The sequence below is a fragment of the Sceloporus occidentalis genome, unplaced genomic scaffold, assembly GCF_023333645.1.
Source record: "Sceloporus occidentalis isolate IW3139 unplaced genomic scaffold, rSceOcc1.0.p SCAF_30, whole genome shotgun sequence".
Classification (NCBI taxonomy): Eukaryota; Metazoa; Chordata; class Lepidosauria; order Squamata; family Phrynosomatidae; genus Sceloporus; species Sceloporus occidentalis.
The window spans coordinates 2,692,403-2,764,491 of NW_028317010.1; the positions used below are offsets into that span (position 1 = coordinate 2,692,403).

General features: G+C 38.9%; 2 protein-coding genes across 2 annotated transcripts; one reads left to right on the plus strand and one right to left on the minus strand.

The window, feature by feature from the left end:
• The first annotated feature begins 20,545 nt into the window (after window positions 1–20,545).
• Window positions 20,546–29,979, plus strand: LOC149298902 (core histone macro-H2A.2-like). The gene is made up of 8 exons (XM_089486915.1): window positions 20,546–20,717; window positions 22,056–22,162; window positions 23,668–23,868; window positions 25,836–25,943; window positions 26,523–26,622; window positions 27,306–27,395; window positions 27,846–28,020; window positions 29,814–29,979. The coding sequence occupies exons 1-8, from the start codon at window positions 20,546–20,548 to the stop codon at window positions 29,977–29,979; spliced, it is 1,119 nt and encodes a 372-aa protein (XP_089343041.1).
• A 1,169-nt stretch (window positions 29,980–31,148) lies between these two features.
• LOC149298903 (ferroptosis suppressor protein 1-like) lies at window positions 31,149–42,286 on the minus strand. Its single transcript, XM_089486762.1, has 8 exons — window positions 42,112–42,286; window positions 40,729–40,844; window positions 39,728–39,847; window positions 35,516–35,608; window positions 33,892–34,000; window positions 32,765–32,920; window positions 32,362–32,562; window positions 31,149–31,303 (listed from the first exon to the last, which is right to left on the minus strand). Exons 1-8 carry the CDS (start codon window positions 42,284–42,286, stop codon window positions 31,149–31,151), a joined length of 1,125 nt encoding a protein of 374 aa, XP_089342888.1.
• Window positions 42,287–72,089: the final 29,803 nt, after the last annotated feature.

The following is a 72,089-nucleotide window of genomic DNA, read 5'->3' on the forward strand; positions in this document are numbered from 1 at the left end:
CCCCAAAACTACAAAGATGTTTTTATTTTTACAAAGGGGACAAACATGAAGTTCCTTAACCATGAGCATTAGAAATCAGTATAGTTTGTTATATTTTAATGTATAAGTTAAAATCGGTTGTTATCCACGGAATCTGAAATAGCATTATTAACTGTTTTACATATTTGACATGCCTAAACTTGTTTGACCAATAAAAAATGTATTATTCCTCCCAAGTGTCCCTGTTTTGCAGGCACAGTCATCTTTGGGACTCAAATCCCATTTTTACTCTTTATTAAAAATCATTTTTTTCTAGCAACTAAGAATGTTTGATGAGTCTACTTTTGTAATTTAAAACCCTAAACATCACAATAGTGTTTATGTGAACAGCAGAAAACATGTCATAAAACATAGTTACCTTGTAATTTACGTAATAAAAAGAAATGTTTATCATGTTCAGCCCCACTGGTGATCCACGAGGCTAAACCCGCACATAGAAGCCCTTTTTAATTGTGCCTCTAAAAGAGAAATGTCCCTTATCAACTCCAAAATGGCAATCTGGTTTCCCATTTGATCAACAAGTTCTAACTAATTACGTCCTTATAACTCACTTTATGCCTGTATATTCTTCTTTCATAAAAAAAATATTTAAATAATCAATTGAATTTGATAGCACAATCTCTGTTGGTACTAAGTTAAATTGTATAAGTAAAACACATTATTATTCTTCAGGGTGCCTTAATTTCCTACATAGAGGTCAATAGGTTGCAATGTCACACCAAAAAGTCTTTGAAAAATGCAGTCTCCTAGACATGCCTTTTACCCTACACCTTAAGACAAAAGTCTCTAAATTATGCAAGGTGTTTTTTGTACTATAAAACAATATTTTTTATTAGAAAAAAACACATGTCTACATACAAAAAAGCAGGTATTGTACAGTTTAATTTGCAATTAAAAAATATGGAATGCAGAATGCTAGGAAGTTTCCGGAGCACCAAAGTTCAGAAGCATTTTAATTATTTTTTTAAAAATGTATCTTGGAAGTGTTTGTGATGTGTCTAACATTTTACTTGCCTTAATGCTTTGGTTTGCATGTTTTATTACATGTATTATTCAACTCTTAATTAATAATTTTTTTTATTGTTGTTTATCAACCATGCCGCAGTGACGTTGCTTCATTAAAAATTAGTATTCATCATTCAAACAATATAATCATGCAAATATAAATACTTTATCAAAGTAAATGTTACTTTGTAGTTTAAAATTGCCATAGAAAAGATTAACTATCGTATATTCTTTGAGACCCCTTTAGCAGAGAAGAGACAGCTTACTATTTAAATAAAATATATTCTTATTAAATTTAGCATTACCTAGGGTTACTGAAAACCATCAATCTAATGTGTTGGACTGGTTCTCTGGTAGTAAGGGGATTAAAAGCCTTATGGCCATATTTTAATGTTGACTGTCATCTTTGTATTATTCTCTGTGTGATTTTTGGAAGTTAATAAACAAAATCTAGTCTTAATATAATGTATATCTTGAATAGCATTGTTGCTGCATGGGGCACACAGCAGGTAGTATACTCAATTTTTTCCCCACTGGAAGCAGAGATGATGACAGTGATTGGCATCTATAAATTATGTGGCTACCTTTGTGTTAATACAGATGACAGCTTTCTAGGCTGCTTGAAATTCAATTCCATGACCTAGCAGATAATAAGCAGTTTGAAAACTTCTAATCTAGTTGCTCAAATCAAGAAGGCTGCCAGTCATCTTATGGTTTTAAGTAATTGAACTTAGTGTATGGAATTTTCATTGATATCAAATTCTTAACATATGGTCAAACACACTGACAATAAACATAAAAAAGAAGGCTAACTGAATACTTGTATTGCTGTAGTACATACCGAAAAAGGTTTATTTACATGAGCTACTTATTTTATTTTCACGTACATATTACCACTTATGATAATCAAAATTATACTGGCAATAAGGGACATATAATAAACCTAAAATTAAATCCAGATCATATAAAAGGTTTTTTTTGTAATGACCTGTATACTTATGATAAAGACAATTTGTTGTATTTAGCCAATTACAAGTCTCCAGTTTGTTACCACATGATATTAACTTTTCTTCTGTGGTGTTTTTAGTAAATAGAGTTAGGTAGAAGAAAATATTTACAATTTGTTACTAAAATCCTAAAATTCTAGCAACCCTAATAAGGTGATAGTGCCTAAATTCTCATTCATCCATTGTCTTTGTATTGGATGTGGGAATTTCATTTGTCTAGTTAGAAGCCTTTGATCTTGGATGAACCTACAAGCTAGATGACACCAAAATCATGGTGGTACAGAAAAAACAATAACGATATTGATGTATAAAACTCTTAGAACTTCAAAATTTTTGAAATAATGAAGCAATGTCAGTGCTGCTAACTTTGTGGGGCACATACTCACAAAAAAACTTTATTTGATATTTTAAGGGTCAGACACCATGGTTATTAGCCAAAAAATGAAAATGAGATGAATGCAGGAATTGAGAAGTGTCCTGTGAATCTGAAGGATGAAGAGCATGTCCTCCTTGGAGATCTCATGAAGCCTGAATAATGAGTCATCTTCTGGTAGAGAAGGAAACACATAGGGACTCACCATTGATTAGTTTCCTGATTTGAGTTTAGTTGCTACTAGATGATCTCCTGGATAGCGATAGATGGAGAAAAGGAGACAAGTGTAATAAATATGGTTATTGTTCACTTGGGGGTTTCCCACAATGCCATTGTACGTTTTTCAAAGATTGATACATTTGGTGGATTGGGAACCGGATGTTCCTTTTGGAAAGAGAGCAGGTGATCATTATGGAGGAAAAAATTCCAATAGAGAATATTTGACGATTCCATCTTTAGCCCTCCCACTGCCATACAGCTTTCACTTTGTTGATTTTGTAACGAGAATGCAATTCCATGTACTACTATTTTCGTTATGGCTATGGAACTTTGAAATAATCTGTAATGTGACACTAAATAGAACTAAGATGTTACAGAACTTTAATCATCCTTCAATGCCTGCCTCACCACCAAAACACAACACATTTTTATAAATTTAATGTATTCAATGATGAGTATTTTGGGGCAATAGGCTATTTTGTAGATATCTTTATAATTAGCGATAGTGATTTTTTGTACATTATTTTCAAGCATAGTGTGTTGACGGGTGTGTAAAGTCCAAGACTTTTATTATTATGCAGTCTACACAATGCTGTAGGACACATTTTAACCCCTTCACTGCCAGATGTGCTTGGTTAGGCACAGTTCCATTATGGGGTTGTCTGTGCATTAATGCAAAAAAAAAGGGAAAATAAACTGTTGCGTAACATTAATATAGGGTAAATTTACCATGTTTTTGTATGGTTGTTGAAAACCAGGATATTTGTTAGCTTTTAACATCTCTAAACATTTCTTCAATGGGACAGTAAATATATGTTTATTTTATCTCTGTGTTTGTAGTCACACACAAATAGTGTAGAAGCCCTCTTAAGTGAGTTTCTCAATGTAGGTCCTAAAGAGATCCTTATAATGCAGGTTAAACATGTGGAAAAAGCTCCACCTGTAACCAACATATCATGAAAACCTGCTGTAATGACAGTATTTTAACATGATAGGAAGAAACGCATCTCTCATTTCGGTGTTAAAGAAGTGCTCATATCAGAACCAGCTTTTCAATAAAGCTGTTGTTATTCAGTGGTATCTTTTTACTATAATTATTATTATTATTTATTGTTTTATATAGCGCCATCAAATTCTGTACCTCTGTACAATGGGTGGACAGGACACAACAAGTAGTATGTAACATAACAGTTTGACTTACAGAGACAACAGATGAGGAGGGCCCTGCTGAAACGAGTTTAGAATCTAGAGGATGCTATGCAATTCTGCCTATTCTGTTTCCAATCCTTTCTATCCTATTCTCTTCCCATAATACCATACGTTAAATCGTTTTCTGAAGCGTTTGTCATAGTTTTTATTTGTATTAAGGTGCATGAGTAAACCTATATCCCGGGGGGGGGGGGCATTGTGAACTTTATGCACCACCTAAGACCTTATAGTACATCTAAAAACCTACGATAGCTTTTTAACATACGGTAATGTACGGAATCTAAGGTACAGTGACTTCTATTCTTAAAAAATGCCTGTTTCAAAAAAAGTAGTTACCATGTATAAATTGACCTTACTCCTTACAACAGTACTAAATGGGCATTAAGTACTACAGTACATCTTATCAACAAAAGTTAAAAAACATAGAAAGCAAAATTTAGCACCGAAGTGAGAACTGCAGAGCATTATTTAAGTGTAAAATGTGCATTTCCCGTTAAAGGTGACTTCTAGGTGTACAGGTGTGAAATGAAGATATGACATTGTGGTGTTATGCATTAAAACATTTGCTCAAAATGGAAGATTTCATCTGGTGCCTAGCAAGAGAGGGCTGGCAACATGGAGTCAGTGAGGGGCAAATACCCCCTGGTCCCAGTGTCAGCTCTCCTATTTCCCTGATCCTGTACACTTATGGACCCTTAAGTAGGAATATCATGCACAAGACCGAAAAGTTTCTATTTCAGGGTTCTTGTCTCATTCTGGAAAATATATTTGTTCTACTGAAATAGTTGTTACATTTTCTTTATGTGCCATATAAAAAAATTAAGTGTACTTTTACAATATGTTTTAATATTTAAAAAATCTTTTTGTTGAAACTGACGTAATTTTCCTTTAGCCTTTTGTGATTACTTATGTGATTTATTAACGTTAATATATGATGTACAACATTAAGACGCATTTTTATTATGTAATTTTAACATGTTTAAAAGTGCAAAGTGGGCATTTTGTTTGTATAAAGGTCTCTGACTTGATGCGGGGTATGTTTTTTATTTTATTTTATTGATCTAGTACATAGCAAAAGTCCTTCAAGTGGCATTTTTATACATATATATGTGAAATTATTCATCTTTTTGCTGTTTCTGATATGTCTGAATAAGCTACTTGTAATATTGCTTTTTGTTTTTATTTTCCTAATTTAATTATTTATGTTTTTAACAGGCATTACAGCTGTAACTTATCTTCTAAACTTTTAAGGAATTCTTTGCTATATACTTTTTAAATGAGGGATTTAAAATAATTTTGCAAATTGAACTTTGCAGCACAAAGTACACAACTTTTAAGGTGTCCATAAATGAAATTACATATATAAACCATACGGTTGCATACGTGCAGAATTAAAATATACAATATTAACAATCAATTATTACTAAAATACTAAACTATCATTACATTTGATTTATAGAGTGCCAGCAGATTCCATAGTATTATTACAATAAATTAGAATATATTATATACAAAACTAACATGAACACACATCATACTGATACTGAAGGGAAAGCGAACCCTGCTATTACAACAGCAATTTGTCTTACATCTCAAATTTTAAATAAACAATAATTTTGAATAAGCCCCAGTTTTTTTAAGGGGGTCTGTGGCTTAAATCAAGCCACTCTTTACCCATAAGCCACCCATTCCTACATGCATGATACTCAATGCCTTGGCACCTGGGTAGTGAGGTCTACATGGACTATGGCTTCCATTGCACCTGGATTTCTGAATGCGTTGACATTCCTTTATTCTGGTAAATTAGATTTAGTGAGGATTTGCAGAAAGTATACCTTTATTGTTTACTAGCTCTATGGATAGCTCAAGTCGCTCTCCAAGTGAATACTCCTTTAGTATTTATTTTATTAACTTCTTCGACACCGTGAGATGTTTACTGCTTTATTTCTTGTGGGAGTAAATCTATAAACCTAAATAGTTACCCCTTTGGGTATGCTTCGGGAATTTCTTTAACAGCATATACTCAGATTTTTTTGGCCCTTGAAAGAACTAACTCAATTTTACATATTGTGTATTTATGAAAAAATGGTTTTCTATTTAACATGCCCTCATGTTTTTGTGTTTTCATAAAGCATAGAATGATCTAGTTGCCAATACCAGTCTGACAAATGTGTACTGTAGCGTGTTTCCCTTTTTTAATATGTAATATTGTACCTTAGCATTACAAGGTGTACATATTTTTTCCGTTAAGTTTTTTTAATAAACTATTTACTTATATTTTTCCATTGTTTATAGTCAGTAGCTGACAATAAATTCATTATTCACATGCTAGACTGTTGTGTTTTATTTATAAGAGCTTCGTTCTGTGGCTTTAATGTGGCTTTTGGCCTTGGCTCACAGTCTAAACACTCAAATTCTGGATATATAGGACAGCTTCCTTCAAGGGAAAAAAAATCAAAGGCCAAACTTCATAAAAGGTAAGGATTTATTTTTGTCCATTGCAAAATTATTAATAACAATAATAATATTTTATTGATATAGCTTCTAATAATCAACATGCAAGCATATGCTCATAGCCTTTGAATGGTGCGGGTCCCGCGAGTGACCTGAAACGGAGTGCGAGTCGTGATCAGGATCAGGGCTGGCTTTAGGTGTTCAGGCACCCTGTGCTGGCCACTTTCTTGGTGCCGTCATCCTCCTCAGATTCCCCTTGTCCTCTCCTTCACTGTGCAAAACCTCTCTTTTCCTTCCTCATGTAGTTCAGGTATAGCTCAAGTAAACAACAGATGGGAACCCAGCCTTGCAGGTATAGATCAACTGAAAAATGCACCCAGATTTCATCCACGGGACCAGTCTTTATTTTTTAGGGGTTTTTTAATGTGATTTATTTTTAATTAATTACTTAACTGTATGTACATGTGAGGGTGATTTAGGGATTTTTTAGAGATATCATTATTACAGTATGTTTACTTGTTGCCCTATAACTTTAAGTTCTAAATTTAGGACGTTTCTAGATACGTAAAGTATATATTTTACCACATTTTATTAATTGTTATAGTTAATTAGATATCATTTATGTGGGTACAGTAAATGAAAAAGAAGAAAATTACAGCTTCACACAAACACCACAGAAATGTTAAAATAGCCAATGTCACAAAGGGTACAAAAGAAAAATTAAACAGTCCTGCTAAAGGCATTCCATAATTAAGTTATGTTTTGAGATTGTCTTTTTATGTTCCAAACTTTATTCAGCCCTGAATTTTTTGGAGACATAGCAACGCCCCTGGTGACTTGCGAAATCTCTGCCCTTCTAAACCAGCCTCTGCCCACTGTGTTATTATTAAGCTCCACCACAAAGCTGTAGACCACACACACACACACACACACTCACAGAGTGCAGCTCATAAAAATCGCCTGTCCTCTGTAGCATTACTCACTACAGAGTTCCAAACTGACTCTGGAAGCAACAACAGCACTGCAAATGTCTTCTCTGGCGTGATGAATCACACTCCATCATCTAGAAGTCTGATGGACGAAAATGCGTTTGTGCATAAAACAAGGTCCATAAAGGCATAGTTTAATGAGTTTGGTGTAGATGAACTCCAGTGGCTTGCACAGAGCCTTGACTTTAACCCCAGCGAACAATTTGGGGATGAACTGGAAAGCAGATTGTGATCTAGGCCTTCTTGTCCAGTATCAGTGCTTGAACTCACAAAAACTCCTTTGAATGGGACAAATTCCCAAAGACTTACTCTATCCCAGAAGAGTGGAAGCAGTTATCGGGGGGGGGGGGGCTCCGTATTAATGCCCATGGTTTTGAAATGGGATATCCAACAAGATGCATTTGCTAATACAGTGCATTTAAGTATGACATAGTGTTGTCATACTTAAAATACATTATATATCACTAACATACCTTGTTAGTGACCAATTGCTTTTTCCAGGTGTCAACATGGTTCCTTTCTAAAAACTGTCCCTGGGCACATATGCAGCCTCTACATTTCTTCTCTGGTTTCTTCTAATGACCTGGGACAACTCTTGCCATATATTGCCAAGGTTTTTTTTCCAGTAGCCATAAAGGCATTTCTGAGATGGTGGACCGTCTCTTCTATTCTGTACAGGGTTCTTCTGTATCACACACAAAACTTAGTGATTTTCCACATATGCACGTCTTTCAGGTTGGAGTTCTACTCTTTAAGGTGGTTCTGTTTGTGGTAGATGGTCTTTGACAGAAGCACAGAAAGACATAAACTGACTACAGCTTCTAGTAGTTGAAGGGGCCTCAAGCATCAACAATCACACAGGGTGGCAGTTAGAGTTGATGCCTTGAAGTTCTTTTGACAAATCTGCTTGTCAGATCTTCTGGAGCAGAAGAAAACATCTCCCAACTCTTAGTGAAGAAACATCCAGGCTGATTTTCTCTGCAGCCACCAGGTATTGTAGGGAAAATGGAGCCTAAGCGTTGACATGTGGACTTGGTTTTATCTCAGCTTGATGTCTTCACCTTGGCCCAAGGTGCTTTCTGCACATTTTACTAATCTTTTCTCTACTTCCATTTAATGATAAGCTGTACTCTCTGGAAGTCAAGGTTTCTTTTGATCTATTTGTGCCTAACTAAGGTAGAAGGAGGACTAAAGTGGTTACTTTAAGGGGTGGAGTAAAGAGTTAGCACAAGGTGGGTAATTCTGGTAGTGGGCATGCATGTGGAAAGCTAAGGCTTGCTCAAAGAGCCATTAGCTATAAAGACTAGCCTAATTCTATTGTTTCCCACAAAGCAGTATAATAAGGACCAAGGGTGCTATTCTAGTTGCTTGGGTAATGATATTGGTAACAAATCACATGAATGTAGTTAGTACGTAGCTGTCAAAACCACGTTGTCATGAGAAAACTAGAATTGGTAACACAATATGTGACACAATAGAAATAAAATGTAACTAATAAATCACAAACCGTTACGTTATCTGGAATTTCTAGGTAACTCTTCCTCTTCAATCGTATTCCTTAGAATAAAACTCAAAAAATAGAGATGTGGTACAAGCTTGTAAAGCCATCAACTAAAAACAGAAAACTAACAAATCTAAGAAGAAATCAATTACTTTATTATAGTAGAAATCAGGCATATGTAAATAACTTTTTTTATAATTGTTTAAATTATTGTTTCTTTTTAATGACTTAGTATTATGGTAGCTTTTTTTCTGATTTGAGGCTTTAGCACACATTTTGTTTATTATAACATTGACAAACATTGACTATTCTATATTGCATGTCTTTTTAATTTGCCTCAGTTGCTGATCTGCTTATTCGTCTGTATTTATTACTCATTGCTTAAACTATCATCCGTATTACGTTTCATTAAATTCAAAGCTATAATTGATTTGCATTATGTAAAAGAAAATCTCAGTGCTTACTACACTTAACATACAAGTGTAATGAAGCTGACAGGCTACATCGACACATCATGTAAGTGAAGTCACTGCTTACTTAAGTGCACAAATTGAGAAAATAACAGAGAAAATATTTCATGCTTTAATAGTCTATGCAACCTCAAAACTCCCTGTCACGTGAACCCTTTAAGGACTCATGGGGGTAAGTTTGAGTTGGGGACTGTTGCATTTCTGGGGAGTTTCCTTACCTGCCTGCCCAGTCCCTTCTTAAGTCTAAGTACCCCTGTGCTTAGACAGACTCTCATGGACTAGCTGGCTATGGTGGCTCTACAAGCCAGGAAACACTCGATGTGCCTGACCGTGACCTAGTCGCAAATTAATGGAACTGTGCGGCAGCTAGGAACCGCTGCCGACAATTGGAACAGCGTCGCTACAGACGCCCTTTGCCCACCCAGGTCGCTCTTTTGTAGATACATTAAGCTTGTGGTGGGCAACACTTGATGGTGGTTACAGAGAGGGAGCTCTGGTTTTACCCTGGTTTTATAACTAATGTTTAGGACCGGGGATTACCCAGCTGCGGCTATGGAACTCTGGCCCGGCTACCGTGCGGACTCTTCCCGGTGATGTTTCGGACGCTGTCACTCAGGGTCCCGACGTCGGATCATGTTGCTTTTGGGATCATAACATCTTCAGACTCTGAGCTCTCCATTGGGATTGACGCCGCTCTTTCTGGATCACTCTGAAATAGTGACTCTTTGTCCGGTGGGCATTGCTGGCCATAGAATTGTATGACGGTGCCGGGCTGTCTGGTGATTGATGGAATTATACCTTTAATCCTATCATTTTGGCTGTATATATATCTGTGCTGTCCTCAATAAAGAGAGTTCTGTTTTACTCCTACACTAAGTCTTGGCTAGTGCTTCGGGGAATATGAAGGGTTAATCCCTTGAGCAATTAAGATTTCAGCGGCAAGGAAGATCCCTACATACTCAGTCCGAGTATGGGTCTCCGTCTCACTCCATGTCCAGGAAATCACAATTTTTGCTTATCTAGCATGATGTCGAAAGCAAAGCAAAGCAAAGCAAGAATTCAGCCCATGGGATAGCCCGCCACCAAGTCAAAGCACCCCAAGTCAGGCGATCTAATTTTTCATGTCTATATTGCTTACCAAGGAGCTGAATCTGTGAGACTGCACTGCCTTAAAACCCAAAATAGACTCTCGAGCAATTTAAAGCTTTCTCTGGACACCATGAATGAATGGCTTCCTGTGGCAAGGAAGGCTGCTCAACCCTGAGCAGAACCGCAAATACACACAGCACAAAAAATATATATACAAAATGGGGGAAGGCACAACCTAAGAAGCAGGATGTTGCCCAGGTAACAGCCTTGAAATGGAGCATCCATCTTGGGTAGAGCCAATTTTGTGCACTGTAAATGGGCTGATTTTTACCTACAAAAACTACCAGGTCTCCCAGTTTTGGTTGACCACTAGGTTGATATTCCCTGCTTGTTCACTGATGTCCCACGCATACTATGGTCTGATGCTGACTCTCATACATACATTAATCTTTAGCTAAGCTGCAGAGAAAGGCAGTTTTATTCTTCATTACAATCTTTGCCAGCTTGTTCTAAAGTATTCCTGCTTGTCCACCTTGCATGCCCCTGATTTTGCAGCATCGCGTGGTAATTCTGCGCTCGCTAGCATGCAAAGAGCAGCACCGTCTCTGTGTACATATTCAAGCATGGCCACTAAATCATATGTAGGGTGAGAATTAACTCTTTGATTACCAGCAGCCTGTGATAACCATTGGCACCATCAAGCACCTGCACAAAATCTATTTCAGCACTAAACACTGGGCACCCCTGATCTTAGGCTAGATTTGTGTTTGATTTACACTAATCATGCCCATGTAATTTTCTTTAATGTTTATAATATATATATATATATATATATATATATATATATATATATATACATGATATTCACAGTAACTGGAAACATCTTATGCTTGCTCAGTAGATGTAGTTCTGCTTATGTGTAACTGAATAGAAGATATGACAGTTAGACACAGAGGAACACATTGCTAACCGAAAGCAAACTTTGCTTGTAATAGTGATTGCAACTCCTCCTAGGGGTGGTGTTCTATTTGAATACATGTCCTCTCTTTCTCTCTCCTCCTCCTCCACTCTTTTTTTTTCTTTTCATCTCCTGCCCTGTGTCCCACCTCCTGGTTTTACTATCAGCTTTCAGAGCTTCCATTTACACACTGGCGGGGGGGGAGGGAAGAAAACAAAATAATAGAAAAGGATACAAAAGAAAAAACAATAAGAAACAATAGGGGGGAAAAACAAAAACAAAAGAAGACCCGGCCTCCTCCAAGTTGCAGCCTGGCATCTCCTTGAAGAAAGAGACAGGAAGGATAGGAATAGACTAGAGAGAAAGGTAAGGCAAGCCTGGATGCAGATCTCTTTGAATGGCTTCAGCGCTACAGATTAATAAACACGAATAGAACAGTTCGAATAGTAAATGCGATGTATTTAAAGGGGAAGTATCACTCCTGCAGGCTGTGCATTACATGGGTGTGATAGATGTCACCCTCACATCGATTTTGATTTAAATATAAAAAAAATGAGAACCCCCCCCAGCACCACAGAGGAGGAGACTAATGGATATGTACATTACCCCTTGAAATGCATATTATTTCCACTTTAATAACCCCTTTCTTCCCAGTTTCTATTCTAACCCCCCTCTCTTATTTACATTGCTGGGGGGAGGGGTAATATTTAATGTAATCACACCATAACCATCAAAATACACATGGCATTTGCAGCGTAATGACTTAAGCCCCTGTTTATTAAGTACATCTATTTACACTTATTTCATATCCCGCTCATCAGCTTTTCACTTATCAGGCCTGCTTATGTTTTGATATGCATTTTATTATTATTTTTGTTTCTAATTAAATCATAGCTATTATATACAGAAAACATTTCCTGCTGCATAATACAGATTATTATTATTTATTTTGGTCTGCTGTTGTATTTGACTTTTCATTTGCAATGTTTTAAGATCCTCTTCGTCTAAAGCTCTTTTTACTGTAAATTTATATTATTATTCTTTCTTTTATTTTTCATGCTTGATCTCTTTCCTCTTTCCTTTTCTTTCCATCATCTATTCCCGCTTTTTCCTCTTAAGCACCCGAGTGCACAAAGCTAAATAAAGCAAATAAAACCGGTGTATTTTCTCTGGGACAAATCGCCTTTATTTTGGATTTATTTATGTTATTATTATTATTTTTATCGAGTATGTCTGTGTGTCAATTCTCTCTTGGCTTTATACCCCCGGGGGGGGGTTTATCACCAGCCCCTATGTGCACCCCCTAGAGTGTTCCAATATATAAATATGTACAATATTTTAGGTTATCACAATTATGTTTTTTCCACACTTTATTATTATTATTGTGCTTATTGTTTATAAACGGAGGGGTAATGCAGTGTGCACCAGGCACTTTGAAGTGATGAGGATTTCTTTTAATATTTCAACGGGTAATCCGGCTTTGAGGCTTTATTGGCTGTGGTTCTGCAGCTAGGCCTCTTAAAGAGGCAGGCACCTTGTGTATTACAAGCCTTTAGAAGCAATTATACACGCAGGGTTTATAGGCCTTCATTACAGTTTTTCCATTACATGGCTTCCCCTGGGTTGGTTACACGCCCAAAAAGGCTGTGGGCAAAACCCTGACATATCGGTGCAAATTGTAGATTGTAAACTTGCGGGCAGGGCACTCTCCACCTAATGTATCGGTTTGTTTTAGTCAGTCAATTATAGTTTTGTCAAACCCTGAGTGTATGGAATGTAGGAAGCGCTGCATACATTGTCAACACTATATAAATTAAATAATAATAATTAGATCCCATTTATTTATATATATCTCCAGCAGATACCGTAGCGCTGTTCTGAAGGGGACGGTGAAAATATTTACCGGTTTAGACAATTTAAAATTGATAACATTAGCATGCATTAAAACATAACAATACAGGAGAAGACGGCCCTGGCCCTTGTGACCTTTCAATCTATTATTCGTGTAAGCATGTTATAAATACATTAATCCTGTTTAATGATAAATTGTGCTTCAACAATGAGGTGTTTCAATATTATTATTATTATATTTTGTTTACATAGAACCAGCATATTACACAGTGCTTCTTATGATACATTTATTCAGGGTATGTGACTACGCTGCGAAAAAGACTGGGGAAAAAACGTAGTTCACATATGCATTAATGTACTAACAGGTTTAGATTTTGTGTATATATATATATATATATATATATTATATATCTTATATACATAATAAAATGCAAGCATGTTTATATAACTCATACAACCTTAACAAGAAATATATATACATTTCGGTAATGTGTGTGTGAACGGAAATTAGAGACGTCGATATCTGAAATATTGCCTGCACAAATAAAATATTGTGCTTATCAGCTGAGATGGTACCTATCATGATCCCTCTGTGTGCATTTTCCCGTTTCAACAGTTATTATCGACGCACTCTCACAAGCAATACTATTCTCATACATTTTCTAACATAACAAAATCAATCTGTACATAGTGCTAGTGCATCCTCTAGCAAACGTTCAAAGTATATCCTTTTTTATTATTTTAATCATTAAAGGGAAGTCTAGTAGAAAAAAAGAAGTCTTCTTTGGGTATGCGGTATGATGTCGCTTTGAGTGTATGTGGGATTTGTTTTGTCAATGGACGTCATTGTAGGTAGTCGTAATTTTTGGGTAACTTCTACAGTCAACCTTTATTGGGCTAATAATGGCAGATCTGCAGGAAAATTTTCATTAGTCAGAGGGACTTTCTATTGGTTACCATATGGCAATATGATAATGACATGACTGTGTATTTGTCCAGATAACAGCTTAAAAACCTACAGCAAATCAAAACACTGTATTATGTGAAAACGCAAATTGGTTGAAAAATTACGTATGCTCATAAAACTTCTCAAAACGAGATCTTTTTTTTTTGTCCCTATACTGTTTCTGACAATTTCACCGCTGCATGAGAATCTAGGATTAGCAGCATTTTTATTTTCTATTGACACTGTCCCTTTAAGAGTAACAGGCATCAAATGGCAGTGACATGTTGGACATCAGTGTATTAATGCTATTCTTCAGGCTGTCAAAGACAGTCAATTATATGTTTAAAGCAATTTGTGCATGTCAAAACAATATGATTTGGTAAGTTATAGATCTGACAATTGAAGGCCATTGTGTATTGGAAGATATCAGCATTGTAGAGAATGGTTTTTGTTTTGGTTTTATATACTCTAATGTAGTTATAATATTAAAATGTTAAATGTATATACGAGGAACACATTTTTTGTGGGGGTTAGAATAATGTGGAAGTATATAATAATACCTCGGGTATTTTATACAGTATATACAGCCCTTGGGGCCCCCAACAGACAATCATTTCAGATATTAATGACACTTTACTATAGAGATTTCATAGCACTATTACATTAGGGGAGAATAAAAAAAAATAACAATAATATTAAAATTACCAAACTAATAAAATAACATATATTTCCAGAAAGACTGAGCTACTTGCTGAATTGAGGATTCGGATTAGTCCGTGGACACTAAAATATACAGATTTTATGGAGATTAGGTGTAACCGATGTGCTTCTGAGATGCATTTGGGGGATTCAGAATTAATACTAATAATAAATGTGAATGAAAAATGTATAAATAAACAAGGTGATTTTTTTTAACCTTGTGTAAAATTAATTTTGAGGCAGATGCCCTTCCCCCTCTTTTTTGAGGGGTGTGGCATATAATAACTATCCTCTTGGTTGGGAAGTGCCACCATTTTGTCTTGTTTTCCTGACACGGTATTTCAGTTGGGATTCTCCTTTCGTGCAGCGCGTTGACATAGCAGGTGAACTTATGTGCTTCAAAAATGTTAAAGCTGCCCAGCTGTATATATTCTCCATGAGGATCTCTGTAATGTTATATCAAGGTACTTTGAAAATGGCCTGCTTGTTGGGGCCTAACTAGGCCTTACTACACCCTTGCTGGTCTCCCTGGTTGAGAAAGGACCTTAACCGATACCTGTTACGCCAGGGCTTAAATTAGATTTAGTTCAGCACCTACATTATATTCATTCGCTAAACGCACCCAAAATAGAAAGCATGTGCAGCGCCGTATTCACCTTTGGCACTGCCCTAGGCATAACATAGGGCAGCCTCTCTAACCGGCCCCTTCTTGCCCTGTCTATACGTCTGACATCATATGCTAGAGCCCTGCATTTTAGGGACACGCAGCTCCTGGCAGAAATGAACAACGGACAGTCCTCCATGATGTTAGTGGGTCTGTTAGGGAGATCAGTGATCTGTCTTTTAACTGGCCCGTAGAGTAATGGTTCTACAGAGAGTCTGACCGCCCAAGAAGGCAGTTGGTTTCCTGTTATGCGGCAGAGGGGCTGATGTCCATGGACCTGCCGGCCTAGGCCAGAATACACCACTGAGTGTGTGCAACGCTTATGCAATTCTGTTTGGATAAAATAGGAAACTAGTGTAGGGTGTTTATTGTGTGCTGTGACAATGCACAATCATCAGCCACATTACCTAGTGGCTTTTAAACTCGTTCTACTTTTAGGTCACTACGGACCATGACACCATTTCCTTAACTTAGAGTAAAATCATATAAATCTTAAAATAGAAATTTAGTCAACATAGCGTTTAGCATCATTGATTTATTTATTTACAGACACCTGTAATGTCTAATTTCTCCTGTCTGGGAAAGTAGCTCGATTGAATCAACTTGTTTTATGCCGTGCTAGCTGAGATATTTTGTGGCAGAAACGTATTTTGAATAGTTTGAAACGTGTATCTTTGCAAAAAAGCCCTTCATTTTAAAATGGTGTTTCCCTGGCATGAATCCCCCACCATATTTTTTTGCCCTCCTCCGGCTATTTTTGTGACCGGTCATTTAGTTACTGACTGATTGGCTACTTAAGCTGCCAATCAGTGGCAGGAAAGTACTCCCATTTAAATCATTGGGAACACTTTACACATGCGCACTAAATAGACCCTTCAACGCGCAATTCAACAGAGCCAGCACTGGATCTGACTGAGTATATCACATGCAGGGATTCACTTGGCTTAATGCATCTCCTTCAGGGCATTTTGCCGGAGGAAACGGCAAAGGCATTTGGGGGAATTCTGCTGAATCCCCCTCCATGCAGTTGCAAAACGGGCCACAAAAATGTAAAGAGACCCCGCTGGAGTGTCTCTTTAAGATAAGACGTCATAGTCTAAAACTAGAGAAGCTTAGGTGGAATGTACGAACGTTTTGCTCACTCAGTGGATGTGTGAGAAATTTTAAACTTGCATGAGGCTATCCTGAAAATGTATTTTCTATGCACTAACTTGCACGGTGAAATCCCCAACATATGTATTTTACAAGCATTGTTAACACACAAAAAAAGAAGGTGGGCATCCAGCAATACACTATAAGAGCCTACTAACCCATATTCTCTCCAATAGCACCTTAGACTTTTGCTTACCACAGGGCAGTATAATAAAGACTCGTTATTGGATTAGTCTAATGCTCGTAAAATGTGCCGTTGTCAGAATTATTGGATTATTAGATGAAAACTATAATGATTTTGAAACAGAAAATAAAATAGTTTTGAAATTAAGTTCTGGTGGTTACAAAATGCGATGAGAATACTCTTTAAAGACTGTAAGGGCGGAGTACGGAGCCTGCTGCCTAGCACGGCTTCCAATAGGGGGGCGTTAAAATGAACAGCACTGATTGATAAAGAGCACAAGGTATATGTTGTTCCAGTAAATAAATTGTACTTATATGAAAAACAGTAATGGCGTCAGGTCCACTTTAAAGATCCTCACAAAGTGGCTTATGTGCAATTAGGTCCACAGACCTCTTCATTTCCTTTCATATGTGTGTGATTTACAAAGTTGTACACTCATAAACAGAGATTTAAAGGCAAATCATAGCATGTAGATATTTGCCTATCGAACATATTTTTATTATTTTTAATTTTGTATTTTAAAACATCAAAATAAGTTACACTACAAGAGAACCATAGTAAGTATTCCAGACTCAATAATACATGGTGTGGCCAATGGCAGGACTCATAACTTAGCCTGGAGCTCTAATGCTCTAAGAAGTAATTTAGTTGCCTTGTATGCATGCATATTTTGTACCCCCAAACAGAAGACAATCGCAGAAATCATGTCCTTACGTGCCAATGGAAGTGTGGATCGTTAAGTGCCCCCAATATTGAAGGTCTTGGTTATTTCAAGAGTCTAGAAGGTTGAGGGTAATTATATAATTACATGTATTTATTTTTTATTGCATAACTATTATGCAATAAATGTTTCATAAAAAGGTATGTCATGCAATCAAAATAATCTGTGTGTACACATACATATATATATGTAATTGTGGAAGCAAAACACACACCCTTTTCTTGCACTGCCATATATCGTTATGTTCATTATGTATGCTGTTCTGTCAAAAGTTAATGATACATTTTTACATTCGTAGAGTAATATGTAGAATCATGCAAGTTTCCAAAAATGTTGTTCTGTTTCTTCTTATTTTGTTCAAAGTAGTTTAACCGTTCACTCAAGCTATTGTGAAATTTGCTTTGTCTGTGTATTCATTTGGGTCTTAAAGCTTTTCCTTTACTTTGTATGGATTATTATGCATGATAATACTGTTAAGTAAGTAATCAATTATTAATATTAAAATGGGAAAGCCGACCATGTGCTTAAATTTCAGCAAAGGCAAATGTTTCATTAGTAATAGGCACTATAAATATGTTAAACAGTCCATAGTCTCCTTAAAGTCTCCATACTCTTGGTTATAGTGTATATATATTAATTGAATTACTTTTTTAATTTAAGGGTTATTTACTACCGTATGAACTCAATGATTGAGTGATATACAAGCCCTAAAGCAAGCTTGTCTGTCCCATTCACTGAAGTAGAATTACCCCCTTGGGGTATATTTATTTTGGCTGTTTAACTTTCCTCAAGTCAAGCAGTCATGTGTATACGCATGGAGTGTTAATTTTTAAGAGTGCAAAGCGAGTTGGCAGTAGGGAATTTGCTGGCTGGTCCAACATGGTGCAAATTTGGTGCTGCAAACTATCGCCATTTTTGTAGTATCATATTGTATACTGCCATTCCGCTTCTGAGCTTATCAGCACTACCTTACCCGCAAGATAAGTCTTGCATTGTTTTGTACACATGAAGTCTTATGTACAGAAGTCTCATCTGTGCTGCCTATGTGTGCATGTAGGGATCATAAATACATTATAAAAAAGACACATAACATGATTTTGTTATGCAACATGACTAGTGATCTTCTTGGAGTCATCTAGTCCTCTTTTGTTATTGTTATTAATATTTTTATTTATTTTGTAAGGCAGAAGGAACTTCCCAGGGTAGGCTTCCTGAAGCTCTCCCTCTTGTGGGGGAGTACCTTTGTGAAGGGGTGGTGCTGGCCCTGACAATCTTTAGTGGATGGGGGAGAGTGGGAATGACCAGATGACTCCTTTGGTGCAAACTCCATCCAGACCTGATCACAGGTATTGCCAGGACCATCTTTAACGTTGGGCAAAAGGGGCAGCTGCCCTTGGCTGAGTCATTCCTGGGGGGCCCGTAGCAGCTGCCCCTTGAGCCCGCAAAAAAAAAATCACTTCAGCACAGGCCAGCAGCTTACCTTTGTGTTGCTCGCACATTGTGCAAGCAACCTCTCTTGTGCTGCCCAAGGGAAGCAGGACCCCAGCCGGGTCACCCTACAGGGAAATCTGCAGGTGAGGTAAGGAGGTGCGGGAGGGAGTATAAATGAGTATGTGTGAATAAATGAGTATGTATTTATTTTTGTATATATGTTTACGTGTGTGATAGCATGGATATTGATCTGTAAGTGGGGGCAAATATGGCACAGGCAGGTTGTTAGGGGCAAATATGGCACAGGCAGGTTGTATGGGGACAAAGATGACAAGTCCTATGCGTCCAATCTGGGTTTCAGGGCTAGTCCTATGTGTGCGATCTGGGTTCTAGGGCTGTCCTGAGGGACAAAGGAACTCTGAGAGTGATGACATAGGAGGGGACACAACGGGGGTGGCCCGCATAGGGCGCCTAAACCTCTAATGCAGGCCCAGATCATGACTCCTACATCCATTTCAAGTCACTCATCCGACCTGCACCATTCATTTACCATACGATCATCATAATATTGTGCTCCCCCCCTGTGCGGAGTCATTAAAGGGAAGGAGGGACAGCACTCACTGTGATAGTCTCCTCCTAATCTGCAGAGTCAATGTGGCAAGTACTTTTGTTTTTTTGTGGTTATTTTTTTTTTTATGTTGGGGTGGAGGGTACTACAATAAGCAATGAAGGGAAACGGAGCCCAGCTTACTGATTACTCTGTGATAAGCAGCAATACAGATCAAAAAATATTTGACACATAAATGAAAGTTTTAAAAGTAACTAAAAAATAATAATGAAATAAAATATTATAATTAAAGACATGACACCATAAGGAGTAGGCCATTCAGTTCCAGGAAAGATCATTGAGGTCCCCCACTAGAAATATACATTAAAAACCCTTAGTATAGTATATATCAAATAAAAAAAAAATAAAAAACATATGCCCGCGAGGTATTATTATACCCCATAGATTTCAGTAGAGTGCTTTCTTGCCACTGATTGGCTGCCTCAAGCAGCCAGTGAGTAGCAAGAACGAATTACAGCAACCACTTCTAGGTCTAGTGTTTTTTTGTGTATTGAATAATCCATAATACGTACTTAAAGAATTCTTACATATGCATTCTTCTTTAATGGGGATGCCATTAACTGTCACTCTCACCTTACTGTAAAGCTAAAGAAGGGGTGGAAGGAGAGAAATTCCAGTTTCCTACCGTCGCCATTAGACAGTTTACAAAGGTCTGTTTTAGGATGTATTCACTTGCCAAGAGTTTTTTTCTGTACAGCACTGCAGAATACAATGACACCTGGTACAAATCATAAATAAATAGAAGCATAGGTCACAGATTTACCTTATTTGTGTATATTTTTGTAAGGTAAGTTATGTGTTTATCTTTGTAATACGTTCCTTTACTTAAGCAGTACCAAATCAGTAGTTTTCTGTATAAAAACAAGTGTGTGTGTCTTTTCTTTTCCAGCCATTTTAACATTTTATCAAAACCTGCAGCTTTCAGCTGATTGAAGCAGACACCAGACAAAACCAAGATGTCTGCTCGAGGAGGAAAGAAGAAAACTACCAAGCTGTCCCGCTCAGCAAGGGCAGGAGTAATCTTCCCGGTTGGTAGAATGATGCGTTATTTGAGAAGAGGGACCCACAAGTACAGGATAGGCATGGGAGCACCTGTCTACATGGCTGCCGTCATAGAGTACTTAGCAGGTACACTGAAAGTATTGCTTGGTAGAGTATAGGATTAAGATCTATATGTAAAACCTATGCTTAGAAATGTGGTTGAGAACTGATAGACCACTACCCCCAAATTCTGTGATGATCTTTAAGTAATGATATTTGTAACCTAAGAAAACTGTGTTGTCTACAAGTGTCTGATATGAGCCGCATTCGGCATGTCTTCTGAAAACACCCAAAAGCTAATTTTTTCTTAAATTCCATTTGTTGTTTTAAGTGAAGTAGATTTAGTAAATGTTATATCTTCTGATATATGTACCATCCTGATTTACCACTGAGATTCAGATAAGACCTTGTTGGCTGTTACCTGGTATTCCTAGGCCCATTGAAAGAACAGTGGTGGCTGATGCATAGCTAAACAGAGGAGGAGGTCACTGAGTTTCTCTTCGAGTTGTTACATATCTGAACACACCTAAAACTTAATGATGTCTTACCTTGGCAGATCTGCACACGGCTTGGTGAATAGTGAATTCAGAGCTATGTACATTGAAGACTCGCTTATCTGCATAGCTAAAATGTGTAGAAGCTAGAGAGGTTATAATGAAAAAAAATCTGATGAATAATTAAAGAATTTTATTGTTTTAGAATTGTTCATTTATTAAAATACCAGGATGAAATAGCTTTTAATTTTTGAGTGGATTTTTTTTTTAAAGTTAGATGTACGCCGAAAAAATGTATGGCAAACACACTATTTTAATGGCGATTTTCTTTCATAAACTTCAAAATTCCTAGTGGTTTTGGGGTTAGATGTAAAGATGCTTACATTTATTTTATGTATTAGATTTTAGGCAACACAAATTAATGTTAATTGCACTTGCAGCCATGTTCAAGTTGTCCTGTTGGTATAAATAGATAAATTGGTTTAAATGTTATGCCATGTCATGACGTTTCTGGACTTATTTCAGAAATTTGATTGTTTCAGTCTCACATTAGATCCGCTTACGTACCTTTTATTGACAGAGCACTCTAATAAAAGATTAGGTGTTTTCCTTAAATAAATAAAACTCACGGCAGTTCTTTCCTATTGAAATTTAGGACTATCTACTGTCTGGCTGGATTGTAAGAACACTCTGTATGAAGTGAATTAGCAATTTTTTTCTACATACAGAAAAAATAAGCAGTTAATACAAGCTGGGGGATTACTGGGTTTCTTTTTCATTAAAAATCACAGATATATTATAAATTATATTATGTATATTATAAATAAAAATACAAAACTAACACTAAATACGTTGTTGTGTAAAATGTTTTTTTTTAAGGTCGACTTAATAATATGTTGGTTTGGTAATTATTACTCCTTTTTTTTCACAGCTGAAATTTTGGAGCTTGCAGGAAATGCAGCCAGAGACAACAAAAAGGGCAGAATAACCCCAAGACACATCCTCCTAGCAGTTGCCAATGACGAAGAGCTCAATCAGGTACAAATTTGACCTTGCCAACAAGAAGTGCTCTGTTTTGGCTGAGCGGTTCAGTGAAACATTATAATCCCACTAATAAATGAATTCTATAGTTCTGTAACATAACAAAATTAATAATCTCTGAGTTTAAGGTAGGTTAAAAGATCAGGATAACTCTGCCCTCCATTAAGATAAACTGATTAATGGAGTATCTCCACGTTTGCTGGAATCCAGAAACCACCTCTTGATGGATCTCTATTGAGTTTCAATATTGTGACTTGTTTGAGCATCCAAACAAAAATCCTGATTGCACTCATTCTTTAGATTGTAAGCTTGCGAGCAGGGTCCTCTTCACCCAATGTATCAGTTTGTCTCATTCCTCTTAACTATATGGATTGTAAGAAGCACTGCATACATTGTTGACACTATATACATAAGATAATAGTCAAGGTGCATATAGACACAGGTACTATTCTATTTGTATCATCAGGTCTGATGTATCCTTCTGTAGCTAGCTTCCTTTCACATACCATATAAGTGTTGCAAGTGGCAAACCACAGTGTGTGTGGTTAAACGGAGTTTGTGTGTCATACAGCAGCTGCCTCTGTGGTCAGTTTATGCAGACTCATTCCATGTATGTAGGTTCATTTCCTTACGGCATATGGACACAAATTTTATCTTTCTCACAGCTTAGGAACCATGTGGTAAAGGTTTAGATGTTTTAATGTAGTAGACCACACTGTATCGATCCCAGGTCTGTTTTCCTTGTGAACCATAGCAATATCTCTAAACCCAAACATTAAGCTACACGCAATAAAAATATAAGCAAATCACCCCAAATATATGCAAAATATGCGCAAGTTTTTACAACAAAAATCTAAGATAAATATTGTGTACATATGGCATATATGCTTATATACAGGTTGTCCTTACAAATAATTTGACACCTTGAACACTGAGACTCATTATGGTTCTGGATGATAGAAAGATGGAGAAACAAATATCCTGATGTTTTTCTCCCCAGTAGCTGAATTTATTTAGTAGTTCAATATCTTAGTACCTTAATGCAAACATATTTTTCACTACTTAAACTATACATTAACTAGCATAAGTTGCCAGTTGTGTGCAATAGTTGCTAGTTATATGCACTTAATTGGATCGCTCAAAACCTATGATCTCACAATGTTCAGATGAAGTAGAGTCAGCCGAGAGCAGCTGAACAAAGGAGGACCTCACAGCCAACTTGAATCCAAAGAAGCTGAGCTCTTTTTATCAGCTTCAGCTTTCAACCTTGCCACATCGCTTGTGGTTTTCCGTAGAGTGTTATTGCGTTAGGCCTGGGAGAATTGCAAATTTGGAGTGAAATGTATTATTTTCTGTGCTGAATAGCACATAAATACAGCTTTCTATTATACAATTTTTACCTTTGTTGAAGATAATTTTATAGCATTTTTTGAAACATTTTTCTATTGTTAAAAAATAAAACTCATAGATTTTTAGCTGGTGTCTTATTTTATTAATTTCAGTTACTCAGAGGAGTGACCATTGCAAGTGGTGGGGTTCTTCCAAGAATTCATCCTGAGCTTCTAGCAAAAAAACGAGGTTCTCGTGGTAAGGAAACCATCCTTTCTCAGCCAGTGGAGAAAAAAAAGAAAAAAAGTGGCAAATCAATTGAGAAGGTCCTCGCAAAAAAGCCAAAATCTGGAAAAAATAAAGTCTTAAAAAAGGTGAGCATGTATTAAAGAGAATTTGGCAACAGTTCATTTCACCAGTGCATTATCTTTAATGTGAACCTAGTTCAACACTGTATTTCACGGTCAAGTTACATAAATAATATTAAATACCCACACGTGGATGTATAAAATACAGAACCCATTAAAACCACCAGCTGCCCAATGAGTTGTGTATTTCTCCTTTTCATGCTTTACTTAGAGCAAGATTGCTCTTGACCAAGTGAGTAGGAATCGCTAAAACATTGTTCGTTAAGTCTGAATAATTTACAAGGAGGACTATGTATATATATTTTTTATTTTTGTCATGTAAATTTCTATGGAGAACATTCACATTTTGGTTCATATATCTTTTTTTTTATATTTTATACATCCACATATTGTATGTGTTGTGACACATTTTGCTGCAGAGTTAATACTGTTACTGTTGGGTGATATTTAACACTATTGTTGGTTTATAAAAATATCATAGATATTATTATTAATATTATCATATGTATAAAAAAAAGCTAAATTAACATCACAGCATTAATATTGCCTCTGGTACTTTGACACTTTAACCAACAAAGCAATGTAATTTGACTGGAACTTGAGGTAACATTCTAAAATTAGAGGGTTTTAGGATTACATGTAATGTAAGCATATCTCATAATTGAGGTAGTAGTGGATGTATAGAATCAGGCCCTGATTTAGGGGCTGATGGAGCTGCAGCTCCAGGCCCCTACCTTAAAATAGGCCCAGTCAGGACCGAACTGACTGGGCCTATGCTGCCTCTACGGCCGCATTAACGCAGGGCATAAGGGGCACCTGCCCCTTAAGCTCGCCGCAATTGCGACCGGGTCCGCCACTCTAAGGGGTCGGGAAGTCCCCACCAGGGCCGGCCTTACGGGTGTGCGACCGCACAGGGATTAAATTAAAACATCGGGGTTTGTTTTTTTTACTTTATTTAACATCCTCCATGTTAAATAAAGTTTTTGTTAACTTTATTTAACATGGAGGATGTTAAATAAAGTAAAAAAAAAACCCTGATGTTTTAATGTAAGCCCTGTGCGGCCGCAGACCCCAAAGGCCGGCCCTGGTGTGGGCTTCCCGGCCCCTTAGAGTGGCGGACCCGATCGCAGTTGTGGCAGGCTTAAGGGACAGGTACCCCTTATGCCCTGCGTTAATGCGGCCGTAGAGGCCGCATAGGCCCAGTTAGTCCGGTCCTGCTGCGGGCCCGGCCGCAGTGGCTGCTTGCTCCGGCAACAAGGTAAGTAGGGGGGAGGGAGGGGGGTGCAGTGAGAAGGGGCAGAGGGGGGTTAGATAGTGAGAACTGGGGAGAGGGGATAGATAGTGAGAGGGGGTACATATTGAGAAGTGGGGAAGGGGGTAGGTAAATAGTGAAAAGGGGCTATATAGTGAGAAGGGGCAGATAAGATGGGGAGAGGGGGTAGTGTGAATGCGTATGAGAATGAATGAATAAATGTGTGGATGAATTGTGTGAATGCGTTTGACAATTAATGAATTCATGTGTGGATGAATTGCTTGAATGATTTGTGAGACTGCATTAATGAATGTGTTAATGATTTGTGTGAATGAGTAAATGCAAAGATGGTACATGAAGGGTGGGCTTTAACAATAAATAAATAAATAAATATGGGCTGCTCGGGCTTAAATGCCCGGGCCTATTTTTTGTCCCAGTCCGGGCCTGTATAGAATAGAAGGAGACGTGGTAGATGTTAATACAACAAGTATTGTCATAAATATAAGACAGCACAAAATAAATAATAATGGTGAGGTTTTATCATGCAGTGAAGTGCTGGCTGAGTATTACATATTATTCCTACTAGCTGGTTCTTTAACCAAACTTACGGGTATATAACCAAGCAAAAGGAACAGTAATTTAATAGCTGAAACCAGTATACCCTTCATGTGCCAGCTTTTCATTAAAATGCTGTACAAATGACCTTCTCTTGTCTTGAAAGGACAAACAAGCAGATGGAAAAGAAGGCGCATCCAGTTCAACATCAGATGACGGACCTGGTGATGGGTTCACAATTCTCTCCTCTAAAAGCCTCTTGCTTGGACAAAAGGTAGACATTCTGGACAACATGAACAATGAATCGATTTTCTTTTGTTGCTGCTCTATAAGAAACACTATCATTTTTTTCTTTTTATCTACTGAACACTTGGTATGATTTGATAACTAAATGCCTGACACAATAGATTACTGATGGAAGTGGTAATACAAATATTATTTAGGTAAAACTATTATTACAATAAGTTTATCTGGAAATTGTTATCAACTTCTACCATAATCACCAAAATTGTAACAGTAGTGGAAAAATGGTTGCTCCATTCCTATTTTTAAATGTATAGTAACATTGGGTAGTCACAGACACATATTTATAGTATCTTTTCAGAACCAGTGTGCTGGTTTGTATGCTGTAAGAAGCATTGGAGTGGCTGCTTTTTAATTAATAAAGAACAAAATAATTGTCTACTTTTCAATTCAATGCATACTGTAAACAAACAAATATGCCTCAATAAGAAAAGGTATTATTCATCATTGTATACATTAACTCATACTGTTAAGGCGTCAAAATAATTGTGACTGAGCCAAGCTATAACTAACATTTAGGGGCTTAATGTATTTCTTTTCCATTACCCAGCTGTCCTTGACTCAGAGTGATCTTGCTCACATAGGATCGATGAAAGTTGAAGGAATTATACATCCAACAACTGCTGAAATTGACCTCAAGGAAGACATTGGTAAGCTTTCTGCTGTCACAGGCAAATGGTAAACTAGAATAATTTTGGAACTTGTTTATGTTTATAAGTATCAATAAGCTCCATATAATTTGAGATTCTGTGCAGAGCAGCAGCTTTAGGGGTGCATGGTTAATTTGCTTTGGCAGCTCTATGGTCCAAAGTATAAACTCAAAATATATGCCAGCAGGATCAGATCTAAGTGAATATACTTCTAAATGCGGTGGGCTGTATCCTGTCATCCCTACCATGGTTTTACTTCCATCGCTCTCACATGGTAATTTTAATTCAGCAACATTATGACTTATTGATTAAAGCAAATAAATGACATCAACTGTCATTTACCAATTAAATACACTGCAGGGGTGTAGGCTTTCCACCAAGTATACATGCTGCAGTAAAATTGACCTCAGAAATACCAGCATGTTTTCTTATGAAATATGCAAAAAAAACGATATTCCTATCATTATGTAGGCAATAATCCTGTTTTCTGCATCAAACAGTAATAGCTTAGCAATTGGTATTGATGCTAATGATTATCAGTAACCAGTCAGTGGCTTGTGAATCCCTACTACATTATGTTGCAGCCCAAGTTATTTGACATTCCCACCTGCAGCTGGAACCTACTTTGAAATAAATTACAATCCCATCAGTTGTCAAAAAACTTGACATATATTGTTGTTTAGGAAACGCTCTAGAAAAAGCTGGTGGAAAGGAATTCCTGGAAGCAGTGAAAGAATTGCGCAAAGCTCATGGACCATTGGAACTCACTGGAGGTAATACCCATTTGATTCCTTCTTGTCTCAGCATTACATGTACAGGTATTAATTTCAATGCATACATTTGTAGACAGAGTGAAATTTGAACGCAAAGTGCTACATAAGGAGCAGGAAGCACATGTAATGGGTTTTTGCTTTCTCACCTTGTTTGGTTATTACATAACATTTATTTTAACGTGGTTCATGGGAAGAAAAAAAAAAAATCCATGACAAGCAGCAGCAGTAGCGTACCTAAAGGGGGGCGGTCTGTGCCGGGTGCCAATCATCAGGGGGGTGGATTGTGTGGGGGGTGCCACATACTCTATGTACACCCCTAAGCAGTGGTCATCATAGAAACCAAGAAATTTTCGACTGACTGCTCCAAATGTACCTTTTTTTTAAGAGTTGTCCCAGGTTTTATTCTGTAGTACCAGTTTTCAATCAACTAATACTATACATGTTCTTTAGCTGCCCTCAGTCAAGCCAATGGACTAGCAGCCAAGTTTGTCATCCACTGCCACATCCCACAGTGGGGATCGGACAAATGTGAAGAGCAGCTGGAGAAGACCATCAAGAACTGTTTATCTATTGCCGAGGACAAGAAACTGAAGTCTGTAGCATTTCCATCTTTCCCTAGTGGCAGGTATGTGAGCCACTGATCGTTCACATTCACTTCTGAAAACTATAAAAAAACCACCAAAAAAAAAACCGATATAGCAATGATAGACTAGTTTTTATTCAAACTAACATTTATAGGGATTGAACCAAACTAGAAATGAATTGCAAAGATCAGAGACCAATGGACAAAATACACAGGGCAGAACACTCTTGAGTAAGCGTTATACAATGAATATCATTTATGTGCTCTAGTTCTGAGTCTTCTGTTAAAACTACAGTTTAAGTAGGTGTAGTGCAATATACAACCCCATACATTCAGCAGAACATACAAGAAGGGGTCATAAAGTTTGTAATTATGAGGTAATTTCCCTTATTTGTATCAATGGCCTACAAATATAAGAAATGTGTGTAATGCAATGCTATGCCGTCTACAGTGCCTTGTAAATGTATTCACATCCTTGGCATTTGTCCTATTTTGTTGCGTTATAACCTGAAATTGAAATGGATTTGTTGGGGGTTTGTATCATTTGATTTACACAACATGCCTACCACTTTGAAGATGTAAAATATTTTTTATTGTGAAATAAGACCAAAAACCCCCCAGAAAACTTGAGGGTGCATAACTATTCACCCCCAAAGTCAATCTTTTGTAGAGCCACATTTTGCAGCAGTTACAAGGAGAAATCTGACTGCCGTTTTGGGGTCAAGAAGGAATTTTTTTCCCTGGTTAGTGCAAAATTGGAAAGAGCGAAACTGGGGTTTTTTGCCTTCTTTTGGATCAACAGCAACAAATTAACAGATATAGGAAAGGCTGAACTTGATGGACGCATGTCTTTTTTCAGCCTATAACTATATAACTATGTAACTAAGTCTCATGGGGTATGTCTCTATAAGCTTGGCACATCTAGCTACTGATATTTTTGCCCATTCTTCAAGGCAAAACTGCTTGAGCTCCTTCAAGTTGAAGGGGTTATGCTCAATTGGATTGAGGTCTGGGCTTTGACTAGGCCATCCCAAGACATTTAAATGTTTCCCTTTAAGCCACTTGAGTGTTGCTTTAGCATTATGCTTAGGGTTATTGTTGGAAGGTAAAGCCCAATCCCAGTTTCAAATCTTTGGAAGACTGAAACAGAACTCCTTTAAGAATTTCCTTGTATTTATCGCCATCAATCATTCCTTCAATCCTGATCAGTTTCCCAGTCCCTGTCAATGAAAAAACATCATCCCCACAACATTATGCTGCTGCCACCACCATGCCTCACTGTGGGGAGGAGTTCTCGGGGTGATGAGAGGTGTTGAATGTGTATAGTGTTTTTCTTGATGTTTTCAAGCATGTGAGTGCCTTCTTCCATATGTTTGGGGAGTCTCCCACGTGCCTTTTAGTGAACAGCACAAATTTTCCTTTTTATGTTTTTATATATAAATTTTTTTTTTAAAGTTATTTTCTTCATTTCACTTCACCAATTTGGACTATTTCGTGAATGTCTATTACATAAAATCCAAATAAAAATCCATTTTAATTCCAGGCTGTAATGCAACAAAATAGTTAAATGCCAAGGTTGATGAATACTTTTGCAGGGCAATATACAAAGTACAGTTTGCTACAAAGATCTCACAGTTTGGATTTTACTTATTACATTGTTATAACTGTTTCTCTACATGACATCAGAATACAACCCTAATGCTAGAGCATACAAAATTGTGTGTGGATTATGCAGTAAACACTGGGTTTATTCTATGGTTACATGCATTTGTGACTGGAATGTACGTGAAGAAATGGCTTGTGATTGTAACCGCATCTCTTATGTCAATATGCAGAAACGGGTTCCCCAAGCAGACAGCAGCTCAAGTCATTCTGAGAGCCATCTCTAGCCATTTTGGTTCCTCCAGCTCTTCCACCGTGAAGAACATTTACTTCTTGCTATTTGACAGTGAAAGCATTGGCATCTATGTGCAAGAAATGGCAAAGCTTGATACAAAGTAAAAAGACATAACAGTGGCTTCACAGACCAGAAGAGTTAAATACCTGGAAGGATTAAAAGACCTAAAGCTGATGTTTTAATGTATTGAAATAAGAAGCTGTGAACCTTGTTTGAAGTTTCTGTGATTTGAGGACAGCATTTGAATTTATTTTTTTCTATGGGTGAGGAGGTATGTTTGCCTAAATGATCCTCGTTGTGAATTCCTTCTCTTTCTGTAACAAGCCAGCAACCCCTTTACATTTTTATAGAAGTTGAAACAAAGAAATATATCCCTCTGTTGTTGTCACCAATGTCTTTTTTCAAGGATGCTGTTCCCATCGATCTCTTACTTTCTCTCTGTTATTATTTTAGACTTCGTGTTAAAAAAAGACATACTTGTTTTAGATTTGTAGTATTGGATTTTACAAGAGAAATAAGACCATGGGATTATTTAAAAAAAGTTAAGCAAAAGTTTTGTGTCTTTTATTCATCGCATTACATATATATTCTTGTACATGCACACAAAATACTGTATTGTTAATTTGGAAATGAGATGTCAACAAATCCTAACGTGACATTCCATATACTGATCTTTTTTTAATCATTTTAGATTGAGTGATGAATACTACAGACAATCCACATGCAGTATGACATATGAGCTCCTTTGCAGTCCAAGCAATTATTACAAAACATGAGATTGATTTGTGATGCACAAGCCATACATCAATCACAAGTTAGCGCATTGCAAAGATCTTAGTAGATTCTATGCTCCATGGTTCCATAGCAGCTTGTTGGGCAGGAGTCCTTGCCCCACATCATCAGCCTCTGTCCACCTAAATACATAACTGTCTGTGTTTCATTGAGAAATAGTTTCTGCCAATACCTTGTCTCTAATCAGTTGTGCACTGCTAATTTATATCTTTATTACAAAACATGGATTCATAGTACATAGTAGCAAGCACAGTCTGAGACATTTGTCACTTGTAACGTAAACGAGGTTTCTTCATAACAAGCGATGCAAACATGTGGCAGATGAAGTTATGCAAGTTTTATTTCGGTGTTCTTACAAAATAATTAAATTTGGATCCTGTGAATAAAAGTTCAGGTTGCATTTGTTTTAGATTAGTTTTTGGAGGTATTTATAGACATACACATTAAACTTTAAATCACATTTCCAATATTGTTTCCTTACTTAATGAGGCATTTTCTGACCCATTTCTTTCCAGCTTTTTGAAACAAATATGTCCTTGCTTTTAGCTTTTGTCACAATAAAACGACCTACGTAACAGCCATTGATCTGACCAACGCCGTCATCTCTACCCATTGACAAGAGCATAGACAGTGAACCTGAAGAAAGATAAAAAAAAAAAAATGGTACTAATGTATATATACACATACGCGTGCGCGCACACACCCTTATCAGCTAGTCAAATGTAATTGAAATTGCATTGGCCATTAAAAGTTCTCAATAGTTGCTAATCTATGTGGTTGAGCAGGGCCTGTCACCAGTTTTAGTCATGTCTTCACTACAAGCTGATGTATGGGGGTGCCTTTCCCTTATTAGCTTTAGATTTTTGGGGCTGCCAATATGCTGCATGTATGAAATTGGTACTCACTTATTTGTGGTTAAGTTGTGGAGCAAATAAAATTTCCCATTTTGCAGAAACATTAAGCTATTAATGCTTATGTCTGGTAATACATAAGTGCAGCACTCATTAGCAACAGACCCTAGGTTGATAGGGGTCCTAAAGGCCCCCATTTCATATTATTTATATTTTGTTAAACTTTCTAGTCTCAGCATGCAAGGGCATGCATGTGAAGTTGAGTTAACTGAACTGACTACTCCACTTCTTAGGGAGTTAGACCCACATGTTGGCATTTGTTCACACACACAAAGAACATGCAATATTTAATACCACTATTAGACAAAAGGCTGCAGTGAGACACATGGTAAAATACAATCTGGGAGTTTTCTAAATATATAAATATATCACAATGTTAATTGGTCTTTTTATTTCATTGTTTGTGGTGGATCAGTCATTGTACATCTTTGCTAAGTATGCTTTAATTGCAGCTTTATAGAAATATTTAAAAATGAAACATTCTAAGACATTCTAATAAGAAACATTGTGAATTAACTGTTCTGTTTCCTTGTCTTGAAGTCGGTTGTGGAAACTCTAGATGCAGTTTGATCATATACAATGTCACTATCATAGACATTTAAAAAAAAAAAAAAAAAAGTAGCTAATGACTAACAGACAAAACACTAAATGTTAGATTTCTGGCCCAAAGAGACAATTCCATAGTTTATACATTTTGAAAAATAAAATAAAAATAAACCTAAAACATTCAATATAAAAAAAAAATATATGTTCAATATAAACAGTTAATGATGTCCCTCATACCTGGTTTCAAAGGTTTAAGAGGCTTATCCCTTAGGCTGTTGAGAATGTTGGTCACAGCAATTTTGGCATGCAAGCCAGCAAGGTATGCCATCTTGGGTCCTTTTAGATTGGCACAGTCACCAACTGCATAAATATTTGGATGTCCATCCACCTGTAGGAATTCATTAACTATAAGGGAACCATCACTGGCAACTTTGTCACCTGAAACAGAAAATAATAGGTCAGAATTCTGTTTAGGGGATATATTCTTAAAGTAATCATAAGCTCTATGTAGGAGGGATCAGGGATATTATATTATATTATATTCTTAAAAGAATAAGTAAAACATGGTCTGGAAATTATGGGTTACGTTTTCTTACATTATGCATGCAACAACAGACATTAGAAGTCATAATACTCTTACCTAAAGCATTACTGTAGCAAGAGGAATTGATCTTCAGTCCTGTGCAGCAAATTACTAGGTTAGTGCTGATGACATCTGGATCCTTGTCCAGTTGCAATTCTATGTTCTCGAGAGCTACATTCAAAGTTACCTTATCCAGATTGGTGACTTTCTGTGCTGTTTAAAAAACAGGAAGTGGATTGGGATTTAATTCATTCTGCATAAAAAAGCATACATTAATTTTGGTGTTGTGTTATATAATCTTTGTTATTAGACCTTAGGGTGTGTCCTTCCATAGCTGTCAACTGCTACTATTGGGAACCCTTCATCCTACTTTAAATCCAAATGTACTCTTCTAGGGAAGAAGGTAGCAACATTGTACCCGGACACCATTTTAAATGGCAAGGTATGTGGAAGTACGGGGTACAAGGTTTTGTAACTCTGGGAAATGTCCATCATGTATCATATTGTACAATATCGATTTTGAGTACTTTGAAAAACTGAATTTGGGCTACAATAGGAACATATGACTCACATTATCAACTGTGGTATATTTACCCCAGGTGCTGCATAAGGCCTGACTGAGGACAATGCCCCCAGCCACCATCCACACTGCAGACATCTTGTTCCGGCACTCCATGTCTTAAGAGCATGCATCGTCTTTACAGTATCCTATAAAGGCTGATGGCTTTGCGTAGTGTTCCTTAGTGTAAATTGGCTGAATGGAAAGATCAGAGATCTCCCTTATAACCGGCCCATTAAGCAAAGGACCAGCAGGAAGCCTAATTAGCTAAATTTTCCAGCAGAGACACTTCTGCTTCCGTATGCCTAGTAATCCCAGGCCAGAATACATGACCGATTATGAACATTTAGCTATGTTCAGTCCTCCTTGAGGTTTTGTGCTGAGGGATTAAGATATAATCAACGACTTGTTCTCTTGCATTAAACACCTTTTGTTATGTTACATTACATATATCAACATGGCACATCTACCTTCTTGGAAGTTTTTTTTTTTAATAATGGTTACATGAAAGAGATTTAACATTGCTAAAACTTCATGGCTTTAAAAAAATAAGATATAAATTAAAATTGTCTGAAGATCTATGTAAGGTGTTGTGATTTACATAAACAATTAAGCAACATCATACCCAATACTAGCTTCACCCCTTTTCTTAATAGGATCTCCTTTACAGATTGCCTGACACTAGGCTGCAGATCTGCATCCGCTAATGCAACCTTGGAATGGATCAAAGTAACCTACATGGGCAAAACAAAGAGTTACGCTTTAAACAAGATGCTGTTATGTCCACAAAATAATGTAAAAAATGTGAAAACATCTCTCCCCCCATCTACAAAATGCACGGAAACCAGGGTAAAAGTAGATATTAATTCCAATGTAAATACAGCATGTGTACCTTGAATGGGTCTTTAAATTAGCTGTCAGAAGATGCATGTTGGCCGATTTGATTTAGGATAATCAAAGTGGGATTCGTGTATGTTATAGTTTTCTTATATTTTTATGTCAATAACAAAATATATCAGATCCCGGTCAGATTTGACTTCACCTGGGGCATAAACTACTGACATTGTTCCTCGTGAACAATAAAAATGAACAATGAAGAAAAACTAACTAAAACCAGGGTATGGGTAGTAAGTGGAGTTTAAATGCGCTTGCAGGGTGCACACCCTCATACCCTCTCTGAACTTCTAAATAACATTCCTAGTCTTACTTAAGGATGTCTGTACATCAGGAATTTAAACTATAGGTCATATTAGGTTTACATGCACCTAATCCTTTTTGGTGCTACCTCTGATTTTGTATTTTTTCAATTCTTTTAATTTTACAAAGAAGCAGAAAGTATAAAATGACAAATATGTGAATATATTTTAGAATTTTCATTAAGATAGCTTTTATCATGGCCTTTTAAACAATTAAATAATGCAAGCTTGGAGGGCAATTCCAAAGTTGCCAGCGAAAAACAGCACATAATGTGGCATGGATTTCTAAATTGGTGTAAGTGTACATAAAATCACAGTTAATTAGTTTTTTCATCTAAATATTTTGTCCAGGTGACCCATATTTCCTTGTTGGGAAGAAGAAACCACTTTCCATTTTGTTCTGATAATCAATTTGATTCATAACTTCCGGACAGCTTATTGGATCAGACTTCTTCCAATTTCTTGCTATACTGAGTGTTACTGCTATCAAGATTTGAGTAAGGAAGGCCTTGTGTCTTTTATTGTAGTTTGATAAATCCATATTGAACAAAAACAATTGGGGAGTTATTTCAGATATATCTGAAAAGAGTTTATTTACAAAAGCTTTCAAATAACTTTTCAAAGGAGTTAAAAGGTCACACTCCCACCAAATATGAAGAATATGTCCCGTTTTACTTAAGCATCGCCAACAGTTATCAGAAAGTGTAGTGTTTTCAACGTTGTGGGTACCATATACCACTGATTTGTGATTAGTTTATAGTGCAGTTTGATACAATGTAAGTTCTTTCTAATAAGATATATACTCTGTTGCCACTACCCTATAGGTAGGTGCTACCTCTGTTTTGTTTTGGGCTTCCATCACAACCAGTGACATGAATCACAGCAGAACATACTAAAATATAGTAACGCAGATGAGTTGGTAGCCAGTCTTACCAAAAGTAGGATATATTATTATCTTAAAAGCATTCAAACCATTTTTGATAGAAGGGATGGGCATCTGAAATAGTATTTATTCAAATACGTGCTAAATTACAATTCTAATACATTTTTTACCTCTTTTTCTGGATAGTCTGTTTTGATCTCTGCAGCCATCTCAACTCCAGCTGAACCGCCGCCTACTACCACCACACGTTTAGCCTTTTGCATCTTAAAAGCATTCAAACAAAATAATTAGTGCTACAATTTATGTCAGTGAGGTGTGCTCATCTGTCTTGCTAATGGCATCAAACGTATTATGATTCATTGTGGCCAATACAGGAGCAGAGGGATAGACTTGGGTCAGAGGTGAGGGTTTTTCCTTAAAGCAAACCTCTGGTGAGGTTTTTACTAGACTTGTGCATTCGTCTTCGGGCGAAGACACGCCGAAGAGAAGACAGCGGCGGTAAAACGTAGGCGAAGACGAAGACACACACCACGAAGATCTTCGTGATCGTCTTCGTCTACCATTCTCCCCCCCCCTTCTAACTTACCTTGTCTTCGTGGCATCGCGGCAGTTCCCGGAAGTGGAAATCCGCAGGTTCGCCGTCACGGGTTATAGGGCAGTGCGAATGAGCCTATTGGTCGCCTACAGGTTGATGCCAGAGGAAGACCCTGCAGGTGACCAATAGGCTCATCCCACTGGTCTCCCTCCCTGTTCAATTAGTTAGTCTGTGCCAGGTTAAATGTCCGTACGAGCGACCAATAAAGTCGCTCGTACGGACATTTAACTAATTGAACAGGGAGGGAGACCAGTGGAATGTGCCGGATAACTTACGGCACCAGGAGTTTAACAGTCTGTACGAGCGACCCTATTGGTCTCCAGCAGGGGGCTGGATGGCAGACGAGCCCCCTGCTGACGACCAATAGAGTTGCTCATACGTACATTTAAACTCCTGGCGCCAGAGCTGCGTTAACCCCGTATTAACCCCTTAACCGGGGAAACGAAGAAAAACCGAACACGAAGAATGTCCACGAATATTCGCCCGAAGAGAAGACGGGAATGGGCGAATATTCGCGGAATACGAAGATTTTTTCCCCCCCCGAAGACGAACACGAAGAGCCCCCTGGTGCCCAAGTCTAGTTTTTACCCCCAGTAGCATGTGAGTGCAGGGATAGCAAACCTAAAGAAACGTAGCGGCCATAGTTCTGGACTCCAGTGATTCTAAGTCAGCTGATAGGAGTCTAAGGTTTCACTTTATAATATAAACAGATTCCGTAAAACATAAATATCCACAGATGTACAACACGTTCTATGTAAGGATAACTAGGTGGTTATCATATCTCCCGAGACCCTTTGCACCTGCTCCCCGATCTTAAGTTTCAGTTGCCATGGCAATCCAATAGGGAGACATATAATTAACCAGGTAAGGATTGTAGTAGTATTATTTTCTCATCTACACAGTATAACTTTGTGACACCTTCCATTCTAAATTCAGGACCCCCACTAAATTTGTAGTTATTATTATTATTATGTTTCTCTCACTAAAGTTTTCAGTAGATGAGCTCAAATAAAGATACACTGAGTTATCATTAACGTGACCATCTCTAGAATTGGTGAGAGTTCACACCGAATACAGGATTTACGTTTAGAACTGATAATGAAATTGTCAGGAAATTGGAAATTAGTAACTGTGGTGGTTTTAAATAAAAATAAAAAAAGTTAAATATTTCCGAACAAAGGCAACATCCATATCAGTACGTCTGCTTAGTGGTATATTACATCCTAGGTGTGTTGAGTCCCTGAAGCAGAGCCAGTAAAATTGTAGTTGTCCCTAAGGAATTCATGCTGGCTGACACGGTACATTTCAAACCATGCAGAAAATCAATGAGCAACGCATCGGTTTCCAATGATAAAGAATACAGTCATGTAAAATAATTAAGAGGTATTTTCCCCAAAAATAGATCACTCTAAATTATTATTTATTGATTTATATAGTGCCATCATATTCTTCAAAGCTGTACAAAGGGTAAAATATAAAATTAACCCTAGAAATACATCTTAGTGCTGCATTTCAAGGACACCAGTGTCTTTGCTTACAACCCAGCTAGTGATTTACATTAGCTCATGTGCATGGATATGGTACGGAAAAAGGTTTAAGTACTGAATTCAGTACATATATCGTATTTGCTCAAGTATAAGACGAAGTGGTTTTCAGAGAAAATGCTTATATTTGAGGTCATTTTATAATCTGACCTGAAATAGAGGTCTGACTAGAAGACTAAGATCCACCGCTGCAGGGGACCTGGATCCTCCTCTCTGGCAGTCGGTGCACAGACAACCTCCACTGCTGCCCAGCATTTCTGCCGTGGGCTTCTATGACGGAGCGCCGGCATCACATGACCTTCTGGAGCTCCACCATAGAAGCCCTGGCGGAAATGTCGGGTAGCAGCAAAGGTTGTCTACGCACACCATGCAAGCGTTCGATGGTTGCCCCCACTAGACACCAGGAAGTCTGAAGCACGGGGAGAAGTCTTGGGATGCATTGCTTTTTCTTTTTTTCCTAAATAAATATTCACATTTTCAGGTTGTTTTATAATTGAGAAAATACGATACCTTACCCATACAATAATAGACTTGGACACTCGATGCCTGTACATTCAGTACATATACCTTATCCATACCAGAATAGACTAACCACTGAATGCCTTCAAGCAAGTGAAACAACTAAGCCTATCCATGGAGCAATAGCCAAAAATCAGGAGGAGGAGCTGCAACAACAAATTTCATTATCTATTAGTTGAATCGATTTTTATCGCTCTGAAAAATACCCCATGTTTTATAATCCGTTTCATTCAGTGTGACTCACAGCAGTTACTATTTACAGTCCCTCCCTGTATGCTGATGATTGGCCCCGCCCATTTCCTATAGCGCCCACATGGCTCAGCAATTCATCTAACTGTGAGTATAAAATTAATATTTGTGTTTCTGAAAGTTAGGGGAGGTGGTGGTTAATTTAGGGACAGTTATGGTTGATAGGGTGTTTAGGGTTAATTTGGGGGCAGCTGTGGTTATTGGGGTCTTAAGGGTTAATTTAATGCTGAGGACTGAGGGTTAATTTAATTAGGTTAACTTAAGGTGCAGTTAGGTAAAGGGGGGCTAACTAAGGGGAATCTAAATCCTGGGGGGGCAGTGAAGATTAATCCAGTACTTATTTATAAAATTATTGTGTCAGTGTGATGTGAACGAGTCCGGGTAATCTATGAGGGCACTATGGCATATCTGGGGGGTATAAGGCATATCTGGGAAGGACAAAGTGACATAACTGGGGCTATAAGGCATATCAGGGGGGCACAGTGGCATATCAGGGGATATAAGGCATTTGTGGGAGGCAGTGTGGCAAGCATGGGCTCTGATGTGCATATCTGGGTGGGCAGGTTGGGAAATAAAAACAAGAAATGCATTTTTATAAAAGTTTTTTTTATTATGCCATTTGTTTTTAACATCCAGTTAAAGATTAACATTTATTTTTTTATCCGATTATGAAAATAATCTTTGTTGCAGCCCTAATCAGGAGCCTGATTTCATTTTGTTTAGAATATCACCACCAGGTGGCAAATGCCTAAATGCAAGTATTTAATTCAAACAGTCAGTTACTTTTATTGGCTAGGGTAGGCCACCAGGTGTCAGAATTGTACATTTTAGGTTATACAGGTAAGTTGCTCATTCCATGACACACAGGTCTGAATATTCTTTGTGTTAAGTGTCCCTGTATCAGGTGCATTTGTCATTTTTGAACACCATTTTAACCATACTAAAAAGGAGATCAACTGAACCCCAACCCATGCATTAAAGCAGGAGAATATAAATACTTTTCTATGCATAACTGTTATGTTAACTGACAATGCCATTGTTGACCCTCCATAAGGCATACAGGGCCGGCCCGACAATGGAGCCGAGTGGGGCAACCGCTCCAGGCGGCACTTTTCAAGGGGCGGCACTTTGCCGAGCGGGTGCTGTCAGTACCCGCTCAGCGCCCCGCTCTCTCTCCTCGCCGCAGGACTGCTGAAAGGCAAGTACAAGGGGGGGGGTAAGGGTAGATAAGGGGGGGGCGGCATTTTAAAATTCGCCCCAGGCGGCATTTTGCCTTGGGCAGGCCCTGAATGCATAGTTAATGCAAAGATAGAAAATTGATCATCTCTTTGCAATTTGTCTATAAGTCCCTGTTTAGTAAACCGGACCTATTGAGTGCTTGACTGTGTAATACATTATATTCAACTTATGTTCAATGTCCTTCTGTCCCTGGAGAGAGTTATCAACATCTTTTTGACATTTTTACAATAGCTCACCTCTTTGACAAGATCTTCATACATCTGAATTGCTGAATCTTTGGACAAAGTTTGGGTGAATTTTCCAGGGAAAGGGCCATCACTCCCAGTTGCAATAATGATGTGGGAAAAATGAAGCTCCTAAGGAAGCAAAATTTAAAGGGCAATTGATGTTTAATTACAAGTTTATGATAAAGCACACAAAGATTCCATAGAGCTATTAAATGCCACTATTATTATTACTTATGGCTTTATAAAGCACCATCATATTCTGTAGCATGTTATCATCATTATTATTATCTTTTATTTATATAGCGCCAAAATTTACACAGCGCTTAATAAACATTTATTACATGGAATAAAGCATAATTTTCACCAAATCTGTAATTTTATTAATTTAAAAATATGTTAAAAGATCACATTACAGTAACATATGATCAATTTTAAAAATCTTAAAAAAACAGTAACAAAAAGGTAATGATCATTAGCAGAACATAAGCATCGCATTCTACTTGAAGGATATATCATATAAAATAACTGTTCTTATCTTTAAGTTTTGGGGGGTGTATATATATATATATATATATACACATATACATATACATACATACCCCCCCCATACATTTTGCCCATTTTCTGCCCTCTCAACCTTTACTTTACAGGCTACAGGTATGTCTAGTATAATATATGAAAATGAAAATCCATATCCAGGAATATTACCATGCAGTCTTCGACTCACATCATTCATATCCTACACTTATTACATCCCACAATTCCTCGCACCACTATTACAACTATAACACATTTGCTTTTATTCCCTCTTATCATACTATTGAAATTATTCTGCAACCTGTATTTTTACATTTTGTATTCAAAACTCTTAACAGTATATTCTAATTAAAGTGCACTTTGTAGCTTCATAATTTTGCTTATACATTTGCTTTAAAAGTTGAAATAAAGTATATCTGTCCTAAAATAAGTAATTACATAAATAGCTATGAAAGGGGCATTAGGATTCTTACCTCATTATTCTCTAGCAGAATGTAATGGTTCTGTAGATTTATGCCTGTCACCTTGCCTTGTTTAAAACTGCCTTGGAAGCTGTCTTCATAGGAGATAAAAGTTTTTCTTGCAAAACCTGTTAAGCAAAGAAAGAAAGAAAAATTAGATACTTACACGCACAGGGATCTGTGGCCCCAAAACAATGCGTATGTATAGATCACTAGTTTGTAAGATTGTGTGAGCTGGGTGCGCTGGGTGAGCTTTTGGTTTCTGTAAATCCAAATTGTTATCTGGCGTACTACTTGTCAAGTCCTGCTTACAGTGCTAAATATGATGGTTCTATATAAATCAGTAAATAAGAATAGTTGTGATTGAAACCAGAGTTGCAAGGGTTAAATCGTGTCTGTTGTCACTGGTTATCCCTCTTCCATGACCCGGCAAAGTATCTCTATTGACCGCTGCCATGTGGAAGTATTCGTAAACCTCTTTGTAAAGCAGTGCATCCCAACAAGAACCAGCCATAACCTGGTTATGGAGCATAGCAACCTGAATGATAAAGCCTGCACCCATAGGGCAGGGTGTCATGAGGTTGTGGGGGCAAATATAGGTCAAGTTATCAATAGATAGTATAGGCTAGATAGGTCACCAAAAGGTCAAGTAGTTATATAAAATTAAAAAAAATGAGTTTATGTAAGCTGATTTTGATTTGCGCCTGCACTAGCGCTTTGCCGCATTTTTTTAGGTGTCTCACGCTGCGCTATTGGTGGGAAACTCAACTATAAATAGAGGCGTTTTTGAGGGGCTTGTCTCTTTACCTGGCGAACCGCTGAGCTATCTGCACTGACCTTGAGTTTGGTGAGCTGTGGCGAGGTTGGTAAGCCGAAGACGCCATGGAAGAATTAATGAAGATATATATATGTTTAAGTTCATTATGGTTCATGTCCCTTACAACCTCATGATTTACTAGGCAAAACACAAGCTTTTATGTGGAGCAGATCAATGGGTCAAACTAGCCAATGGGTATTAAAGATTCACACACCACAATCAATTAACTGCAGTGTGTTAACACAATGGCCAAAGGGCAGGAATAAGGTGGCCAATGAAGAAATGGCCTACTTTCATCGGAAACCAGCGAGAAGGGTACCTACCTTCTCCATGCCAAATCCAGGAGGCACCTACTCTCATTGTACAAAGGACAGTGGCACATGCAGCCCCGCATAGCCTCATATGTATGCAGCTGACGTATGTTGACCCCTAGGGGACACCCTTTCCATATCTGAGTAAACTTGCTCCCTTTGTTTGGGCTTTCAAAGCAGGTAGGGAGCAATAAAATTATGCCTATAACCTGTTCAGTCGATGAACAAGCAACAAAAATAGCAGAATACCAGAACAGCAAGACGTACCACTTTCTACTGAAGCACGAAGGGCAGCTACGTTATGGTGAAAGGCATCTTTCATGTCAACGAGAACAAATGGGATTCCATTGGACTTCAGCTCACTGGCTGCAGCTATACCTGCAAATCCACCACCTACAATTACCACTCTAACCGACTCATCTACGGATAACGTGGATCCCATCTTTGCTGTAAGAATGCCTGGAAAGAAAAACAAACATAAAGGTCAGCCTCTGCATATCATCTCAACAGGAACAACTGTACATGCAAAAAGATTAAATGTGATCCATCAATAACTAATAATAGTTCTAAAGTGACACTTGAGCCATAATATGCACTTTAATGCATATGATAGCTGTGTCCCATATAATTATATATATATATATATATATATATATAAATATGCGATTCCCTTTAACGCAGTGGCCCAGCAATAATTCCAGGGGGGCTAATGAGACCCTCCATGAGTGCATATGTAGGAAATGCTGAATTGATTTTAACGGGGGTGCTTTCCTGCCAGCGATTGACTGCTTCCATGAAAATGGGGACGGGGGTTCTTTGGCTTGTAGCATCTCTTAGGTAAGTTACTTAATAATAATAATAATTATTATTATTTTTACTGATTAAACAATGCATTTTGAAGCACATTGGTTGTTGGTGAGGCTGTACAGTATGGGACTAGACTGTTTCTTTAATGTTTGTACATATCTTTGTTTTAACAAGAATTATATAACGGAATTGAATTATATAATTGTGAATAATTATACTGTTTGCCCTGCAAAGACCTACTAGGTTAGCCCTGTATAATGTATCGTTAAATCAGATTCCTGTTAAGTTATTTCGCTGACTATACTATACCTTTTCACAGGAGAAACTAGCCGGGGTTGACCCATCACAACGCTTTATGAAATCTGGGAATTAAAATGTAAACCTCAAAATTGTGCTTTAGTGAATAGAGCTTATAGTTGTTGTTGTAAAATGCTATAATATTGTCAACAGAAACTGATTTGAAGCGCTCCTCCCATCAGCACAGGTGGGTCAATAAGAACAAAGCACTTCACCTGGCTGAAAACATGAACCTATGAGACCTCTACATGGCACGGGCCCCCATGAACCTCTTTATTGCAGCTGTTGTCATTTCTATGACATTTCCCTAAGACTTATCTGGGTTCTTCTACCCCCCCTCTTTGTACTAAAAAGCATTAGCACGGATGTATCAAAGTGATTGACCCAAAAAGTTGTCATTAGAATGAAAGACCTCGAATGGGATACGGGAGTGGATTTGATCCCCACTGGTAAGTTACTTTCCACTTCAAACTAACCAATTTCTGAAACACAGAAGCATATAATTTGATGACAGATAAGAATAATTTGGGCCCATCTAGACACCTTGTTTTCCTGATAAAAAGACTCAAACCATAATCCGTACTTGATCTCATTTTATATTCAGCAGTCCCATATGCCTATCCTACGCAAGTTTAAATTCCCTCGCTGTATTAGCCTTTACCACTTCTGCCGGGAAGTTGTTCCCTTTATCCACCACCCTCTAACATCTAAAGTGCAAGCAATATGCACTGGTTTCTGGGACAGAACCCTCCACCACTGGGGTCCCTGAAGAGGCCTGAGAACCAGCCTCCTCCCTACCGACCGTAGGCCCTGGCCTTGTAAAGACTTCTCTGTGTCGTTACAGGGGGTCAGTTTCTACTGATTTTCCCCCTTTTTTCAGGTTTTACCATATATTCTTAATATTAGAGGCTCTTAGGACTGTGGAGCTGATATTGATTTGGGATTGGTCCTGTACTTTGCCAACACAGATGATATTTTTCAATTGTTTATTGTATATCAGAACTTTTCTCTGTGTCTCCCCATGTTTTCAGCTACCCCTAGAAGTATATTGTCTTATCACGTGCTAAGGGGATTACATCTGCAGGATGCAACAGGGAGTGACAAGCCATTGTTTCAGTTTGATGTCCCCCCTCCCTGTTTCTACAACTACAGACATTAACCCCGGCCAAACCATCCATATACCTGGAACTGATTTCAGGCAGTAATAGATAGTGGAGGTGGGGACCCTATTGTCTCTGCAGCCAGATGAAGGGGGCGGTAATTGTATCCCAATATCTTGATTTATGTTAATGTTCACATTGCTGACTATATCCAGCCATGTGTGTGAAAGATAAAGCAGTCTGGACTTTAATGTAAAATAACGAATCCTATAAAATCATTACACTTTACCTGTGAAAATGTAGTTTTAAGAGGAAACGTAATGTGAAGGACGCTAGCCTGCCACACCGTACCATGCCAATGAAATACATTTCTTTCTGATATTTGCACGTGAAGGCTAATCAGATCTTCTTTACATAATGTTCAATTAAATTCCCCCTAAACAGCTTCGGTCCAGGTGTTCTTACCTTCAGGTGAGTGTGAGATTACTCTTCTCTGCACATTCAGTGTCAGTTCTGGAGTCTGGCGGATACAAAGTAATACAGACAGCCCTTTCAGGTCCTTTCCATGTGTAACAATTTGATACTGTTGCAAGGCAATGATGACTCATCAGAATCCGAAGCACACCATTGGCCAAGACACACTGCTAGTGGTTCAGCTCTTTCTTTGTCAAGTACTGCTTCCACCTAGTGGACAACACATAGTATAACTCGGCTTGCACGGGGGATTGTGCTGTATCCCTTTTCCCCAGCTATTTGCTATGCAGGAGACGTGTTTAACTCCAGCATTATGCCTGTGAATGCTCAGGTGGGGCTCTAATGAGAACCCCCATGTGCATGCACAGAAAGCTTCCCCATTGATTTCAGTTGGAGTTCTTTCCCTGTCACTGATGTGTTACTAATAATATAAAATATCAGACCATGGAGGAAGCCAGGGGAGGGCTGGCAGCCTAAGGTCTGGGGAGCAAGTCTAGTCAAGTGGCCCATTGCGCCACTGAATCAGCCCACCATCCATGCCCATCTTTTCCTGATTTTCGAACGCATATCGATGTAACGTAATGGGATTGGGAGTACGTCAGTACACTAAAAAAACACAATACAATTTCTGGGGCTATAAGGTTTTGTCCTCTGAAGTGACTACAAATTCAGGAGGGCGTTTTATCTATGGATAAGTAAAACATAAATAGTTCAATGTATTTCTACAGTAAGTAAAATGCCAGGAAACAGACGACCAAACACACACACGTGGAGTGGGTGAGGGCTATTTAAATAAACCATTAAAGTTGGCATGGAACCCAGTTGTGTCCCCCTCCTCATGCCTTGCCATGTGGGATGGGAGGGCAAAAATTTAAATTAAAAAAATGCCTATCTGTGCGCAGTGGGATGAAGAGGATTAAGTTATTATAAGCCCTGGTAAAACCAACTCTAAGTACCCAGGTAGATGAGATGAGGGTCATCTACTGCAATGCATTATTGTATTATTTCAGTTACAGGGTAATTGATAAGTGGAACAGAAGAGATAGAGATAAGAGACAGAGAGAAGAGAGTTAATACAGGGAGGGAATTTAAACATGGCAGGACGTATTCTTTATTTTATCGTGCATTAACTCGACTGTGCTGCACTCAAGATCATGCAAGTTGAGGATAATTTGAAGTTTATGTGAATTAACCCCTTTGTACAAAGTAGATTCCAATTTTTATTTACATATATTATGTTTGTTATTTTATGTTATTAACCTCTTTAAGGACCAGGATGGTTTTTTTACCCTTCATGACCAAGGCTGTTTGAACACTGTAATTACTCCTCTCCCATTTAGTGTAGCCACACAAGTTATATATTGGGTTTTTTTAGGACAAGAGGGGTTTTCTTCAGATACCATTCTTTGATCATATTATGTAATAAAAAAAAAAATATGATGGAAAATTTAAAACCCCACTTTTTCTCACAAAATATTTTCCTCATCTAAAAAAGCTAATAAAAAAAACCTGCTAAATCGATTCTACTATTTCTCCTGAATTTAGAAATACCCAATGTTTTGCTGTTTCCAAACCATTTTCCCCAAATCTGGTCATTCTGCCCCATGTGTATTCTTCACGGGTGGCCAATGCAATTAACCCCATCAAACCATACCTAAGGTATTGCAAATGCTGGTATTTTAACCCATTCCATGCACTAATTCTACTATCACTCTTTGTCAAGCTTTGTGGTGGTAATTTATTTTGTGTTTTACACTTATTGTACTTTAGGTATGTGTTTACAGCTCCTGGTATTTGTCACTGTCATACAACATCCCCACATGTGCATGGGTTTGTTTGGTTGTTTGGGAGATAAAACACCACATTTGGGAAGCGCGCATTTTTTTTTAAAAAGGGACTTTACCATTTGGTCCCACGTGTCCTAATTGGGCTACCTTTGAAGCTGGCTAATTCAATTTACCCCATCAAACCATATATTTTTGAAAACTAGACGCCCCAAGTTATTTTAAATGGGGGAATTTTAAACCTTTCTATGCACAAGATTCTACCACCAGTCTTTGCAAAAGTGTGTGTTTGCTAAAGGTTGGGTTTTTTTTTTTTTATTTTTTTTTTTTCAAAACACACAAATTGTACTTCAGGTATGAATTTATAGATCATTTATATGTCACTGTCAAACAACACCCCAATATGTGTACAGCAACATTTCCCGAGTATTTCCATATGCATGGGTTTGCTTGTCTTTGTTTTCTTTGTAACAAATATAGCTTTCCTTTGAAGCCATACTCATATATACAAGAGATTTTTTAATTTAAATTAATTTGTTTATAGTTTTGTTTTCAGTATTTGTTTACTTATATAAAACCAGGGCCGCCCACAGACATTCTGTGGCCTGTGTCCAATGATGAAATGCTGTCCCCACATACGAAAACCATGCCCACCAAAACCATTGCTGCCTCCATTATGTTATAACATGATTAATAAATTCATTTTCATGCTTTCTAACACTCTCTCTCACACTCTCGCAATATCTTCACTGACTGCTTATTTCCTTCTTTTTTCTTCTTAATTTTCTTCCAATTCTCTGTTTACCTGGTTTCCTGGATCCTATGTTTGGCTCCCCCCTGGTAACTCACATACACATCCATGCTCACACACAAAAACATCCGTAGTTGCACACAAACGCTGGTAACTCACATACACGCACTCTCACAGTACAGACTTACACACTTATGCACATACTCCCACTTACACATACATACATGCAATTCCACAATTCGGTAGTGATCTTCTCCCAATGGTCCTGTATTATCTCACCAAATCAGAAGAACCTATCTTTTAAATATCCACCAGTATCGATGCAGGACAAAACCCAGTCCATCTCTGCAGTACCTAGCTAATTTCTGTCTACTAGCAAAAGTTCCAGTTACAAAGAGAAAGCAGCCTGCAAGTACTAAACCTCACGCTTCTTTGTAAAATTAACAAGTGCAAGTTCTTTGTAAAATGAAAAATAAATTTTGGCGTAAGCCAGTTATTTTTAAAATGTACTGGGACTTACTGGGAATTACCAACGCATTACTCTCCAAAATTCTTAAGTCTGATTTGTCCTGTTCTTGTCTAAATTGGACACCCTTTACTTGTCCAAATATTCCTTTCAATGGAACTACTACTAGGCTACTTACTACCAAGAAAATGTGAGCTAATATTCAGAAAAGGAACAAAATGCTTGTTCACCATACCGACACAGGAATCCTATATGCTATGTTGAGAAACAGTATCTAGTTTTATTCCGTGCTGCTTTAACTGCACATTATTTACAATGAAAGTTGGTTAATTTATAAAAATCCAGTTTTTACATGAATGAAAAATAAACATTTATTTCATTTTTTGTGAAGTCAAGTTGTTAGCGTCTCATGGGATTTTAGCAGGCAACATACTGTAAAAAAAAAAAGAACAAAAACTTTGTATGTGAACATCAAGACAGTTGTTTCTGCAAAGCAAACATGATTCATGATGATTTGCCAGTGAAACTGGCATAAAATTAGGATTTTGGATTGAAATATATATTTTTTTTATCTATCATTGCTCCAAATAAAACATAAAGATAATGTGCATTGATGTGTTAACTCTACTATGTACCATAACTTTTTATATTAATCTCTCTGTAAATTTAACATGTAAATTATCAATATAATTTAACAGGTAATTGGAGGAAACAACACAAATTATATGTATTATAAAATATCTAATAAGGCAGGATGATTTTTGAGAATGGTAAAAACACGGTACTGTAGTTTGGAAGCTTGTGTCCCATGGCTTTACACTAAACTAGATAGGTATATTGTTTGGTGTGCAAGCACAGCCGGCCCTACAATGGAGCAGAGTGGGGCAATTGCTCCAGGCGGCACTTTGCCCCAAGCCCTTTTCTTTTAATTATTATTATTTTTTTTTTTAAAGCGGAGCCTTCTAGCTTGGTCTCGGTGCCAGCTTGTAATGCTGAGCGCTGGTAGTTGACGTCATTTCCGGCGCTCATCATTACAAGCCGGCACCTAGACCGAGCAGGGAGACTCGCCGCAGGACTGCTGAAAGGTAAGTACAAAGGGGGGGGATAGGGTAGATAATAGGGAGGGAGAGGAAGGGTAGATAATGAGGGGGGGGCGGCAGAGGAAGGGTAGATAATGGGGGGGGCGGCACTTTAAACTTCGCCCCAGGCGGCATCATGCCTTGGGCCGGCCCTGTGTGCAAGGGTCAGCTCAAGCACATTTGTCTGGGTTATCTCCATACCTGGGAACTCTCTGTGTTTGACCTGGAAGCACCCCACTCATCTGCCATTTCCCCATACACATGAAGGTGTTTCCCGCAATGTCAGTGGGATTGCCTCCTGTCATCAGTGGGAATGCTCCCTGACGTCAGCGGGACAGTCTACCGGGGCGTCCCGCAACGGTAGGCTCCCGGTAGTCCAGAAGTTCCCAGGTAAGAAAATCTCCTACAAAAGTAGAGGATTGTAATTTGGCTTTAAGTAATCCTTTTAACATAGCGTGTTGGTTCTTCTGAGTATACATTCAAACATAACATATGAGTTTGGTTTGACTTTCTCAAACACAGCTAGAGGTCTGGTGTCATCCTGGTCAGGCTTGTGCAGAGCCACAGGATAGCTCACTCATCTCTTGATAGAGATATACAGTAGACGTGCACAGCGGCCAAAATCGCTTCGGACAACATGAACGAGTATGCGTGATTGAAGGAATGAATATCTGTGAATGAGGGAATGAGTGTCTGAGAATGAATGCGTATCTATAAATGAGTATATGAATGACTGAATGAATGTTTGTTAATTTGTAAATAAATGAGTATGTGTGAGAAAGCATGGATGTGTAAGGGGGCGGCATGGCACAGGAAAGCTGTTTGAGGCTAGGATGCCACAGGGAGGCTGTTTGAGGCTAGAATGCCACAGGCAGGCTGTTTAGGTGCAAAGATGACAAATCCTGTGCTTCCAATCTGGGTGTTGGGCAGGTCCTGTGCATGCAATCTGGGTGCCAGAGCTGACATGATACTAAAGAAGGGGCAATATACAAGGGTGTGGGGGTATTAATTCACAAAGGGGTGCTGGCTGGGGGGCATAACATAAATCAATACTGCTGGGTGGTGGGATAAATATACAATGTCAGGCTAGCTGAGGGCAATATACAAGGGTGTGGGGTCATTAGGGTGACTACATCGGCCATGTTTTCCATGACACATATAACTTTTACATATTGCTGACCAACACTGATTTATCTGTGCTGGCAGCATCAATACACAAGGGGGGGCAGGCTGGGGGCATAAATACATAGTGTTGGCTGGGGAGCAATACATAAGGGGGGGGTCACGGACAAAGCAGTGCGGAAAAAACTTTTTATTTTTTTATTATTATTGGTGTGTGTGTGTTTGGGTGTTGGTGTAGCAGAGCCTGTCCTGGTGTGTGTGTGGGTGTCAATGTGGCAGAGCCTGTCCTGGTGTGTGTTTGGATGTCAGTATCGCAGAGCCTGTCCTGGTGTGTGTATGGGTGTCGGTGTTGCAGAGACTTTGCTGGTGTGTGTGTTTGGTTTCCTGATACTTTACTTACTGTAGGAATACATTGAACTATTTAATTTTTATTTATCCAGACATAAAACACCCTCCTGTGTCACTTCAGAGGACAAAACATTCTATGACCAGAAATCAGTGAGAGGAAAAGTAAAGTTTTTTTGGTATTTACTCCATTTCAATCTGCGTATTTTATTAAAAAGAAATAGCACTAAATTGTGACTTCAGACATCCTGTGTATGATGGGGTGACCAGACGTCCATGGTTTCTGGCAGGATTAATGTTCACTTCTGCAGGGGCCCTGCATCTTACCTCATGGGAAGCAGGAATCCAGCGGAGTCACATAACTTTATGTCACGTCACATGACTCCGCTTCGTTCCTGCTTTCCCTGGGAGGGTAAGAGAAGTTGTATGCATGAAGTGCGACCAACACAGAGGGAAGCAGTCGCCCCTGCAGAAATCTGTGAGCTGCACCGGGAAATCTGCAGTTCAGGTAAGGGGGTAGGGGAGGGTTATGAATGAGTATGCGTGATTGAGGGAATGAATGAGTATCTGTGAATGATTAGTATCTGAATGAATGAGTGTGTGATAGCATTAGGGTGACCACATGTCCCGGATTGCCCGGAACAGTCCCGCAATGGGACTTTAAGTCCCGGGTCCCGGGCAGCCTCAATCCGGGACAATGCTTTGTGTAAATGATTTGTGTGAATGAGTGAGAAAGGGAGGGTGGAGTAGATAGGGAAGGAGGGGATAGATAGTTAGAAAGGGGGGGGGGTAGATAGTGAGAAAGAGGGTAGTAAGAATATTGAAATAAATAGAGTGAGAGAATGAATGAATTAGTTTGTGGATGAATTGTGTGAATTAATGTGTGGATAAATTGTCTGAATTAGGGAGAGAAATAATGAATTTATGAGAATGCATTAATGAATATGTGTAAATTATTTGTGTGAATGAGTGAGAATAAATGATTGTGTGAATTAATTATGTGAATGAAAGTATGAATTAGTGAGTGACTGTAAAAGTGGGTGTATCATAGATATATAATTTATTTGTGGAAAGGCAAAGATGGCACATGCAGCGTGTTTATGGGACAAAGATGGCACAGGAGAGGCTGTTTGGGGACAAGGTTGACTCATGCTGGGCTGTTTGGGGACAAAGATGGCAAGTCCTATGTGTGTTATCTGGGTGCTGGTCAGGTTGCAGTGTGGACGCCAGGCTTTGGGGTTTGCAATCTGTGATCTATGCCTGTAATTTAGGGGGTTTTATCTATACCTTTAATGCTGAGGTTTTTTTTGTGTGAATTCCACTTGATCTATACACGCAAAGCAGGTTTTGTGTGTTATTCTGTTGGTCCATATCTGCTAGTGCTATGTTTCCATACATTATTTATGTATACCTGCAAACACAGGGTTTGTATGTCTTATTCAAATGACCAATACCTGCAGTGCTGTTTCCATGTGTTTATTTGATCTATACCCTCAGTGCTGAGTTTACATGTGATTTCCAGTTGATCTGTACCTGCAATGCTGGGTTTGTGTGTTCTGTTGATCTATACCTGCAATTCTATGTTTCCATACATTATTTATGTATACCTGCAAATTCAGGGTTCTTATGTCTTTTTCAGTTGCACGTTTCCATGTTTATTTGATCTATATCTGAACTACAGGGAGTAAGTAAAAGAGAGCTATGGCTTAGTGAATGAGTGGACTCTGGGGATGATTATGGGGGGAGAGGACCTCTCAATGTCATGGTGTGGTCAGAAGGAGGGAAGGCTGTACTGACTCTCACAGTCTTCCCCTAATCTGCAGTCAGTGTGGCAAATATTTTTTTTTTGGTGGGGTAGTGGAAGGGATGATTGCATGCTATGGAGCGAAGCCCAAGGAAATGCTTGGTTAGGGTCCAATTTTTTTGCTATAAAATATATTGGCAACCGGGTCTAATATTTATATATATATATATATATATATATATATATATATATATATATATATACATATATATACTGTCAGCAGGGTGTAATATTGATATATACTGTCAGCAGGGTGTAATATTGATATATTGGCAGCAGGGGCTAATATTACTATATATCGGCAGCAGGGTGTAATATTTATATGTATATTGGCAGCAGGGTTCATATCACTGGCTGAAAATGTGAAAGTGTGCAGTTTAATAAAGCTGCATATAATTAAGTTCTAAATTCACAGAATGTAGAATGGTCTATTCAGAGACTCAAGCATTCAGTTCTACAATATGGTAGATATAAGGGAGGCTGCTCAACATCCCTTGCAGGGGAGTGCCAATCTAATCTCTAGATATACGGTGCAGAAGGGGTACCAAGATTTCACTGTATATTCATAAGTCTCATTAATGTGATGATTTAGCCCACCCTCTTTCAATGAGCTTCATTTTAAACAAGAGACAAGCACTCTTCCTTTTACTCAATGGAGCACACAAGCACCAGCATCCTGACGTAACATAAGACCTCTGTTCAGGGTTCAGAGCAAAATCTCTTCACTCTGCTGCTGGCGGCCCAGCACAAAGTCTCTATTCAGAAGCCGCGGCTTGTAATTTAACATGCAATGAATCTTTGTGCTGCAACACCAAGCTATTATTGATCAGGGAGGTGAATGGAAATTATCTGAAGCAATATATGGAAGGGAGCAATGTATATATGTGACATTCACTTTACAATCAAGACGTGAAGAGTTCTTGAAACTTTACTTTTTAAATGTCAAGTGACCCGTGCCTGCTATTAATTAGCACAGACAATTTAGCTGCTTCTGCCACGTTTCATTATCCTTAGTGGAGGTGACTTGGATTGATAGATACTTTGCTTCTGAGAATATGGCGAGGCTAGCTCTGTGTTGCAAAGTAATATATTGGTATTTATGTACATATCTATACATTTTTTTTAAACATTTGTTATTAAGCTGTTTTAATATCATAACATATTGTATGACACTGTAGAAATGGCAAAGCAAATGAGGGGGTCTCGCTGAAATTGAAAAAAAAAAAAAGTGAGCTGACCCCAGAGAAAATACATATAAATCAGCCTTTTTATTATCAAATGTATTGTTCGAGTGGTGTCGGCTACAAGGATTGAGTGCCTTCCAAATATGTATAAAAAGTTTCTGTATTAGTGCTGCTAAGGGCCGGTACTACCATTTTTATGTGACCTGGCCGTCACACCTAGATATCCAGAAACCAAAGTGCCTGTGGTATTTAGCAATTTGGTTTGTTGTAGCAACTGATATTTAATTACACAAATAACTGAATGTAAAGAAAACCGCAAAAATAATGCAATCTTGATTTAATTTTGAGGGACTTGTGGGTTATTCTGTAGGTCAGGTTTTTTTTTTGCACTGGAAAGAAAACAGCCCTTCCCTATGTCAGAAGATCAGGAGAAATTTATATTTTTTATGTTAAATTAAACAAAGTATTGTTACCAAAGAAATTGGTACCAGGTTTATGCTTCACAACCTTAAGTAATGAGGGTTTTTTTCTAATGATTTGAAATTTTTCTGAAAAAAATGAACAGCCGGGGGCCTAAACATCAACATGTTCTCTGAAAAATTCACAATTAAGTCTGAAATTATTAGTAAGTATGCTTTATTATAAAAGGACTGTGTGTTGTTAGTGGTGGGACATTACAACGCGTTCAGGAAGTCACAGGCCAAGTCTCCTCCCTTTTCAGCATGCACAGTGTCTGCCAATCGGCAGCTATGATACCTTATCACTGTATGAGAACAGTATTGTACACAGGCAGGGGCCCAGGACTGATAGGCACACTACCGCTGGTCCATCAGGTGCAAAACATTAGGTCCTGGCAACCTTAATAGTTTAGTTGTACTTCTGGGCTACCCCTTAACGAAAAGCGGCTCCAAAGTATTCATGCAACAGCAACTGCTGCCTTTGTGCCTGTTGAACCAATGTGTAGCTAGAGACCCAGCTATTTTAAGCACTTACATTTTTTCTCCATGACTGAAAAATATCCTTTTTTTTCTGTAACCTAAAAATACTACTATACAGCTAGCTATTAAAATACTCTTTTCTGGAAGGGATACTACTATTACTATTTTTAAAATAAACTCCTGGCAGTTAACCTCTACGTTTTACGATGCTGACAAATTATGTGCAGGCCTTGATCTGAAAGTGGAGTACCCTATAATTGTAGGCTATATGTGTGGTTTTGTAATCAATTGATCTTTATAACCTCTTTACTTCCCGCAAAACGTTGATGTATTATGTGTTTAAAGAGCCAAATTCTAAAAGAATGTAATGGGGAGAGGCCAAAAATTAGGTTGATTTTGCACTCACTCTCTCTCTCTCTCTCTCTCTCTCTCTCTCTCTCTCTCCCTCTCTCCCTCTCTCACTCTCTTACTCTCTCATCTCACATGTAAAAACTATAGTATTTCTAAAAAAAAATGTCCTAATGCAATAGAAAAGGGTAATTTATGAATGAAGTTATTAAAATTTTAACCATAGATCCAGGTGCCCTTCCAGCTGTCAAAGAAAAATGTATTTTGACAATTGATTAACTTTTTCAGGGGCAAAGCAGCCGAGGAGGAGAGACCCCCATCCTACACACCGCAACCGCCACATGGTATAGAGGAAGACGTTTTTCTGGTTCTACGCCCCCTCTAGTGGTGCCTTTATATATACTCTTACTGCTTATAGCAATAGGTTAAGGTCTTGGAACTTCGCCGCCAAAATCTGTAATTGGTGTTAATTAACTCCCACACGTCATAACTACCGTCAGAGCTCACTTGGACATTGCCTTCTGATGGTTGTGCCTATACTTATAGTGCATTTGTCTCAAGGGCTCCCTGACCTTGGCTTGGACTTGATCATCCTGTTATCGGATACCCTGACCTCGGCTAGACTTTCAACATTTTTGCTATTTTCTCATTGCCCTACCTTCTATCTGGTCTCCACCTTATTCTGTAGATGACAATAACTTTGTCAAAATCTATTCTTGACGACAGCTCATTTTCTATTGACAGCAAAGTTTGATAGCCTTATTTGACCCATTGTAGAAGTTAAGTATGACTTTATACGTTTGAGCTTTGAAAAACTCTGCTTACACCTTGCTACAGAAACTCCAGCTGTTAAACGTCCCGTGCTCTAATTTAATTTTCTTGTTCTGATGTAGCTGATATAAAAGGTGCAAGCTGTCATTGTAATCGTTTAATTTATTCCAGCATTTCTGCGACGTTCAGCTCTTGGTAAATAGAGCAGACATTCTCTATTTTATCACGAGTATTCAGATCTTTACTGACACTAAGCAGCACAGAAACATGCAAAAACCCAAATCCATTGGTATATTCTTTTATCTATTGTGTCGGTCTATATGAAGCATATAAATTGCTCTCAGTTCCTCTCGCTCAATTTCTTCAAGCAAGGTTAGACCAGCATCCCTTGCACTCTTTTACCCAAACTTTGCTTCATTCATAAGGCTTGCAGTGATGCACCAGACATAATTTTTGGTGTCTGCCGTTTCATTGGAACAATCTCTTAGCTCTTCTAATGTGTCGATTTATAGCATCTACATGGTCAGCAAGAGCAAGAACTGCATCATGCTGGAAACACTACCTTGCACCTTCCACTCGTATTGGAATTTCGGATATTGAGACCTTCTGCAAGCAGTTTGTTACAAATCTTAGTTGTCGTTTCTTCAGCATGTTCCCAATATAATTGGAAGAAATCAATAAACAACTCTACAAGAGCTACCTTGTCACCAATGATATCTACGTAGCCTATAACTTGCTACATCTGGTCATAAATGAGATACACCATATGGACAAAAGTATTGGAAAACCATTAGACCAACAGGGACATTTATGAAATCACATCCTAAAGAGATTAATATGTAGATATAACAGCTTGTACCTTTTCCACAAGATTTTTAAGTGTTTTTCTGTAGATATTTTGTCCAATTATCCAGTAGAGCATTTGTGAGGTCAGGCACTGATGTTGGACAAGAAGGCCTGGCTCGCAGTTTCCGCTCCAGTTCATTCCAAAGGTGTTTGATGGGGTTGAGGTCAAGGCTCTGCGGGCCAGTCTAATTCTTCCACTTCAAACTTATCCAATCGTGTCTTTATGGACCTTGCTTTGTGCACTGGGGCACAGTGATGCTGGAATAGAAAATGGCCTTCCCCAAACTGTTTCCACAAAGTTGAAAGCATAGAATTGTCCAAAACGTTTTGGTATGCTGAAGCATTAAGATTTCCCTTCACTGGAAAAAAGGGGTCCAACCCCTGATAAACAGCCCCATACCATTATTCTTTCTGCAACAAACTTTACAGCTGGCGCAATGTAGTCATGCAGATAATGTTCTCCTGGCATCTGCCAAACCCAGACTCACCCATCAGACTGCCAAACAGAGAAATGTTATTCGTCACTCTACAGAACATTTTTCCATTGCTTCAGAGTCCAGTGACGGTGAGATTTGCACAACTCGATGCAACGCTTGGCATTGTACTTGCATACAGCTGTTCAGCCATGGAAACCCATTCCACGAAACTCCTGCTGCATAGATTTTGTGCTGATATTAATGCCAAATGGATGTTTGGAACCCTTCTGCTATGGAATCAGCAGAGCATTGGCGACTTTAATGCACCATGCACTTAAGCGTTCGGTGACACTGCTCTGTGACTTTTCATGGTCTTCCTGTTTGTGGCTTTTCTGCTTTTCCTAAATGCTTCCATTTTGCAATAATACCACTTACAGATGATTGTAGCATTGTAGCAGGGATGAAATTTCATTTACTGACTTATTGCAAAGATGGCACCCTATCACATTACCATACTTAAATTCACTGTGCTCTTCAGAGCAACTCTTTTTTTCACAAATGTTTTTAAATGCAGACTGCATGGCTAACTAATTCATTTTATATACCTGTGACAATGGGTCTGATTTGAAACACCTGAATTCAATAATTAAGGTGGAAATGTCCCAATAGGTTTGTTCATATAGTGTATATTGGGTGCATTTCTGTAAGCCTATTAATATGAAAAGATATCATGGGATCATACTTTGCAAGCAATTTCATCAACTGTAGAAAATTTCCATAATTTGACTCATTAGAGTCAATGTTTTCTCTATGACATGCCAAATTTTGTTGAGCCAAAAAAAGCACACAGTCAAGAATTCTCTTGAAAATATCCCTCCACTTTTGGTATTCTTTGCGATGTTTGCTTTGAAACAATGAATCAATAGTCTTGCAGTCTCTCTCTCTATATATCTATCATTCTGTCTCCCTACAAACTATAAGCCCTTGCCTTGTAAGGGGTTCTGTTGTTGGGGACTACTACTTCTCCCTGATACAGAGTGCCACGTTTCCCCAATTACCAGAGACTCTAAAGACTGTGGTTTTCGGACACACATTTGGGGTACCTGCATTTTGGGAGGGGGTTTATGTGAGGTGTGTTACTCTCCATCGGGTCAGGATTTACAGGACAGAGACCTCTATGGCCAGAATTTGCACCAAGAACTGATATCCTGTTTTAAACTGGTTTCAGCCAGAAACCAGGGAACCATCCGTATTTACCATCTTCCCCACAGACTACAATAACTATGTGTGTTTTGCTGTGACTATTGTATCACCCAATTGTAACGTGTAAATACCGGTGTTTCCCATTAAACCGAGTTCCTGTTTTACCTTAACATTGGTTTTGTTTGATGTTTGGGGTAATAGGCTATAATCGCTATTTTTCCATTAGTGCTGTATTTCAACTCTGCGTATCTAGGGTCCCTGATTCCTGTCCTTTAATTTCATGAAAGACTAATTATGACCAGAAATTTTTCATGATCTTCTACTCCGGCTTAAGCCTTTTTTAGCTACTGAAACCCTTTTCCTTACCTAAAGCAGTTTTATCATTGTGGCTTAATCAGTATGGAAAATAGAATGCCGCATTTTTGGTAGTGAGAAAACACTACCCATGATCATTCAGCCTTTTTCACAGTTTTTGAGTATTTTGTAAACTAATCACTTGAAAATGACCTGATAAGACTCTCTATTGGGAATGGCCCATTGCAATTTAATAAAAACCAAGACCCTCTTTTCATCTTCATCTGGTCAAAAGCCCACAACAAGGAAATAATTTGAAGGACGGAAAGGAGCATTTGAGAGGAGCGTAGCGAACATAAAATCATTGACATGGCTGTGGAGACGCCATTGCCTAGCAGATACCTTAGCTGCTGTGGATCCAACATCCATCCCTCTTGGGATTCCTGGCACACCTCTGCTCACCCTGTAATCAGAGACCTTTATAAACCAAGGCTGAGCCTAATAACACTTGCTGGTGCATTGCTTTCCTGGAATCTAATTCGGTGTTTTCATGTGCTGATCTTGAAATCTGTTTTTTGACTCCAGTCAGACCCAGTAACTACAGTCTGACCGTAAGATAACCGAATATACATATTCGCTTCCATTGTTTTATGAGAGGTTTATATACAAATATTTACTTGAAACATAATTGTGCTGGGATCTCACAAGCAGAGCCAGACTTTTCTACCAGATATGAAATGTAATCAAGGAACCAAACATAGAAGCAGATGATGCAGTTTATCTGGTTTGGCTCTGTGCTCTTCTCCTGATGAGTAAGGCCAAGCCACTTATTTTTATGCTCCAGACTGGCTCAAGCCTTCTACAGCTTTACCAGGTTTAGCCACAAAAATGCAAGATATTTATATTAAATTGCAGAGTGAAATGATGGGTTTCATAGTCCAGTTAATTGAGGCGTAAGATGCTCTATAATTACATTGATTATAAAGGGTTTTACTGTAAGTACGTTTGGCCCATCCTGTCCGCCCACAGCTCATCCAAAATACAGTAAAACCAAATATTAATTTAGCCTTACACCTTAGCTCTAGTGGTTGTTAACAGTTGATAAAATTGTTTATCAAGTGTTGAAATACACTTCCTGTAACTTTTAATGCTACAGACTTTAAGAAAAAACGCATATTCGTTTCCCTTTTCATTTTTGTTCCATCTGATATTTGGCAACAATTATACTTTCAGTAACTATTTTTACAGTGTTTCAATTTGTTTGTCCTAATGCCTGACTTAGAGGCCTGTAATTAAGTGGCTTGTTCTGCTGTTGGTGCAAGTAAATTTCCAATTCCAGTGTAGGATGGAACAACACCAGTTAATTCTGACTGTATGTATTTCAGGAAAAAGCATCGGATAATGTCTGGAATGTTGAAAAAGCTTGAAACAGTTGTATGTGTACTTAGATTGACCATATTGGCCATTTTTTTCCCAGGAGAAATAGATAAAATAATATACATTCTATATCTAGTTGACCGATACATGCAAAGTTTGTGGGATATAAGAAGTAACTGTGGGATAGTGCTTCACGTGTGCTGGTATATACAACATGTGAAAGGTAAAAAATGGTGATGTGGTCACACTAGAGTCAGCCATGTATTTATCTTGAGAGATGCCCTGGGCCTGATCAAGGGCAGCTCTCCAAGCCACCTCCTCCACTGAACCCCATCCTTACTGTGAAAGACCAAAATATGACATCTTATACCAGTGCTACGTGACTTAAAAATCTGGCAGCATCTTGTAATGCATCGTATGCTCCCATAGTGTAAATGAGTTGGTTGAGCAGATCAGGGATATCACTTGTAACTGGCTCTCTCAGCTGGCAGGGACAGATAGTCTGACACCACAATCTGTCCCCTGGTTTTGTAGCAAGGGACTGCTGTCTTCCTGGACCTGCTACCAGAAACCTAGTCAGCTTAGTAGTCTGTGTGTAGAAGTCATATGACTGGATAGGGCACATTAAGCCACATGTCCATTGCCTCCCACTGCTCAACCACCCTTACTCTGAAAACATTAGTTCAACAAAGAGTATATACGTGTGGCTTATGGAAATATTATATATGAGCATGGATTCAACTATGTTTTGAACTCCAGCTTTGTGGTCCGCATTTGTCAGGCAAAAGACTTTCTGAGGCTCATATACTGTAAATATGAGTAGCCAATAGAACTTAAATAAAGGAATGTGTTAACCAGGACTGCTTGGTGGCCATTTATTTTATAAAAGTAGCTGTATTTCCTTAAGTTAATTAAATATGTTATTATGTGAACTACCAATCACATAGGTCAACAACATTAACATTAAAAACCAGACACATCTGAGTCTTCCTTCTAAAAATCCACATAGATGTATTTCTTTTTAAATAAATGTCATAATTTCCTTAGTTTTTACTCTTCTTTTTTTTTCTCTTCACCCTCAGATTTCTCATTTCCAGCTTCTGGTTACATCACCGGAATGACTAAAAGCACACACTGAATCCTATTTTTCCATTCAGTCGTGTTCCAGCCATTAACCCATTCTTGTCAATAGGTGGCTGCAAATGTCAGGCAACAACCCTTAATAGAAAAGAAATAGTCTCTCTGGATGGTGGTTGTGTAAAGGAGGAAAAATATGTATTCAAATGCATTAAAAAGGTGACATTTAAAAGCAAAAATGCAACCTTTTTTGCCAAAAAGGGTTGGGTCAGCTTCTGCTTTTTACCACAAGAGTATTCTCCTTGTTCTGAAGCTATGAAAAAGGCTTTGTACACCAGGACCAAGTAAGGAAAGAACTCACTGAAGGCTCTGTCGATGCTTCAGACAGAGAGACAGAGGCACATTTCACAGATCAAGCTCAGCAGTACTTCATTGCAACATGGATAAATACACACACATTTTCCCTTGCTGCCTAATATATCCTTCATTTACCCTTTGTGTGCCCCCCCCCCCCAATTATAAACTATTTAAGTACCAGAAGATAAATGTTATGGGTTATTTCGGAAACTGATCTGACCAATCAAAAATAGAATTACAGGCAAGCATTTCTCACCTTAGGTCATTTTTTTTATGGCCCAGATATGTTATGACATATAAATGAAGGATGCTTTGGGCATGGAAATGCTGCTGGCTACGCAATGCATATTTACTATTAAAGCTGATACTTGACAATGACAAGTTCTTCATTAATGTGCAAGCAACTCATTTGGAATAAGACCAGGCAACTAACAAAATTGAGGGCTAAAGTTGATATATTGTTAATGATATTGGTCAAGCATGTTCTGTTTGCATCAATATTGCATTTAACACAATTGACTTTTTCGGAAAACTGCATAAAAAGCGTAACATCATTATTTTTAATTGGTTTATTAAGCTTTATTCAAGTGCAAGCTTTAGACATTTTAATATGTAACAGAAGAACAGAATATATTTAAATGCATGAAATGTATTAAACAAAACATAGAGGGAACAGGGCAGCATTGGGCATCACTAAGAAATCCTGGCTGATGGATGCCAAATGTCATCCACGTAGCTGTAGGTTATGTCTTTATTGCAGCAGGCAGCCGGATGTACCTAGCCAGTGGCTGCACCCTGTTGGAATGGAAATATTGGTAAGTATGTGGCCTTATTGGCCCACCTAGCATTTGGCCACTGTGCCAGATGGTCAGTCTGGGCCCCAAGAGGCAAGTATTTTTGAAAGGAGGAGGAGAAATGCTAGTACAAAAAGCATCAAAAAATAGAAAGTCAGAGGTGTTGATGTAAGAAAATATTTTTTACTGAAAGTATGGTGGATAAACCTTCTAGCAGAAGGGGCAAATGTTAACAGAGGAATGAAATCTAAGGATTCACAGGATAGACATAAAGTCAAAGTCTAAACTAGGGCTGAAACAACTAATCGATAAAATCGATAATAAACGATAATTAAAATCGTTGACAACGATTTTCATTATCGATTAGTCGAATCGAAGGGGTGTATGGGAGCCACCCTCCCATACACCACTCTGGATCCTCCCCCTCCCATACGCCACTCTGCCTCTCTACCCGGCTCCCTGGTGTCTTGTGAACCTCCGTGGCTGACAGGAGGCAGAGAGGGAGGAGGCAAAGTGGTGTATGGGAGGGGGAGGAGGCAGAGTGGTGTATGGGAGGGGGGAGGAGCCAGAGTGGTGTATGGGAGGGGGAGGAGCCAGAGTGGTGTATGGGAAGGGGAGGAGGCAAAGTGGTGTATGGGAGGGGGGGAGGAGGCAGAGTGGTGTATGGGAGGGGGAGGAGGCAGAGTGGTATATGGGTGAGTTATAGTGGTGTATGGGGGGTATAATGAATTTCAGGGTAGCAGAGTGGTGTATGGGGGTGTAATGAATTTCAGGGAGGCAGAATGGCATATCTGGGGGAGGTAGAGTGGTGTATGGGGGTATAATGAATTTCAGAGTGGCATATCTGGGGGAGGCAGAGTGGTGAATCAGTGAGTATAATGAATTTCAGGGTGGTGCAGGGCATTTATGGGGGGGCAGAGTGGCATATCAGGGTGCACAGTGACATATAGGGAGGTATAAGGCATAAATAGGGGCTAATGGCATATTGGAAGTTATGAGGCATATCAGGGGGCACAGTGGCATATAGGGGGTATAAGGCATATCAATATTAGGCATATCAGGGGGGCATAAGACATATCTGGGGGTAAAAGGTATATCAGGGGTTTCAGTTGCATATCACTGGCATATAAGGAGTATAAGGCATATCGGGGGCACAGTGGCATATCAGGGGGCACAGTGGAATCTCTGGCATCTAGGAGGTATAAGGCATATATGGGGGAAGAGTGGCAAGCTGGGGGTCAGATGTGCATAACTGGGGGCAGTGTGATAAATAAAAGAAAATATAAACAAGGCTTTTTTCTCATAGTTTTTTATTAAATATGAAAAATAGTTAACATATGAATTAATATTTACTAATAACTTTGTATTAAAACCTAGTTTGAGAAACACTGTGTTTGGGTTCTTGTAGCTTTTATTATTATGTCAGTAAAATAAGAAGGTGAATAGAGAGAGAGAGAGGCCATTACAATAAAGAGATGAAAGTGTAAATTGTAAATTTTTTATTACATTATTTTGAATTAAAAAAAATTGCATTTTTTTATCCGATTAATCGAAAAAATAATCGGCCAACTAATCGATTATTTAAATAATCGTTAGTTGCAGCCCTAGTCTAAACATAAGGCAAGATCAAGGACCAATATGCCTTATAATGGAACTAAACAATTTATCTTAAAAAAAACAAAAACATTTTTAATCTCTATCATCTGCTATGCTGAGCCATCCTACAAATTTGAACGGCAAATAGCTATGACTAATTGAAAAATACACTAAGACTCTTTTGACTTCTCCATATCATACTGGCCAAATGAATTGTAATATGCAAAGGCAGAAACACATGAAATTTCACTACCTGGTATAATATGATGTAATGTAACATACCACCCAAAAGAATGTTCTTTGTTCAATTACAAATTACAGAGGTGTAGTTAAGTTGACTCAAGTCAACGAAGGCAATGCTATAATCGTGAAGTCTGTACCATAACACATACAGATCTCCCGGTCACTACTTTGATGCTATAATTTGATTCAGTGTGTTAGCGAAAGGACACTGAAAATCACACAGAACATTGTGTGACTTGACTTGTGTCTGGTCATCAACCAATGGCAATGAGAGTTCTGGTAAAGGGAGAAAAAAAACCATCTTAAATATGTGGATTATCCACTCAGGAAATTTTTCCTAGCCCAGCTTGTCAACATTTATTTTGGAGATATTTCCTACCAATAAGACAAACTATTGCTTAACTAAATACAAAAATATATTGCTTTCCTCTGAGAACGAGCAGGAATGATTCTGCTACACCTATGAGTTCTGTATTCATTTGTTACTAAACGCTTGTGAGAATTTTATAAATGTCATGTCGTTTACTAAAATATAAAGTCTCCAGATTTGTTTGTTTTGTGTAAACGTATTTGCCAAAATTTAGATCCTGTGTGACAGGTAGGAATACAAATATATGGATGAGATATTATAATGCTAACCACATTACCTTGCTGGGACTATTGACACTAATTAAATATGACACTTTCCTTATATTATTTAGCAGATGTTTTGAAGGGTGATATTCAATAAATTAAATTGCCTATTGGTATTTTAAAAACATATTTTTTAATTTACCTGTAGATTTAAGAGGACAAGGGACACAATCATGTGAACAATATCCTGAAAACAGGAACATGGGGACCTTACGGATATGCGTATTACATGATATCAATGCGCAAGGGCTAGGTTTATGTGCAAACAGGTCACTCAGAAAAAGAGTTTCTATATCCTTAATCAGGCATACACTTAAAGTCTAGAAAATGTGGGGAGAGGGCGATAATGGCTCATGCGTTTAGGTTTTTATGAACAGGACAATTGTCTACTTTTATAGATGACAATATATATAGTACAGTGCAAAAAGTATAGGCGGGTGTGAAAAAATGCTGTAAAGTTTCAAAAATAGACATGTTAATAGTTTATTTTTATCGTTTAACAAAATGCAAAATCTAAATTAAATCAATATCTGGTGTGACTACAACTTTGCTTTCAAAACTCCATCAATACTTCTAGGTACACTTGCAGGGTTTTTGTAGGCATATAGTTAGGTGTCCAACATAAAACATATGTAAACACACAAATTACACACACTTACTCATACTAACTAACCCACACATCCATGCTCACACACACACAATTACACGTGACCTCCGATATGCTCCTGTCTCCCCGTGCCGATTCAAAAAAGTTTGAAAAGGGCCCTTCCAACCTGGATCGGTTCAAGGAAAACTCTGAATCTTAAGACTTCTTGACCATTATATATATACAGACAATAGCTCTAGAGTATTAGAGGAAAGTTAAGCAGTCATTCCTTGAAAATATTTTTCCCTTTGCAAGCAAAGCAGTACATGTCAGCTTTTGTGCGTGGCATTTCCAATACAATGCAAAAAAACCAGTATCATCCATAAGTCAACAGAGCCTGAGTCTTCAGTCAGTGGAACTATATTCAAACTATTCCTTATGGATTATAGATAAGCAATGAGCTATCCTAATTTTTATCCTATTCAGGGGCTGGGGGATTTATAATACAGCTCTGGGAATTAAAGACCAATCACTTTAAATTACATTATGCCTACCTGAAACAAAAAATATTAAACATTACACTTCAATATCATGCCTAGAAGCCCCAGTGATGTGTTTCTGGCACTTAACAACTGCAAAGGTAACACTGTGGTTATTTCAGACATTATATATATATATATATATATATATATATATATAATATAAATAAATACTACAAAAGTGTGCAATTCTAGCACATGTAGGCCAAGATTTAATGATAATTATTAATGAGGTGAAAATGGTTATACATCTTCATTGAATGTCGGGATTTTCCACTATGTGCTTTTTCATTAATGACCTAGCTAATGTTTAATGGTTTTTTTTGTGGAGAAAACACAGGCCAAGGAACGAGTAAAAAATCCTCACTTCTTACTTAAAATATCTCAATAGCGATGTTATGAAAATAATATATTTCCCCCCAAAAAAGTAAGCTAGTCTATATAAACTGATTAAATACACATGTTTCTTTCCCCTCTATCATTAAGTATGTTTTCTTGGCAATGCAAAAATATTTGACTAGATACTCAAGCAGTGGTTACTATTTTGGACTAAAACAGACTTAACACTTTTATTCTGTCCTGTCAAATGGGCAGAATAAGATACATCCGGCTGCTTTCTTAATGAGCCAAAATAAAGTTGGTTAATTGGGTCGGCTATTGGAAATGTCTGCAGAAATATAGTTAGTTAAGCCAGTTCAAATACCTGCTGTCCAGCTTCTGGAACGGATAGGTGGCTGGCCAGCTAAAGAACAGGCCCTGAGTGTCTTCTCTTGGCCTGCTGTAAGTTTGAAATAGACAAGGAAATAAACAAGACACCAATCCATCAAAATGTGAGAACACTACAGGAAAATTAATGCGAATGTGTTTGTCTACCATCTAACTACCGTTATCTACTGAATATTACTGAGTTTTTCTTCGAAACTGTCACGACACAGCGTACAGAGGAGACACCGTAGTCAGGTAGGACTGGCAAAGGATGGTCCAGAGAGTCCGAGGTCAGGATACCGGAGAGCAGGATAATCGAGGAGCAAGCCGAGGTCAGGATACCAGAGATCAGGATAGTCGAGGAGCAAGCCGAGGTCAGGATACCAGAGATCAGGATAGTCGAGGAGCAAGCAGAGGTCAGGATACCAGAGATCAGAATAGTCGTGGAACAAGCTGAGGTCAATAACAGGAACAAGCAGGAAATAACGCGTACTGGGAAGGCACTACCGAGATAGGCACGACCATCAGAAGGCAGGGTCAGAGTGTTAGAGCGTCTCTTAAATAGTCCCAGGAGTTATGGTACTAATTAGGGAGGTTGCCGTGCTGGGGCAGGGGGTCTTCCCCTACCTCGAGGTGGCTGCTGCTGCCGTTCAGAAGCGGGGGGTCTCCCTCTTCTTTGCGGCAGCTGCGGCTGCCGGACCGAAGCGGGGGGTCTCCCCCTACCTCGCGGCAGTTGCCGTTGCTGGCCGGGGGGACCCGGAGGATCTCTCTGCCGGTAGCGTGACAGAAACAAAGCATTTGATGGGTTTTACATTCTGTTTTGTTTTTATTTTAATATGTAGAGTAGGTTTATGTAATTTTATTGCGATACTCCCACAGATTATCCCACAGAAAAAGTCGTGAAATAATTATCATAAAGTTATTAGCCCAGATTACCGTATTTGCTCGATTATAAGACGACCCCCCAAAATCTGAATATTAATTTAGGAAAAAAAGAGAAAGCCTGAATATAAGACGACCCTATAGGAAAAAAGTTTTACCAGTAAATGTTAAATTATGTTAACTATTAAATTTTTTTTTAATAAAAGCTATGATTGAGAAAAATATTTTTTTGTTTTTATTTCCTTGTATTTTCCAACCTGCCCCCCAGTGTCGCGACCGGGGTACAGGGTCTGGATCCGCGCTGCAGAATCAGCGCCCTCTGGAGGAGAGAGGACGTACTGCCACCAGGCACAGGTGACACAGAACGTACACCACCAAGAATAACGTAAAGGTGGAACTCAGGAACAAAAATAAATAAATAATAATAACGGTATCCGAGGGGTCAGGCAAAAGAGTAGTCGGGGTCACAAGCAAAGGTCAGGGCAGGCAGCGAAACAACGGAGGTCAGGAACAAGCAGGAGTCAAACCAGGAAGCTAAATCAGAATAACAACGCTAGTGAGAGGCAAAAAGGCACTAACACAGGCAATGGTGTAGTGCCAAATGAGGGTTTAAATATCCCTCCAACAATATGGATCCTCCTACCCTCCTAATTAGGGGGGGAGGAAAAGGAATATATGTCGCTTTAAGAGCGACATGAATATTCATTAGATCACGACGTAGAGGCGCGCGCCCCGGAATTATCCCCTGAACTCGCCGGGGGCTCGCGTCTCGCAGGAGGACGGACCCGGCGGCAGCTCACTGCGACGGCACGAGCAGGGAGCCGGCCGCGCGGGCTGCGTCTCGGCGTCCCTGCCGGCAGCCCGACGGAGGAGGTAACAGTACCCCCCCCTCTACGAGAGCCATCCTGGCGATCAGGAGCAGGTTTCTGTGGAAATCTGGAATGAAAAGAACGAATTTTGGCCGGAGCATGAACATCAGAGGCCGGGATCCAAGAACTCTCCTCAGGACCGTATCCCTTCCACCTAATGAAATACTGTAATTGCCCCCGTTTCTTTCTGGAGTCTAAGATAGTCTGAACTTCATATTCTTCTTCATCTTGTATCATTACTGGTTCAGGGACACGGACCGAGGAAGAGAATTGATTAGTCACCACTGGTTTAAGCAATGAGACATGAAATGCGTTATTGATGCGCATAGTTTTAGGTAAAACCAGGGAATAGGTAACTTCATTAATTCTTGCTTTAACCTTGTAAGGCCCAATATATTTGGGTCCCAAAGTTCTGGCGGCTTGCTGAAGATGTAGATATTTAGTTGAGAGCCGCACAGAGTCACCGGGATTAAGTATAGGTCCTCTGGACCGATATTTGTCAGCTGTCTTCTTTTGCAGTTTTTTAGTGTGCTTTAAATGTTCGGCCAGTCTTGCCCAATGATCTCGCAGAACTTGAAATTGGGCTTCTGCCGCTGGAACCCCTGTGGAACTGGCTTCCTGAGGCCATAACTGGGGTTCGTATCCATGAACTGCTTTGAAGGGAGACATCTTTAAAGATTCATGAAATGAGCTGTTGTAAGACCATTCAGCAAGATGTAATAATGTAGACCAATCTGACTGGTCTTCTGAGACATACATCCTAAGGTATTGTTTCAGTACCTGGTTAGCTCTCTCAGCCTGTCCATTGGATTGCGGGTGATGAGAAGATGAAAAATGCAGTTCTATTCCCATGAGCTTGCACATGGCCCTCCAGAACTTGGAAATGAATTGTGATCCTCTATCAGAAATTATTCTTTGAGGTACACCGTGTAAACGTACGATCTCTTTCATGAAGATCTCGGCTAAGGTACTGGCAGACGGCAGTTTGGAGAGAGGGATAAAATGAGCTTGTTTACTGAACAGATCAACAACGACCAGAATTGTCGTGTGGCCTTTGGAGGGAGGTAGGTCTGTAACAAAATCCATGGCTATATGTTGCCATGGTTGTTCCGGAACGGGTAGTGGACATAACAATCCTGCTGGTCTGATGCGAGGTATTTTATTATGACCACATACGTTACATGCCTGTACAAAGTCTACAATGTCCCGAGTCATGGAAGGCCACCAAAAATGTCTCTGGAGCAGAAATTTCACATTCCGAACTCCCCGATGGCCCGCTACAGGAGAAGCATGACCCCAAGATAATACGGCTTTACGAAACCGCGGCTGAACATATAATCTCCCAGGAGGTGGCATCAGTCCCTTAGGATGAGGTGTCTGGGATTTGGAGATGTGCCACATGAGGGTGTTGTGAATGGTGGCAATGATTTTGGTAGGAGGTATGATTGGTTCAACAGGGGTGTCAAAATTAGGTGCTTCGTGTTTCCTGGATAAAGCATCTGCTTTGCAATTCTTTGAACCCGGGCGAAATGAAATCGAAAAATTGAAGCGGGTAAAAAACAGTGCCCATCGAGCCTGACGGGGATTAAGTCTTTTGGCTTTTTCAATATAGACCAGATTCTTGTGATCGGTCAGGATTGTAATGGGGATGATAGTGCCTTCAAGAAGATGACGCCATTCTTCTAAGGCTAATTTGATAGCTAACAGTTCCCGATTTCCGATGTCATAATTACGTTCAGCTGGGGTAAAAGTCTTAGAGAAATATGAACATGGATGAAGACGATTAGATTCCTGATTTCGCTGGGACAGGATGGCCCCGGCTCCACTTTCCGATGCGTCGACTTCCAGGATAAAAGGTAAGTCTGGATTAGGACGTTGTAAGATAGGAGCCGTAGTGAAGGCCAACTTTAGCTTTGCAAAAGCCTCCTTTGCCACTGGGGTCCAGGATTTGGGATTCGCCCCTTTTCGGGTGAGAGCAATGATGGGAGCAATGGTTTGTGAGAAGTTCCGGATGAAGCGACGATAATAATTAGCAAATCCCACAAATCGTTGTACGCCCTTGACGTCAGAAGGTTCTTCCCAGTCTTTAATAGCTGCTAGCTTGTCTGGATCCATCTCTAACTGTCCAGAAGACAGGATATAACCCAAGAACTTGACTTTGTCGCATTCGAACTCACATTTCTCGGCCTTGGCGTATAGTGAATGTTCTCTTAAACGCTGCAGTACTTGAGTAACATGTCGCCGATGCTCAGTCAGATTTTGGGAATAAATCAAGATGTCATCTAGGTACACCATAACATGGGATAGCAACATGTCTCGAAAGATGTCATTCACAAAATTCTGAAAAACTGCCGGGGCGTTACACAGTCCGAAAGGCATAACTAGATATTCATAATGCCCGTATCGAGTATTAAAAGCGGTCATCCATTCATCACCCTCCTGAATACGAATCAGATTATATGCCCCTCGGAGGTCAAGTTTGGTGAAGATGGTGGCGTCCTTTAATTGGTCATACAATTCGGTTATGAGAGGAAGAGGGTATCTATTCTTTACAGTTATCTTATTTAACCCCCGGTAATCGATGCAGGGGCGTAAAGAGCCATCCTTCTTGGCAACGAAAAAGAACCCTGCACCGGCTGGAGACGCTGAAGGCCTGATGAATCCTTTTTCCAAACTCTCTTCAATGTATTGGGCCAAAGCTTGATTTTCAGGTTGAGATAATGGGTACGTGTGCCCCTTAGGTGGACTGGTACCGGGTAACAGCTTTATGGTGCAGTCATACGCAGGTGTTCGCCTTTTGTTTAGAAAAGACATCCAGAAAGTCCCAGTACTGAGATAGTATTAGTTGACGGGGGTCTTCAGCTGGAGTGTCCAGTATCAAATTTAACTTAGTAGGAGTGTTACAGCATTTCTTTAAACACTCCTTACTCCAGGCCAAGATCCGTCCTTCTCTCCAATCGATGCTGGGGTTGTGAGATTGGAGCCATGACATTCCCAGGATAATAGGTATATGAGGACTGGACAGGACATCGAATTGTATCTCCTCGAAATGTAGTACGCCGACTACTGCACCAATAACGTCCGTCTGAGAGGACACCATTCCTGTTCCCAGGGGAGTCCCGTCTAATGCAGAAATAGCTGTTTTTTTGGAGTCTTTGGCTTTAAGGGTACGTTATTATCCATAGCCCAGGTCTTGTCTATAAAATTTTCTGCTGCTCCTGAATCAATGAAAGCTTGGGTGACCACTTGGCGGCCTTGCCACTGCAGCTTGATGGGAACAAACAGTCTTTGAGGTTGAGGAGGTGTGGCTACAGTAGCACTTAGTGAAGCACCTCCGTCCTTCACTAAGTTCTGGCGTTTCCCGACTTCTTGGGGCATGCAAAAATCAAATGTCCCTTCTGCCCACAGTACAAGCATAGGCCCAAGGATCTACGACGCTGTTTCTCTTCGGCTGAAAGATGGAGTGCCGGGCCTATTTCCATAGGTTCCGCGGCCGCAGGAACTGGTTCAGGAGAAGTGTGAACAACTGGACGAACTGGAGGCCGAAATTGACGTGGCCTTCTGTCTCGCTCTCTCTCTCGTTCAAATCTTCTCTCCAGACCTCTGGCTTCTAATCGTAGGCATAGGGTAATTAAGTTCTCCAGATCATGAGGTAAATCACGATAGGTGAGAGCGTCTTTCAAGGACTCATTCAGCCCCCTACGGAAGGCAGAAGTTTATGCGCTGACATTCCAGTCAGTTTCATAAGCGAGTGTGCGGAATTCTACAGCATACTGCGCCACTGTTCTTCTTCCCTGCTGTATCTCCATTAAGTTGGATTCAGCTGCTTCACGTCTCCCAGGAGCATCAAATACAGCCCTGAATGAAGAAATAAAGGCGTCGGCGTCGTCCAAAATGGAAGAGTCCTGTTCCAATAACGGCGAGGCCCAGGCTAACGCTTCTCCTTTTAATAAATTGATAATAAAAGTCACTCTGTTGCTGTGGGAAGCGAAGGTGTGAGGATGTGCACGAAAGTGTAGGGTGCATTGATTCAGAAACCCTCTACACTCATTTGGGTTTCCAGAGTACTTTTCAGGTAAGGGCATCTTTGGTGCTTTAACAGAAGGACTTATTCCAGGCGCAGGGGTTGAGGCATCCGACAACGCACTTTGGGAGACTGAAGGTGCAAGATTCGTGGCCAAAGATCGGAGCATGTCAGCCACGTCGTCCAACTTTCGTTCCAAGGATTGGAGCTGCGACGCATGAGCGGCTAAGACTTGATCTTGTCTCTCTTGATGGTTGGACATCCTTGCCAATTCTGCGGGATCCATAACTGGCCTGTGTTAACTGTCACGACCGGGGTACAGGGTCTGGATCCGCGCTGCAGAATCAGCGCCCTCTGGAGGAGAGAGGACGTACTGCCACCAAGCACAGGTGACACAGAACGTACACCACCAAGAATAACGTAAAGGTGGAACTCAGGAACAAAAATAAATAAATAATAATAACGGTATCCGAGGGGTCAGGCAAAAGAGTAGTCGGGGTCACAAGCAAAGGTCAGGGCAGGCAGCGAAACAAC

Coding starts and splice junctions, on each gene's coding strand:
- LOC149298903 (XM_089486762.1), bottom strand. CDS start 42,286: ATGGGATCCACGTTATCCGTAGATGAGTCGGTTAGAGTGGTAATTGTA. Junction 32,921..33,891: donor AGGGGTGAAGCTAGTATTGG/GTATGATGTTGC, acceptor TTTTTTAAACAG/CACAGAAAGTCACCAATCTG. Junction 31,304..32,361: donor TCTTAAACCTTTGAAACCAG/GTATGAGGGACA, acceptor ATCTTTCTTCAG/GTTCACTGTCTATGCTCTTG.
- LOC149298902 (XM_089486915.1), top strand. CDS start 20,546: ATGTCTGCTCGAGGAGGAAAGAAGAAAACTACCAAGCTGTCCCGCTCA. Junction 25,944..26,522: donor GCCTCTTGCTTGGACAAAAG/GTAGACATTCTG, acceptor TCCATTACCCAG/CTGTCCTTGACTCAGAGTGA. Junction 28,021..29,813: donor CCATCTTTCCCTAGTGGCAG/GTATGTGAGCCA, acceptor GTCAATATGCAG/AAACGGGTTCCCCAAGCAGA.